The 71,797-nt window shown below is 48.1% G+C and overlaps 1 protein-coding gene across 1 annotated transcript; it reads left to right on the top strand.

The window, feature by feature from the left end:
• The first annotated feature begins 11,816 nt into the window (after positions 1–11,816).
• On the top strand, positions 11,817–68,544 carry LOC140459768 (STE20-like serine/threonine-protein kinase). Its single transcript, XM_072554285.1, has 20 exons — positions 11,817–12,750; positions 26,995–27,159; positions 28,348–28,396; positions 29,725–29,874; positions 30,545–30,617; positions 35,754–35,948; positions 38,201–38,282; positions 38,463–38,582; positions 39,943–41,784; positions 44,629–44,850; positions 44,964–44,990; positions 46,559–46,689; positions 47,726–47,849; positions 55,646–55,822; positions 58,136–58,265; positions 59,455–59,579; positions 61,173–61,358; positions 63,512–63,637; positions 64,739–64,852; positions 66,820–68,544. Exons 1-20 carry the CDS (start codon positions 12,598–12,600, stop codon positions 66,952–66,954), a joined length of 4,326 nt encoding a protein of 1,441 aa, XP_072410386.1. The 5' UTR covers positions 11,817–12,597; the 3' UTR covers positions 66,955–68,544.
• Positions 68,545–71,797: the final 3,253 nt, after the last annotated feature.

Raw genomic sequence — 71,797 nt, 5'->3', positions numbered from 1 at the left:
GTTGAATGGCTGTTGTCATAAGCACCATCTAAACTTTTATGGGTTATGATCAATATGTACAGTTGTCTAAGACACAATATAAATGTTGCAAAGCCAACACCAAACTCAAGATCTTCACAATCCTGGACTATTTCTGTTGATGATTATTTAATTTTCTGGAAAAATGCCCAGGAGGTCTGTGTATCATCTTGTTAGCTCGCAAAGGGTGCCACATTGACACCCACATCATTCGTACCCTTCAATGGCTTTGTGTAATTAGGTGCAATTAACACTGGGTCAGCGGTTAAATGCCTTCTGACAGTCCTTTATCCATTGAAATTTTCCACAGTTTTTCAACATGTCAGTCAATGGAGCAACCGTGCTGCTAAAATTCAGTACGATCTTCTGATAAAACTTCACTCATTCCGAGGAATTTAGTACTTCCATCATCATTGATGGGATGGGAAACTCCCCAACAGCCTTGATTTTCACATCCCATGGGGCTGTCAGTCCATATACAGTGACATGGCCCCGGAACATGACTTGGCCTTTTGCAAACTCACTCTTAGCCCACTTCCCAAAGTCGATCGAACAATTCTGATAGTTGCTCCAAGTCCTTCTACGTGTGACTAAAAACCACCAGATCGGCGATGGACACCACACAACTGGGTAATCTCAAAATGACTTAATGTGTTAGTCTTTGAAATGTGGCTGGCCCATTCTTCATGTCAAAGGGCATGACTTTAAACTGGTTAAGTACACTCGCTTCACAAAAGCTGAAATTTCCTTCGCTCTTTTTAAAAATGCCTTAAAATCTCTAAAAACGTTCATTTCTTTACGTGTTCCTCCTGGCAGACATGTATAAACCGCATGCTCACAAGTAAATTCTTAAAAGAGGTCTGGCAGTTTCTTCTCAACCAATCCCTAACCTCGTCGTACAATCTTTAGCAGCTTTATAGTTTCCACTGTGCCTTCCTTCAGCACTTTAACAAAACTCACCAGCTTAACCTGTTTCCTCACACCTGTCTTCCCAGTGCTTTTTCTAACCCACCAATACTGCGACTTCATGTGGGCCTGCTTTATTAGAGTGAAAACACGAGCTTTTTAACTTCTCTATCCCCCTCTTGGGTTTCAATGAGGTCTACTTTTCCCTTACCACCTGAGAATTTCTCTTTCTTCCCCCAGTTTCTATTCCTCTCAAATTGAAATTGATGTCAGACGCCAAACTTTAATTTATGATCCAACTCCTAATCATCTGCCATTTCTGCTGCTAATCTTGCAGTCTTAAGCCTCTGCTGTTCCACATAAGATCTTAGTACTTCAGCAAGTTAACTTTTGAACTCCAAAATCGTTGTCTAAGAGCATCATATGTTTGATCAATTTCCAGTGCCCTTATCCACCTATTAAAATTATTTTGTCTGATCCTTTCAGGCTCAATATGCGTTTGACCAGGTTTTCTCCTTGGATTCACAAGACGTCTGTCGGCTTCTAGTACCAGCTGATTTATCATCTCGTTATACTCCCTAGATAGCTCCTGTGATAGTGATGCAAATACCTCTCTCACTCTACCTACCAACTTTGTTTGGATCAGCAATACTGACATGGTCACCAAATGTTTCATTTGTTTAGCTTGTTTGTCAACTGAAATGAAGAAGGCTTCTATATCCTTCTTATTGAACTTAGGCAACTCTTGAGCACATTTATACAGGTCTTTGGCCATGATGGGATTGCTCTCCATCTCTATCTTCATAATTACTCTGACCTTTCACCTCTGCCTCTGCCATTTTAAGTTGACTTTGGGTTTTCAGTTCTGACCACTGAAGTTCAAAAACTCTCTCTCTCTCTCTCTCTCCCTTTCTTCTGCAAAGGCCATCCGTTCCTTTCCCTTTTCCTTTGCTAGAGCTAGTCTCTCTTTCTGCTTTCAATCATAATTCATTTCCTTTTTCTTTGGCCTCTAAGTCAAGAGGCTTCAATTTCAATTGTATTTTAGCCATTTCTAAAGATTCCAATGGCACTCCTGGCAATTGTAAATACTGCGGCGTTGCTACAATTATCTCCCTTGCTTCGCTGACAGCTCCCAACTCCAAATTGTTTGCCATTTTGGAAAGCTCTGCCTTCTGGAAAGCTCCCGAAGTGCATTCCTCCACCCCCAGAAAGCTCTCAGCGACTGAAAGAGGGGAGTCCAGAACTAGAGGGTATAGGTTTAGCGTAAGAGGGGAAGATATAAAAGAGACCGAAGGGGGCACTTTTTTCACGGAGAGGGTGATATGTGTATGGAATGAGCTGCCAGAGGAAGTGGTGGAGGCTAGTACGATTGCAGCCTTTAAAAGTCATCTGGATGGGTATATCAAAAGGAAGGGTTTGGAGGGATATGGGCCGGGTGCTGGCAGGTGGGACTAGATTGGGTTGGGATATCTGGGTCAGCATGGACGGGTTGGATCGAAGGGTCTGTTTCCATGCTGGACATCTCTGTGGCTCTTCACAAGGCAAACCGTGTTCAAACCAATTGAATGCAACACACAACATGAAAGACACCAGCACTCACCACTTACTGCCTTTTGGGTCCAACAATTCTAAACCCAACCTGGAATTAGAGCATTTGATACTGGACCTGCCCTCAATTGTTATGCCCTCAAAATATATTAGGAACATAGTCTGGACCATAACATTTTCTTATTTGAAAGGCAAGTGTCAGGCATTGTGTTCCTGATGCAATTCAATTGGTCAAACTACCAGAGTTGAAGCAAAACGTACTTTATTTCATACACTAGGTAAGATACAGCGAAGGAAAGAAGACATTAGAATAACTTAACTCTGTTGCAAAACTTAACAGAATAATAGATTATTTAACTACTAAAGAGTAACTGTTCCACGTCCCATAGACACACACTTGACAAAGGCAAATTCAGTAAAATAATTTTCCTCACAGGCGATTTGAGCTGCATGAAGAGAACCCCAGCTATTAGCTGTAACAGAGAGGAATAAGAGCTTCCACATCCAGCTTCAAGACCCCAGCAGCTGTTACTGAAAAACTAAAACTTCAAATCCTGGTTTTGTGGGAGCTTGACCCCACCCATTCAGGTGACTTCCTTTGTTCCAACTTAAAAAAACAAACTGATGCCTCACAAGCTGTTTGGTTAATTGGATTCGCCAACACAACTCGGCATCTCTGTCTTAAAACCTCTCTTTGAAAACAAAACCGAAACAAAAATACACCTCTTAAAGCCAGCAAATGTGTGTCACCGTCACGTTGGCATGCCGACACAGGAATAGGAATGGAGGTTCATTCCTCAAATCTGCCCTGCTTTTCAACAAGAATTATCCGTGAACCCTTTTTCATTCCAGCTCCCCATAGCCCTCAACTCCCTGATTATTTCAATAATCTGTCTTTAAGTATTGTGTGATCGAGCTACCATAACTCTCAGGTAGAGAATTCCAGACACTCACCCACCTTTTGGAGCAGGAATTCCTTCACATCTCAATTTTAAACGAGTGTCCCCTTATTCAGTAAAAACATCTCCATTTCACAATTCACCTCATGGTCTCAACCTGTATCCTTAGAATCTTACATGTTTTTGATGAGATCACCTCTCATTCTTCTAACCTGTTTAGCCATTCTTGATAATTCATGGTGTTATACACCACGGAAACAGACCCTTCAGTCCAACTCATCCACGCCGACCAGATATTCTAAATTAATCTAGTCCCATTTGCCACCATTTGGCTCATCTTGCTTAAACCCTTCCTATTCATATACCCATCCAAATGCCTTTTAAATGTTGTCATTGTACCAGACACGACCACTTCCTCTGGCAGCTTATTCCATATATGTACCACTGTGTGAAAAAGTTACCCCTTAACTCCCTTTTAAATTTTTCCCCTCTCACCTATGCCCTCTAGTTTTGGACTCCCCTATTCTGAAGAAAAGACCTTAGTTATTCACCCAATCCATGCCCCTCATGATTTTGTAAACCTCTATAAAGTCACTGTTCAGCCTCTGATGCTCAAAGGAAACAGCCCCAGACAATTCAGCCTCTCCCTACAGCTCAAACCCTCCAGCCCAGGCAACACCCTTCTAAATCTTTTCTGAATCTTTCGAGTTTCACAACGTCTTTTTTATAGGAGGGAGACCTCCAGGATTGCACACAGTATTCCAAAAGTAGCCTAACCAATGTACTGCACAGCCGCAACATGACCCCAGTTTCTGTACTCAATGCACTGACCACTCAAGTCAACCCCTTCACCTTAGGAATCAGTCGACTGAATCTCTTTTGAACTACCTCCAATGCCAATATGTATTCTCTTAAATAAGGGGACCAAAATTGTATCCATTTAGGTAAAGGGGCAGTACAGAGAGATCTGGGTGTTCTTGTACACCAGTCAATGAAGGCAAGCATGCAGGTAAAGCAGGTAGTGAAGAAGGCTAATAGCATGCTGGCCTTCATAACAAGAGGAATTGAGTATAGAAGCAAAGAGGTTCTTCTGCAGCTGTACAGGGCCCTGGTGAGACCACACCTGGAGTACAGTGTGCAGTTCTGGTCTCCAAATTTGAGGAAAGACATTCTGGCTATTGAGGGAATGCAGTGTAGGTTCACGAGGTCAATTCCTGGAATGGCGGGATTACCTTACACTGAAAGACTGAAGCGACTGGGCTTGTATACCCTTGAGTTTAGAAGACTGAGAGGGAATCTGATTGAGACATATAAGATTATGAAAGGATTGGACTCTGGCAGCAGGAAATATGTTTCCGCTGATGGGTGTGTGCCGAACCAGAGGACTCAGCTTAAAAATATGGGGTAGACCATTTAGGACAGAGATGAGGAGAAACTTCTTCACCCAGAGTGTGGTGGGTGTGTGGAATGCTCTGCCACAGAAGGCAGTGGAGGCCCAGTCTCTGGATTCATTTAAGAAAGAGTTGGATAGAGCTCTCAAAGATAGTGGAATCAAGGGTTATGGAGATAAAGCAGGAACAGGATACTGATTAAGGATGATCAGTCATGATCATATTGAATGGTGGTGCAGGATCGAAGGGCAGAATGGCCTACTCCTGCACCTATTGTCTAATACATTATTCCAGGTGTAACCTCACTGATACTGCACAGTTGTCACAAGATTCTTCTGTTTTTAAACTCCAACTGCATGCCAATCTTTTGTAAAGAACAGCCAGAGCAAGAACACCCTCTGCTACACTTTTTTGGAGTCATCCATTTAAATAATGGTCTGCCTTTTCATTCTTCCCACCAAAGTTATTCACTCACTCAACGTTTCTCTATCTTCCTACAGATTCTTTATGTCCTCATCACTCATACTCTCCAAATTATTTTTGTACCATCAGCAAGTTTGGATACATGACTTGCTTCCTTCTCCAAGTCATTGAAAATGGATAGTAAACAATAGAGGCCTTAGGACTGATCCTTCCAACCTGTAACTGACTATTTAATCCAAACTCTCTTCTCTGTGCTAACCTATCCTTAATCCATCCTAATGCATTGCCCCCACTGCTGAGAGTGAGCAATAATCTCCTCTGTGCACGCCACATTGAATGCTGTCGAGAAATGCAAATACATTAATCTAGCACTTCCCCTTTATCAACACGACCTGTATTAGACTCATAAGAACTCACGTGATTTGTCAAGTATGATCTCCTTTCACTAAACCACATTAGCTCTGTTTTACTGTGTTTGGCTTTTCTAAATGGGCTGCTGCCTCTCCCTTAATGAGTGTAAGCATTTTGCCAATGAGAGATGTGAGGCTAACCCAGCCTGGTTTCTGTCTCTCCCTCTTTTTGAACAAAAGTGTCACATTAGCCGTTTTCCAGTCTGCTGGAATCCTCCTGAATCCAGTGAGCTCTGGAACTTGTCAACCGCGACTGCCTCTCCCTCTGTGACAGCTTCCTTTAAAGTCATTAGATGCAGGCTATTGGTTCCTGGTGACTTCTTTGCATTTAGCCCCATCAGTTTGTCAAATAATGTGTCCCTCGGGATAGAGACTGAAACAAGACCCTGCCCCCATTCTCACCTTGCTAATCAGTTCTCTTTGGAATGTTTATACTGTCCTCCACCGTGAAGACTGACACTAAATATTAGCTTAAATTATCTGTCATTTCCCACCTTCCCTTATCAATTCACTGTTTGCATCCTCAAAGGGTCGCACCCTTAACTTTAGCTTCTCCCTCAGAATCCATAAAGTGTGGAAGCCTGCCATTTGGCCCATCGAGTCCGCACCGACCCTCCAAAGAGCATCCCACCCAGACCATTACCCTAACCTTGTAACCCTGCATTTCCCAAGGCTAACCCACCGAACCTGCTGGTAGTGGCTTCTAGCAGTTCCTTATTTTCTTCCACCCCACTTTGATTCTTATGTCACCCCTTATCTCAGCGCACTTGGACCAGCTCACAGATTTCTCACCTTGTTCCACAAGGGAGACTTGCGCTTGCCTTGCCCATTGTAGGATCAGTCAGTATTGGATTCTTGTCTGGAATTGATTGTACAATGAAAGGCTTGCATTTATGCAGCACCTCTCGCAGCCAGTAGACCTTTTGAGACACTGTCCAGATAATAAAGTACTTTCAAAGTACATACAAGCTTGGAAACACTGCTAAACTGCACGCAGCAAGCAACAGTGCTATTGGCTTACGTTGGTATACGGATCACTCAGCTCAACCAATTCATGAAGTGGAGGTGCCAGTGTCGGACTGGGGTGGACAAAGTTAAAAATCACACCCAGTATTAGAGTCAGAGAGTCATAGAGATGTCCAGCACGGAAACAGACCCTTCGGTCCAACCCGTCCATGCCGACCAGATATCCCAACCCAATCTAGTCCCACTTGCCAGCACCCGGCCCATATCCCTCCAAACCCTTCCTATTCACATACCCATCCAAATTCCTCTTAATTGTTGCAATTGTACCAGCCTCCACCACTTCCTCTGGCAGCTCATTCCATACACGTACCACCCTCTGTGTGAAAAAGTTGCCCCTTAGGTCCCTTTTATATCTTTCCCCTGTCACCCTAAACCTATGCCCTCTCGTTATATTGTGTGATTTTTAACTTTGTCAACCAATTCATGCCAGTGTTCACGTTGCATTTGAGCCTCCTCTCAAATTTCCACAGCTAAATCCACCATTATAATCCTCTGTACCTCTGTACCCATCTCCCTTATACCTGTGTCTAGTTCCCCCTTAAATGCAACAGTACAATTCAGCGCTCCCTTGTGAGCGACTTCCAAATTCTCCCCACTCTCTAGAGGAAGTGGTTCCTTCTGAGATTCCCAATGGGGATTTTTGGGTGCAGTCTGATATTGACAGCTTCTGGATCTGCTCTTCCTCCACAAGAGGAAACATTCCCTCGGTACCGACTCCATTGAGAACCTGTCAGGATTTTAAACATCTCTATTCAGTCACCCGTATGCCTTCAGTTTCCAAGATGGCCGAGCCCCAGCCTGTCAATCCTTTCCTGATATCCGTGCTCACACATTTCTGAAAATATCCTTGTACAATCTCCCATGTGCCTTGAAAGAAGGGAGCCATTTGCCCATATAGTCCACGCTGGAGAGAGAATTATGAGCCAATGCTCTCCTGCCTGTGTGGCATCTTTTACTCTCCACCTAAGAAGAGGAATGGGACTTTGGTTTCACATCTTATTCAAAAGATGACCTTCTGACAGTACACCAGTCCCTGACCATAACAGCATAAAACCTAGGAGCAGGAGTAGAATAGTTAGGACACTGTTTGACCAGCATGGTCATGATGGGCTGAAGGGCCTTGTTCTGTGCTGTAGATCTCTATGATTCTGTGGAGGCCACTTTACCCGTTGAGTCTGTTCCACCTTTCAATAAGATCATGGCTGATCTGGTTGTTACCTCTACTGCACCTTCCTGTCTATCCCCATAAGCTCTGATCCTGTTCTAGATCAAATCAGCCTTGAATATATTCAACGATCCAGTCTCTGCTACTCAGTTTGGAAGAGAATTCCATAGATTAGCAACCTTTTGGGAGGGTAATTCCTCCTCATCTCCACCTTAAATGGCAGACCTTTTGCTTTAGTTCCTGCGAGGAACATTTCCTGTCTGCCATCTCTCCTTCAGAATCTTACATGCTTTCACAAGATCATCTTGCATTCTTCTGAGCTCCAGCGGTACAACGGCTGAATCTTGTGACATAAACTCCTTTATCCACCAATCAGCCAAGTGAACCTTTTCAAAACTGCTTCTAATGCAAGGAGATTCCTCCTTAAACACAACGAACAGTAAATAATAGTCCAGCTATGGTCTCATCAACACCCTCTCGCAATACTTCCTTAATTCTAGCTCCCTTTGCAATGAAGGCCAACTTTCCATTTGCCTTCCTAACCATTTGCTGACACTACATGCTAATTTTTTGTGATTCCTGTGCAAGGATATCCCTTGGCACTGTGGAATTGTGCAGATTCCCTCCGTTTGAAGAACATTTTGCCTTTCCTATTCTTTCTGTCGTGTTTCCCAGCAATATTCTCCATCTGCAAGACATTTGCACATTCACTGAACATAGCAATATCCCTTTCACAGACTCTCTGCGTCCTCCCCTCAACTCACTTCCTGCCTCGTGTTGTAATACAGTCACCTAGTCCGGCTCAACAGCACATTGCTGTGGGGTCTGGAGTCACACGCAGGCCAGAGCGGGTCAGGACAGCAGATTTCCTTTCCTAAAAGTATGAGTGAACCAGGTGGGTTTACATGGCCCAGATTCCACAATGAATGAAGATTCCATGCGCGGCTCTGATAGGGTTTGAACTGACAGATTAGAGATATTTACCAATACCTAATGGTTTGGTCACCTGAAAATGACCCTCCTCCTGATTTTCTATTTCTTTTCAGTTAGCCAGACCTCCCCTATCCGTGTTAACCTGTCACCCTGTATATTATTTGGCTCCTTTTTGTCACATGTACCTAGGTACAGTGAAAAGTTTTGGTTTGCATGCAGTACAGCCGTCATACCATCCAAAAATCGTCGGGTGATTGAACAGAGCGAGGTCGGCTGCAGAGATGGTACACGAACAGCCAGATCAGTATGAAGTTTGAGTTGAGAGGTCCATTCAGAACTCTATTTGGGCGGCACGGTGGCACAGTGGATAGCACTGCTGCCTCACAGCGCCAGAGACCCGGGTTCAATTCCCGCCTCAGGCGACTGACTGTGTGGAGTTTGCACATTCTCCCCCGTGTCTGCGTGGGTTTTCTCCGGGTGTTCCGGTTTCCTTCCACAGTCCAAAGATGTGCAGGTCAGGTGGATTGGCCATGCTAAATTGCCTGTAGTGTTAGGTAAGGGGTAAATGTCGGGGTATGGGTGGGTTGCGCTTCGGCGGGTCGGTGTGGACTTGTTGGGCCGAAGGGCCTGTTTCCACACTAAGTAATCTAATCTAATCTAACAACAGCGGGAAAGAAGCTGTTCTCGAACCTGTCGCTACGTGTGTTTAAGCTTTTATACCTTCTGCCTGTTGGGAGAGGTTGGAAGAGATTGTAAAGGGGGTGGAAGGGGTCTTGGATGATGTTGGCTGCCTTCCCGAGGCAACAGGAAGTGTAGATGAGTCAGTGGCTGGAAGGTTGGCTTTTGTAATGGACTGGGCTGTGTTGACAGCTCTCTATAGTTTCTTGCAGTTCTGCCATGAGCTGTCAGTGCTTTGAGTGTCAGTTTTGATGACGTGAGCCCACAGATTTCCAATTCAGAAGCCAGAGTCCTACCCACTGCAGGAACTGAGACGGGAGGTTTTATTGAGTTGCCCAAGTGCTTGTCAAGTATTATTTACAGACGCAAGCACAGAATTGTTACAGGGTAAACAAGACAAATTTACTTTCTTCATAAATCATTCATGTATATTGTCAACAGCCACAGCCCCAGCACTGACCCCTGTAGAACTCCACTGGTCCCAGGACGCCACTTGCTGTTTCCTACATGTCAGCCAATTCTCTGTCCGACGAGGAAATAGTCTAAGAGAAGCAGCAATATGAAGCTCACGTCTCTCACATGAGTACATAAGGAACGTCTTCGAGCACACTGCCTTTTAAACTCCTGTCAAAACTAAGACAACAATTTTCTATATTGCTCACAGCTTTCTCCTACAAATTCTGTCTCTTAACAATTCTTAGGGGTCCCACAGTGGTGAGCACTGTTGCCTCACAATGTCAGAGGCCCCGGTTTGATTCCAGCCTCAGGCAACTGTCTGTGTGGACCTTGCACACTCTCCACCCGCCGTGTCTGCGTGGGGTTTCCTCCGGGTGCTCCGGTTTCCTCCCACAGTCCAAAGATGTGCAGGTTAGGGTGGATTGGCCGTGCTGAATTACCCCTAGTGTCCGGGGATGTGCAGGCTTGCTGGATTAGTCATGGGAATTACAGGGATAGGGCAGGAGGGTGCAATGCTGTTCAGAGGGTTGATATGGACTCAATAGGCTGATTGGTCCGCTTCCAACTCTCGGGATGCTGCGATCCCATTCTTGAAAATAATGACATGTGAGTTCATTCAGTAATCCACCAACTGGAAATACAGAAACTGAAATTCAGACCTGCATGTTAGGGAGGAGTGTTTCCATTTTCTGAAATACTACTGAATCAGCCCAGATCTCTCAGCGCTGTGGAATTGTGCAGGTTCCCTCCTTTTGACTAACATTCTGCCTTTCCTATTCCTCTGGTCACATTTTCCAGCATTTGCCAGATGTTTGCCCGTTCCCGTAGCGTATCGATATTCCTTCACAGACTCTCTGTGTCCGCCCCTCAACTCACTTCCCCGCGCCATCGTTAGGTGGTCGGTTAGTTTGGCTCACCACACCACTGTGGGGTCTGGAGTCGCATGGAGGCTGCGTTCAGCCCTGTTTAACCCCATCTTGCACTCCCCTCTCAGTGGCTGACACAATCGCAAGCGAAAAGGGCAGAGATTTCATCATCCGAATCATCAACATGTCATCCTGCAGTAGTCACTGCCATCTGGCAGAGAGATTTATGTTCAGGGGTTGGGGTGTCTGACTGCACTTACACAGGGTGCAGACTATACCTGCAGTATAGCATGCTGTTTTGGTCTTCCTGCTAGAGGGATTGAAGCAGAGGTTCACTAGTTCTGATACCGGGGACTGTCCCATGATCGGCCTGTATTCACTCGAGCTTAGAAGGACGGGAGGGGGATCTGATTGAAATGTACAACATTCTGAGACGGCTGGGACGGACTGGATGCTGGGAAGATATTTCCCCTGGTTTGGGGGGAGCAAGTCTCAGGATACAGCACTAAGATGAGGATATTCAGATAGGGCCAGCACGGTGGCTCAGTGGTTAGCACTGCTGCCTCACCGCGCCAGGCACCCAGGTTCAAATCCACTCTCGGGTTACTGTCTTTGTAGAGTTTGCACGTTCTCCCCATGTCTCTGTGGGTTTCCTCCTACAGTCACAAAGATGTGCACGTTAGGGTGGATTGACCGTGCTAAATTGTCCATAGAGTCCAGGGATGTGCAGGCTGAGTGGGTTAGCCATGAGATATGCAGGGTTACAGGGAGAGAAAAGGGGTTTGGGGCTGGGTGAGATGTCCTTCAGAGGGTTGGCGTGGACTCGATGGGCCAAATGGCTTGCTTCCACACTGTAAGGATTTTATGAAACATTTCTTCATCCAGAGAACACAGTCAACCTGTGGGGATTCTCTCCTGCAGAAGGCTGTGAAGGCCAAGTCACTGAAAGAGACAAATCAAATGTTTCAATTTTAGAAGCATCAGTGGGTACTTGGCAGGAATCTGACATTGAAACATTGGATCAGCCCTGATCAGATTGAACAGGCTCCTGTGCTCTGCTTGTCTGTTAATCCCTACTATTCTCTCCCAGACTGTGAAAGATTTGGAAAGTAAAGTCTGTTTGCATCTAATTCAAAGTTCATTCGACCCCAAAACGCCTACTCATAGTGGTGAGGGGTGGGTGGTGAGATATCTCTGCGCCTTCACCTTAAACGTCAGAAATCTTTCATTCACATCTAGTTCCTGGGACATAAATCTGTTCGCTGATACTGCAAACCACCGAAGGGACTGTCGCTCAATTACACCACAGGGCTTCGAACATTTGAAGCGTCTCCCAATCGACTTTGGAAGAAGGGCCCTTTTGGGAGAAGCCGGGAGTTGTTCGGAGTTCAAGCGAGCTCGACTCAACCCAGGAGTTCAGGGAGCTGGAGGCTGAGTTTGCAAAAAAGGCGGACAAAAACAAAATGCGGGTAGATTTTGGCACGGTGCCTCATGGGAAGCTATAATTTTCAAGTGCTCTCGATGTCAAATGAGTTGAATTCTTCCGGCCGCAGACACACACAAATGGCAATGCAATTGCAGTGAGCTGGAAACGTGCAAACCTCTGTAGCGACTTCTGGCAGTGAGACACAGAGGGCCCCCCAGCCTGCTCAGCAGGTGAGACGCTGCTAAGATGTACCTCTGCGCTTTTGAGAAGCTTTTAAAGCACGTTTTTCTCCAACCATGGACTGTGACTTGTGAGATAGCCAGTGTTGAAGGGAGACGAGACCTCCCCATGAAGGTTTAACTGAGAGGTTGTTTCTCTTCAGTTTGTTTTTGAAATCTCTCTCGCGTTTCCTCGTTCCTTTCATCGAGGGGCGGGACGGGGAGAGGGGAGAAATGTCTTTCTTAAGCTTCATGAAACTTTTTAAACTGGGTCTGGACAAGAAGAAGGTGAAACAGTACCAACACGTGAGGAGAGATGTGGATCCTGAAAGTGTCTGGAAAGTCATTGGAGAGCTGGGAGACGGGGCGTTTGGCAAAGTTCTCAAGGTAAGACCAAGTGATAATGCTGCTCCTTATTTACCGGGATATTGCTCCCAGAGATTGGGTTCAAATCCCTTCATACAGTCGTAGAGTCGCACAGCAAGGAGACAGACCCTTTAATCCGAACTTGTCCATTTCCCAATTTGACCGAGTCCCATTGGCCAGCATTTGGCCCATATCCCTCTAAACCCTTCCTAATCATACACCCTTCCAGATGCCTTTTTTATGTTGTAATTGTACCAGCCTCCAGCATCTCCTCTGGTATCTCATTCCTTACACACTCTACCCTCTGCGTGAAAAGGTTACCCCTCAGGTATCGTTTTTAAAACCATGTCCTCTCGCATCAAACCTATGACTATTTGCTGTCCTTACTCAGTCAGCTTCTGATGTGGAGATGCCGATATTGGACTGGGGTGGATAAAGTCAGAAGTCACCCGACACCAGGGTATAGTCCAACAGGTTTATTTGAAATCACAAGCTTTCGGAGCGCTGCTCCCTCACCAGATGAAGTGAAGTCAGTTTGGAGCAGCGCCTGAGATTTCACAGAAACCTGTTGGACTATAACCCAGTAACATGTGACTTCTGACTTTGTCCTTACTCAGTCTAGTCCACCTGTGACTCGAAACCCAGAGCAATTTGGTTAACTCTGAACCTCAAATGACCCGACGGAATCACTCTGTCGTCCAGGGATGAACAGAATCTGAGTACATTTTTAAAAAGCAGTACTTTACGTGTGAATAGATTATGAACTGCTATCCTCTGAATCAACACAGGCATTCCTAATAAGTTATAAATTGATTCAACAAAGGAGCAGACATGAAAGCTTCAAGGTCCCATCAAATGTCTATAGTATTGAAGAGTTTTTTTATTTTGCTAATGTGACTGTGTTAATTGCTGTGTTCTGACTCATCAAACAAAGTTGATCTTTTTCACTGCTTTAGAATTGCTATACTGTCTATTCGTTTCCTTGTGTCTCTTGGATGTGTTGACTGATGGGGTAAAAGATGTGAGCTGTTGGGAGTGGGTTTCTGAGACATACAGTCATACAGCATGGAGACAGACCCTTCAGCCCAACTAGTCCATGCCGACCATAATCCCAAACTAAACTCGTCCCACCTGTCTGTACTTGGCCTATGTCTCTCCAAGCATTTCTTCATCATGTACTTATCCAAATGTCTTATAATGTTGTACCCACATCCACCACTTCCTCTGGAAGTTAATTCGACATGCGAACCACCCTCTGTGTAAAACAATTGCCCCTCATGTCTTTTTAAAATCTTTCTTCTCTCACTTTAAAAATGTGTCCCCTCATCTTGAAATCCCCCACCCTACAGAAAAGTCCCCTACCATTCACCTTATCTACATTCATCATTATTTTATGAACCTTTATAAGGTCATCCCTCAACCTCCTATGTTCCAGTGAGAAAAGTCCCAGCCTGTCCAGCCTTTTCTTGTCACTCAAACCCTCCATTCCTGACAACATCCTGGTAAATCTCATCCGAACCCTCTCAGTAATATCAGTACTCCAGAGGAGGCTTCACCAACATCCTGTACAATCTCAACACAACGCCCCAACTCCTCGACTCAAAGGTCTGAGCAATGAAGGTAAGTGTGCTGAACAACTTCTTAACCACACTGTCTGCCTGTGACGCAAACTTCATAGAATTATGTACCTGAACCCTGTGGTGTGCTCTGTTCTACAACACTACCTACGGCCCTACTTTAGTTGTATAAGTCTTGTCTTTGTTTGTTTTACCAAAATGCCATGGTGGAAATGGCAAGTGGGCTGTGTTAAGCCCACATTACCTTTCATTCAAAGTTTCTCATCCAGGGCTCATACAATGTCAATCCCCAGCCCCGTCCTCCTACCCCGGTCTCCCAACAGTGAGTGGTGGGTAATTCAAACCGAGAGGCATTGCTGGAAACCCCTGAGCAAGATTCTCTAAATCCATTGGCAAGAAAGGCGGTTGAACAGCCTTGTCCTCTTCCGAGGCAACTGGCCCAGATCAAAGCATTTATCATTCGAAACCAACCACATCTTTTATTTGTCCAGTATCAGACTCTGGAAGCAACTGCTCCACCCAGAGCTCAGAAGAAAACTAACAAGCTTTTTTTGTTTGTTTTGGTTTGAAATTAAACAAAATCTTATCTGTTCCTTGTCCCTGGCAATACCCCTATCAATTGGACTCCACTTGACAGCATTCAGCACCCTTTCCTCCTGCTGTGTAAATTGGTGTTCCCCCCACCCCGAGATTGGAGATTCTTGCTGTTGTGCCCTGATGACTTTGAGGTGAACAGCTTGGCCATCGTGCTCCCTTCTCCAACCCCACACCGACTCCCTTTAGCAGTCTCGCAAGCCTGTCTGGCCCAGATGGGCTTGAAAGGCTCTGAACGTGCCGACGAGGTCCACAGGCGGCTCTCCTAAACTACAGCAGGACCCGAGAAGATTTGCGGCGACTGCGCTCGAACCCAAATCCTAAGCTCCCACTCTCGGTGCATGCAACAGGCACATTTACACAACCTTTTGAAATATTTCTGTGCCGTACCAACCCTGGTGCTGATGGCTCCAGGCGCGTGGGTGACAGTGGCATGCCAGTAATACCCCCACTTGGCTAGTAATCCAGAGGACCAGGCTGATTGCCAGGAAGCATCCAGGTTCAATCCCTGCAACGGCTCATGAAGTTTTAAATCTGATAAATCTGGAATTGAAAGGTAGCCTCAGTAATGGTGACCAGGAGGTTATCCTCCATGGTCAAGAAAGTCCCACCTGATTTGCACACGTCCTGGAGGGAAGGAAATCTGTCGTCCTTAATCTGGTTTGGCCTAGACGTGACTCCAGACCCAGCGTGGCATAGTCGATTCTTCACTGTTCTCTGAAATGGCCAAGCAAACCAAGGGCAATTGGCTTCTGAAGAAGAGTCATAACCAGACTTGAAATGTCAAAGGTGTTTCCACCTCCACAGAGATTTCTCCGTGTTTTTTTTTACAGATTTCCATCATCCACCATGTTTTTTCCTTCATTCCAGGGCATTTAGGGAGGGGCAACAGAGAACAAAAGTAACATTCAGAAAAACGGAGTGTCAATATTTTGTCAATTTGATAGAGCTGGAGAGGGTGGGGTCGACTGAAATCAGATTCGATTCCCTACAGTGTGGAAACAGGCCCTTCGGCCCAACAAGTCCACACCGACCCTCCAAAGAGTAACCCACCCAGACCCATTTCCCTCTGACTAATGCACCTAACACTATGGGTAATTTAACACGACCAATCCACCCTAACCTGCACATCCCTGAGCACTATGGGTAATTTAGCATTGCCAATCTACCCTAACCTGCACATCCCTGAACACTATGGGTAATTTAACATGGCCAATCCACCCTAACCTGCACATCCCTGAACACTATGGGTAATTTAACACAGCAAATCCACCCTGACCTGCACATCTTTGGACTGTGGGAGGAAACTGGAGCACCCAGAAGAAACCCACACAGACACAGGGAGAACGTGCAAACTCTACACGGACTGATATGTAGTTTAATGATGGATGTCACAGCGAGGTTATAGATGAGAGCTACAGAGGATAGAAACATAGCTAATTGAGCCTGCTTTCTCATTCAGTGTGATCTTGGGCTGACGACCCAACTCAGTCCCCTGTTCCTACTTCCTCCCTTTGGCCTGAAGGACTATCTTGAATTTCTTCTTGAAAACCTTCAAGGTGGCACAAGACAGACCAATGCGACAGAACCCCATGACAGCAGGAGGAGCTGCAAGCCGCAGCAGTGGGTGGAGGGATCTTCATAACTTGCTGATCTCTCCATTTGGTCTGATACTGTGCACTCTGGGCCTTGTCTCGTGGGCTGATGAAGTTCTTTTCTAGTCACATTAGAAAGGGTTGCACTGCCCACACTTCCACCTCTCCCATTCCATTACATCAGTTAGAAATCCAATGCAATTTGGTTAATCTAACCCAAACCCACAGAATAGCAGCACAGAACCTCAGACAGGACCTTCCAAACCCAGGACCACTTCCATCTGGAAGGACAAGGTGCAGCAGGTACATGGGAACACCACCCCTTGCAAGTTCCCCTTCGAGCCATTCACCATCCTGACTTGGAAGCATACCACTGTTCCTTCATTGTCGCTGGGTCAAAATTCCGGAATTCCGGCTCTAAGGGCATTGTGGGTCAACCCACAGCAAGTGAACTGCAGCGGTTCAGGAAGACACCTCACCACCACCTTCTCAAGGGCAACAAGGGATGGGCAATCAATGCTGGTCAGTCAACACCGCTCAAAGCTCACAGAAATGAGTAAATTCAGAAAATAAGACGGGGTAAAGACGGCAGATTCCTCTCCTCAGAGTAGACATTAATGCACCGGGTAGGTGTACATTGGCAGTGGATGAGTGTCGTCATCAACTTTTGGTTCCAAGTTTTTAAAAATCACTGAATTAAATTTGTGTTCCACCAGCAACAATGGTGAGTGTTCAACCCCTGTCCCCACAGCATTAGGATTACTAGTCACACAACATGACTGGGAGAAGGTACAGAAGCCTGAACACACATACCAGCCAGTTTCAAAACAGTTTCTACCCTACGGTTGTTAGAATACTGAATGGATTCACAAACTCTTAACATTTGCCTGTACCTGAGTTTTTTTTTTGTTTTTGCCACTGTTTACCTATTATTTACTATCTATGCTCCTTAACTCTGTGATCTGCCTGTACTGCTCGCAAGACAAAGCTTTTCAGTGTGCCCCGGTACACGTAACAATAACTTCAATTCAATTCACCATCATCTTGTAGCTCGGCTGCATTTTTGGTCTTCCTGGCACGCAGGCAAGATTGTGGAGGGGCTGAGCAGGATGAGAGATTGTATCTCCCTGGCTGGGGAGTTGAGAACTTGTTGGGGAGGGGAACAGGGACAGCCTCAGGCTAAGGAGCAGATTGTTCAGGACTGAGATGAGGAGGAATTTCTTCACTCGAAGCGTTGTGAATCTCGGGAATTCTAAGCCCCGAAAGGTTGTGGAGGCTCCTTCCGTATCAGGCGGATAGACTTTACCGTCACTTGGGGAATCATGGGACGTGTGAGGAGAGGGCAGGAAGATGGGGTCAGTGTTTACAAATGGCGGACCAGGTTGGATGGGCTGAATGGCCAAACGGTCCTATTTCTTCAGTTTTTCATCATACAGCCCGGGGAGAGCTACATCTGCTATCGTCATCTGATGGGGGATTGTGACTTTGGAGAAGCTAGAGATTAGCTCTCTCTTTTTTCTGTCTCCCGTGACTTCAGGGGAGATTTGAACAAAAACAGGATTTGAACTGGTTGTTTTACAGTGTTGTACAAAATATGCAGCCCACTGACCCAAACAACCTGCTTCACTATTTAAATCTCGGTAGTTCTGTTCTAACCACATAGCAATTGGGTTTCATTTCTCATCACAAAACTGGTAAATGATTGGGTGCTTCGAGCTGCAGATTTCACAGCTGAAGGGACATGGTGACGGTTTTGTCATAAAAAGAAACCTCCACAACGCAGAAGGAGTCCATTCATCCCATCTAGTCCATGCTGGATGTCCATGGCAATCCAGCCAGTCTCCTGTCTCGCCCTTGCAAGTTTATTTCCCTCAGGTGTCCGTCACTTGAAATCATCTCTCGGAGGCATCGAGGGTTCCAGCTCATTCCCACTCACTCCGGGTTAAGATTTAACACGAATTCTTTCCCACCTGCCGCCTCATGGAACTTTTAAAATCTATATCGCCTGTAGTGTTGGGACACTAAGAGACTTGGCTTTGCCTGTGATTGACTTGATGAAGTATTTCTGCTCAGGGTGGCTTGGACAGTGGACTTGCCACAGTGGCTGGCCTGCTGGGTGGTGGTGGTGGGGGGGGGGGCAGGAATTGGAACACAAACTTGACCAATTTCATTCTGCAGCTCAACTCACCAGCTAATCCAAGCACAGCTTTAAACAGCAGCTGGAAGTTGACCCCTTTGCGCTCAGAATTGTGAGGGAGATGTTTAAACACCAGGAGCAGGCGGGTGGCACGAGTTCAGTTGGGATTATGGTCGTCTTGGATCGAAGGGTCTGTTTCCGTGCAGTATGACTCCATGTTTACAGACAATAGCCTGGACATGAACTAAACTCTTTCTGTCATGGGGATGGCTAGAGAACGAATGGAAACAGTTGAAAAAGAAGGTGGCCTCCACTTTAAGATGGAGAAGAGGTTTTTTTTTCTCTCTCTCTCTCTCTTCCTCCGAGATGGACATTAATCTGTGGAATGATCTGTCCCAGAGAGAAATCAAAGCTGGGCTTTTGAGTATATTCTTTGCCTAACTGACTAAGGTGACAAGGGTTATGGGGCTGGGTGGGGGAAGCAGGCAGGAAAAGAGAATTGAAACCACATTCGGGGATCTTGTTGAGAGATGGAGCAGATTCCAGGAACCGAGCGATTTACTCCTGCTCCTGTTTCTGATGCATTCACCTGACATCCACAGACAAAGCAACCCACAGCTGGAAACTCTGTGGCACACGGTGTACCGTCATTGTCGCAACAGCCCGCAAAGCTATTTAGTATGAAACAAGTGCCGAATAAGGTGCCTACGCATCCCATGGTCCATTGCCCCACGCCTTAAGCTGCAAATGACACAACAGCCTCTCAACCGTCCAGCTCCGATCAAGAAGAGAAGCGGTGGTGGTAAAAGATCGTGATACGATCTTTCGAAGAGAGATGCCTTCCTCTCGTTCAGCCAAGTGATTGCCAGAAAGAGCATAAACCACATCCACTTCCGAATGAAGGCAGATCTCTCAATGCTGGCCTGGAGCTAGTGTCTCTGCAGTCAATTTGTTGCACTCCTGACAGACGCAGCTCGAGAGGAGTAGGCATGCACCTCAAAGCACCCAAATCTGATCAATAAGTGATGGAGTGGTGACTTTATCGTCGATGGAATAGACTGGACACTTTCAGTTTCTTTTCTGTTCACTTGGTTCAGTCTTGCTTCGGTTTATTAATATCTGTTCTTTCGACAGTTGTGTTTTTTTTTAAATCAGTCATGGGATGTGTGTGTCACTGGCTATGAAATAATTCCACAAAGGCCAGGATCCTGTCACCAAGTCACTCTTTATTTACACATGGAGAGTCCTTGAAACTGACCCAGCTCCCTCCGGGCCAGCTCTCAGACTGAGCAGAACCTCTTGTTCTTATCTTGTCAGCCAGGGCTCCCTGACTGGTCCAGGTACACAGCCCCAATCAGGGAACTCAGATTCTCTGGGGTCCACCTGTCTAACCTCATTACTATCACGGCAGGCCGTTCCAGTGTTTATATCCCATCCCTAATTGCCCTTTAAGAGGGCGGTGGTGAGCTGCTTTCTTGAACCACTGCTGTCCATGTGTTGCAGTGGTATCAGGGAGGGAAGACCCAGTGACACTGAAGGGACCGTCAATTTATTTCCAAGTCGGGAGAGTGACTTTCTCGGAGGGGAACTTGCAGGGGGTGGTGTTCCCATGTATCTGCTGCCCTTGTCCTTCTGGATGGTGGTGGTCATGGGTTTAGGAGGTGCTGTCGAAGGAGCCTTGGTGAATGAATGAATGAATGATTTATTGTCACATATATTGAGGGAGATACTGTGAAAAGTGTCCGTGTCCACAATTCTGCACTATTTTGAGGTGCAAAAGAAAAGAAAGAAAATACTTAAATGATTTGGATATGGACACATAGTTAGTATGTTGACAGATGACACCCAAATTTGAAGTGTAGTGGACAGCAAAGAAGGTTATCTCAGAGTACAACAGGATCTTGATCAGATGGGCCAATGGGCTGAGGAATGGCAGATGGAGTTTAATTTAGATAAATGCGAGGTGCTGCAATTTGGAAAAGCAAATCAGAGCAGGACTTATAAATTAAAATGGCAAGGTCCTGGGAAGAGTTGTTGAACCAAGAGACCTTGGAGTGCAGGTTCATAGTTCCTAGAAAGTGGAGTCACAGGTAGTTAGGATAATGAAGAAGGTGTTTGGTATGCTTTCCTTTAATGGTCAGAGTATTGAGTATAGGAGTTGGGAAGGCATGTTGTGGCATGTACAGGACATTAAATTAATTTTTGAATATTGCATGCAATTCTGGTCTCCTTCCTATTGGAAAGATGTTGTGAAACTTGAAAGGGTTCAGAAAAGATTTACAAGGATGTTACCAGGATTGGAGGGTTTGAGCTACAGGGAGAGACTGAATAGGCTGGGGCTGTTTTCCCTGGAGTGTTGGAGGCTGAGGGGTGACCTTATAGAGGTTTACAAAATTATGAGGGGCATGGATAGGGTAAACAAAGTCTTTTCTCCAGGGTTGAGGACCCCAGAACTAGAGGGGCATAGATTCAGGGTGAGAGGGGAAAGATATAAAAGAGACCTAAGGGGCAACTTTTTCACACAGAGGGTGGTACGTGTATGGAATGAGCTGCCAGAGGATGTGGTGGAGGCTGGTACAATTTGCAGCATTTCATAGGCATCTGGATAAGAAAGGTTTAGAGGGATAGGGCCAAGTGCTGGCGAATGGGACTAGATTCGGTTCGGCTACCTGGTCGGCACGGACAGCTTGGACTGAAGGGTCTGTTTCCATGCTGTACATCACCATGACTCTATGACTGTCAATAGAGTTCATCTCATTCGGCTGGGGTGCCATACACAACTCCAGGACTTTGACAAGGTTTCCTCTCCTGCTGCTAGGTTCCAGGACTCCTCTCTGGCCACTGCAACACCGTTTCGGCCTCCGAGTGATGTCAGGAAGATGAGAAAAAGAGGAAAAACTAAAGAAAAAAGACAAAAAGGAGACAGAAAAAAAAAACAATTGTGGCCGGGCTGGAGTGGATGGGCCTACCGTGCTGGTGCTGCCATCTTGAATAGCTGGGCTCGCTCTCTTCTCCACGTCACAGTGCAGGATCATTCTGTCTTGTAGATGTTGTACCATCTTGTAGACGGTACAGACTGCTGCTACTGAGCTTCAGAGGTGGACAGAATGAGTGTTCGTGGACTGGGGTTTGCCCTGGATGGTGTCGAGCTTCTTGAGTGTTGTTGGAGCTGCCCCCATCCAGGGCAAGTGGGGAGTATTCCATCACACACCCCTGACTTGGGCCTTGGCGATGCTGGGAAAGGCTTTGGGGAGTCAGGAGGTGACTTACTCTTTCCAAGATTCCCAGTGCCTGACCTGCTGTTGTATTTATCAGGATTGGCCCAGTGCAGCTTCTGGGCAATGATCTGTCCCAGGAAGTTGATAGTGCAGGATTCAGTAAATGCTCATGCCAAAGGGTAACTCGACACCTGAGTCCACTCCAGCTGTGATCTAAACATGGGCAAGAGAGCTGAGGTCCAGAAGTGAGGTGAAAGTCCTGCAGTCATACGCCATGGAAACAGATCCTTCGGCCTAATCAGTTCGTGCTGACCATAATGGGAGAAAGTGAGGACTGCAGATCATGGAGATCAGAGTTTAAAAGTGTGGCGCTGGAAAAGCACAGCAGGTCAGGCCGCATCTGTGGAGCAGGCCAGTTGACATTTCGGGCATAAGCCCTTCATCAGGAATGCCAACCATAATCCCGAACTAGACCAGTCCTACCTGCCTGTGCTTGGCCCATATCCCTCCAAATATTTCTTATTCATGGACTCATCCAAATGTCTTTTAAACATTGGAACTGTACCCGTGCCCTTGACCTCAAAGCCACATTCGACTGAGTGTAGCATCGAGGAGCCGAGCAAAACTGAAATCAATAGTCAGTGGAGAGAAAGTGAGGACTGCAGGTGCTGGAGGTCAGAGGTGAATGGTCAATAGTCAAGTCTAACCCTGATCCACCAAGATTGTCCAATCCTTGTCAGCAGAGAGCAAACTCTCCTCTGTTTGTAGTCATCCCTGGCCCAAACGTGCTTCCCCCTTGTTGCACACCTTGAAATCACTGACCTGGCTGCTGTTAGTTTTATAACAGCTGAAGTTAAAAAAAACTTTAAAAGAAATGTTTGTTTTCAAAACGGGCCTCGGGCCCTGACACAGGACAAGCCAATAGTCAACCTGAACCCTGATTGTCCAGCCCTCGTGAGAATGAAAGCAGATACCGGGGGAAGGAAATGATTGGAAAAAATGATTAATATCTTGCTTTTGGTCTGTCTCGGCATCACATTTGATAGTTTCCTGTTTAGTTGCGTGTTCGGCACTGTCAGTTAGATGTAGGCGAATCTCCATGGCAACCCATGGAGCAGGTAGTTGCATGACAAACACCCCCTTCCCCACCTCACATTCTGTCCACTCCCCGACAGTACTGCTTTTCAAAGCTGTTGACACTAATGGGAATGTTTTTGAAAAAAATAGCCCCTCAGGGTTGAAGAACTGATGTGGAATTGTATGAATTAGGAGCAGGAGTCAGGCATTCGGCCCCTTTGAGCCTGATACACAGTTCAGTGAAATCAAGACGATTCTGATGTGGCATCACCTCTACTTTCTTGCCCGTCTCCCATAATCCTTAGCTTCCGATATGACACAGCTTTTCGGAAATTTTCTAATCTACCAAGGGAGAAAATTCCACAGATTTGGTCACTCTGTGACAGAGGGAAAAAAAAGTTCTTTACTCTGTATTATTTTTAAACCAAGTAGGTTCGTTCTACTCTCTTCCTTCAGCAGAAACATTTGTCCAGCATTCACTCTATCGAGTTCTTCCATGGAATTATATGTAACAATAAGATCGCCTCTCATGCTTCTGAACTCAAGTTGGTATCGGCCCAAGGGTTCAGTCTGTCCTTAAGAAGTAACCCAGGAATAAGAACCTCCTCTGAACTGCTTCTAGTACAATTTTCTGAAATAAAGAGTGCCGAACTGTCCCCAATTCTCGAGGTAAGCCCTCATCAGTGCCTTGTGCATTTGTAATGAATGGGTCCTCCCTATGTTCTTGTCCCTTGTGAAAAACAGCAACTACAACCAGAAACTCTTTGGTCACCAAGAGGGCTTGTACACTTAATAATAACGACTGGAGGGTGTTACAAAGAGATCTTGGAGTGAAGGTTCATAGTTTCTTGAAAGTGGAGTAACAGGTAGACAGAACGGTGAAGAAGGCATTTGGTACACTTGCCTTTATTAGTCAGTCATTTAATATTGGAGTTGGCAGGTCATGTTATGGCTGGACAAGACATTGGTTAGGCCACATATGGAATACTGCTTTCTCTCCTGTTGTGAAACTTGAAAAGGTTCAGAAAAGATTTACAAGGATGTTGCCAGGGTTGGAGGCTCTGAGCTATAGGAAGATGCTGAAGGCTGGGGCTGTTTTCCTTGGAGCATTGGAAGCTGAGGGGTGACCTTATAGAAGTTTACAAAATTATGAGGGGCATGGATAGACTGAACAGCCAAGCTCTTTTTCACAGGGTAAAGGAATCCAAAATTAGAGGGCATAGGTTTAAGGTGAGAGGGGAAAGATTTAAAAGGGACATAAGGGGCAAATTGTTTATGCAGAGGGTGGTGCATGTATGGAATGAGCTGCCAGAGGAAACAGTGGAGGCTGGTACAATTACAACATGTAAAAGGTGTCTGGATGGGAACATGAATAGGAAGAGTTTCGAGGGATGTGGGCCAAATGCTAACAAATGGGACTAGGTTAATATCTGGTCAGCATGGACGAGTTGGACTGAAGGGTCTGTGTCAGTGCTGTACATCTCGATGACTCTATGACTCGATTGCATCCAGTAGGTAGTCCCCACGCATTGGGGAAGGAAGTGAGGCTCCTCTAGAAGACATGAAGGAGATTGACCCCAGTGGTCTCAGGGATGAGGGATTTGGTCAGAAAAGCTGCAGTTGTTCCCCTGGGAGCAAAGGAGATCGAGGGGAAGATTTGACAAAAGAGGTTCAAGATTCAGACCGGATTTAACCAGGTATTCAAAGGAATGCGCATCCCTTGAGGTGATGGAAGAAGGACTGGGGGCTTGCGGGAGGCACAGATTTGTAATCTTTAGTACAGACAATTGTTAATGAGGTGGAACTTGCTGCCCACGAGGCTGAGTGCAAGCAGAAGACAATGAATGATTTAGAAGTCTACAGCATGGAAACAGGCCCTTCAGCCCAACTTGCCCATGCCATCCAGTTTTCACAATGAATCTAGTTCCATTTGCCTGCATTTGGTCCACATCCCTCTATACTTATTCCATCCATGGACCTGTCTAAATGTTTCTTAAATGACAAAATTGTACTCTCCTCCATCACTACCTCTGGCAGCCTGTTCAGACATGCACTACTTTCTGTGTGAAGAGACTGACCCTTTGGCATCTCTCCCCCTTTCACCTTAAACCTCTGCCCTCTAGTTTGAGACTTCCCTACCATGGGAAGATGTTGGCTATCTACCTTATCTATGCCTCTCATGATTTTATAGACCTCTTTAAGGTTATCCCTCAGTCTCCCACGCCGCCGGGGGAGAAAAACGTCCCATCTTATCCAACCTCTCCTTGTAACGTAAACCTTCAGTCCAAGTAGCATCCAAGTTGATCTTCTTTGCACTCTTTCTAGTTTAATAGTATCCTTTTTATATCAGGACAACCAGAACCGCACACATCACTCCAAATGCGGCCTCACCAATGTCTTGTACGGCTGCAACAAATCAGCCCGACTCCTAAACTCATCGCTCTGGCTGAAGAATGCAAGCATGCCGAAAGCTTTTCTCACCACCCTGTCCACACTTTCGAGGAGCTTGTTCTGTCACACTCCCCAGGGCCCTACAATTGACTCTGTAAGCCCCGCTGTGGTTTGACCCACCAAAATGCAACATCTGGCATTGACTGAAATTAAACTCCAGATTTCGGAAGGAACTCGGAGGAACGCTTGAGGGAAAATAACCAGAGCAGGGCTCCTCTGATGATTCATGTAACTTGCCTGGTAAAGGATTCAGAAATGAGCCCAGGCAATGAAATAAAAAAACACAGTTCAGCCACTCATCCCGACAGCGATTGAAATTGGAAACTTCATCACTGAAAATGTAGTCGGAGCTGGGGGTAAACTGAATGGATAGATATTTGTGTCAAGTGGGTACAGAGCAAAAGTAGTCAGAGACAGAACTCGTGGGAGCCAGCTGTGAGCAACGTTGAAAATTATTGTCTTATTTTTGACAGGAGTTTAACAGGTGAGAAACGGGGGCTTCATATTTTAGCTTGTTTTCGGCCATTTCTTAATTATGTATTGGTGTGGACAGAGAATTAACTAATGGGCAGTAAACAGTGATTGCGGATAAGGGGTTCTTTTTCAGGATGGCCATTGGGGTTCTCCAGGGATCAGTACTGGCGCCACAACTGTTTACAATACACGTTAATGTCTTGGAAGGGAAAAAGGGAATACACTGATGCAGGTGATGCAGAACTCAGTGGAAAGGCAGGTTGCGAGAGGGATACAGACAGTTTAGAGAGAGACATTGATAGGTTAAGTCAGTGGGCAAAAAGTTGGCAAGTGGAGTATTATGTGGGCAATTGTGAAGTTATCCATTTTGGAAAGTAGAACAAAAGAATAGTATTATTTAAATCAGGCAAGCTACAACACAAAGCGACTTGGGGGGAACTTGTGCATGAAACACAGAAAGCTAGCACACAGGGACAGCAGGTAATCGGGAATGGAATGTTGGCCCTTATTTCAAGGAGCTTGGAGTGTGGAGTCTTAATGCAACTGAACAAGGTGCTGGAGAGACCACTTATGGAACACTGTGAGCAGTTTCGGTTTCCTTTAAGGAAAGATATCATTTCATTGGGGGCAGTCCAGAGAAGGTTCACTGGGATGATCCCCAGGATGGAGGGGCTGTCTTATCAGCAAAGGCAAAACAGGTTGGGACTGTACTCACTGGAGTTTGGAAGAATGAGAGGCGATCTCATTGGAATATATGAAGGGGCTTGACAGGGTCAATGCTGAGAGGATGTCTCTCCCTCATGGGAGAGTCTGGGACCAGACGGCACACTCTCAGAGTAAAGGGACGCCAACTGAAGACTCAGATGAGGTGGAAAATCTTCCCTCAGAGCGTTGGGAGTCTTTGGAACGCTTTGCTACAGAGAGCTATGGGGACAGAGCCCTTGTGTATATTTAAGGCTGAGATCGATAGGTTCTTGATCATTTGGGGAATTATGGGAAAAAAAAGAGGGCAGGCAAGTAGACGTGAAGAATGTTGAGTCAGCCATGATTTTAGTGAAAGACGGAGCAGGCTCAAGGGGGCTGAACGGCTTGCTCCTGTTCCTATTTCCAATGGTCTTAATGATTTACTTTCCACACTAAAGGCGCAGAACAGGGAGACTGGGGCCATTGCAGCTGCCAAGGTAATTGGCTCACTGGATGAGGAGGAGCTCGAAGATTACATGGTGGAAATTGAGATTCTGGCCTCGTGTGATCACCCCCACATTGTTAAACTCCTCGATGCCTTCTACTACGGGAACAGCCTTTGGGTGAGTCATGAAAGGAAGGCAGAATTAAAAGGGGGCGCTACTCTTTTCCTAACCTTCCGAAATAATATCCCGAGAGGGGATTATTGTGACTGAAATGTTCCAGCCATAGCCTCGTCGTAATTTGCATCCTGACTGTGGGTCCGTAGAATCCCTATGGTGCGGAAGCAGGCCATTCAGCCCATCGGGTCCACACCAGCCCTCAAAATAATATCCCACCCAGAGCACCCTACCTACCCCTGGGACTCTGCATTTCCTATGGTTCATCCATCTAGTGTGCACCTCCTAGTCACTATAGTGCTAAACACTGAGCCTCTGTGCCACCCTTTTAGTTCCAACTTGTAGATATGTGGAAACTAAATTTTGTTTCCATCTTAGCACCACACAGCAAGGAACAAGTCTGTTCAGCCATTTGGGCCTCACTCCTTCAAACAGTCTTACAATTCATGACGTGCACCCCTACTTTTTTTGCCCATAGCACCATCTATTTTTGGTCTTTCAATCAAAAGATGGAGTCTTGTCCACACTTCATTAATTCTGCTGGATGAAGAGGCAGTGGCTTAATGATGTTACCACTAGACTGTTAATCCAGAGACCCAGATAATGTTCTGAGGACCCCGGTTCGAATCCTGCCGCAGCACATGGTAGCATTTGAATTCAATAATAATCTGGAATTAAGAATCTAATGAGGATCATGGTTCGGAAAAACGACATCTGCTTCACTAATGTCCTTCAGGGAAGGAAACTACCATCCTTACCTGGTTTGGCCTACATGTGACTCCTGAGTCACAACAATGTGGTTGACACTTAACTGCCCTCTTGGCAATTAGGGATGGGCAATAAATGCTGCCCGGTCTGCGACGTCATCATCCAGTGAATAAATAAAGGAAAATGGTAGAAATTGAGGCACAAGATATTAATGTAGAATTATACAGAATCAATAACACAAAAAAGACGTTGCTCCACCCAACTGTTCAGTGACAGCATTTGTGACCCTGATCCAGCTTCCTCCCTTCTCCCTGTGTTCGCCTTGGCCTCGTGTCTCCATTGGAACTGGATTGAACTACGGTCAACGTGACCCTCTTCTCATTCATCTTGAGATGGGACACTCCATATTTTCACCGCTCAGCTTTGGAAATGCAATGGCCATTTTAACACAAGACCATAATCCCTCTCTCCTGTCCTTTATAGATTCTCATCGAGTTTTGTCCTGGCGGGGCTGTGGATGCCATAATGTTGGGTGAGTGAAAGTGCAGTCTGCTGAGTTTTCGCCTCGATTCGCCCATCTCCAACCTCCCTCCTCAGTTCCTGAAGGTGCTGGCTCGCTGAGGCACAGGTCCACCAGCTCTGAGTGTTTGGTAAAGGAAACACAAATATAGACACACACAGTGATGTGCTTGGTGATTCAATGCCATTGCCTTTAAAGCAGCTGGAATAACAATGTGTGAGTAGTCATCCCCTGTATCCAAAGCCAGTCATTAACTGATGTGTGTGTGTGAGAGACTTGGTGCCTTGTCCAATTCTCATTGTTCAAATGTGAATGGAATGTGAACAGGAGGAGGCCATTCAGCCCCTCAGTCCAGTTCTGCTATTTACTGTGATTACGGATTATCTGTGACTTAACTTCACAAACTTGCCTTTACTCCTTGGGTTAACAAAAAAACGTAGCATTAACAATTGACCTGGCATCATAAACTTACTAATTTCTACCCTCCTCTCCTGTGGAAATGTTTCCTAACCTCACTCCTGAAGGGTTTGACTCTAACCTTTGGACTGTGTCCTTTAGTCATAGACTGGCAGAAGTAGTTTCTGCCCAGCCTATCTAACTGTTCTGCGAATAACTTAAAAACTTTTGCTCAAATTACTCCTTAGCTTTGTGAATCCCAGGAAATAAAACTGTTTGTGCAGTTTCTCCTCCAAATGTAACCCTTGAAGGTTCAGGTATAATGTTGGTAAACCTACACTGCACTCTTTCTCACACACGCATGCACACACACACACGGGCTTGCACTCACACACATGCACACATTCACGCATACACACTTGCACATTGCACCCGTGCGCATATTACATCTGCATATGCACGTACCAACACATGTGCATACCCGTGCGTGTCCATGTGTGCACACGCAGACATTGATGCACATGCACACACGTGCTCATCTGCACGCAGGCATGTAGAATAATAGTGCATACATGCACTTGCACGTGTGCACATATTCACACATGCACACGTGCACATGTTCACACACGCACACATTCACACACATGCAGATGGATACACATTTACACGCGTGCCTACATTCGCCCACTTGCATGGGTTTGCTCCCTCACTGAGATCAGTTCTTTCCAGCAAGACAGTGATCCAACCCTGTTGTAAAATATGTGGCTCGTTTTCCCATTAAACCCCTGTGGGACAATGGTATATTTCACCAGAATACTAAGGCAGGAAGGGCTTGGTTCAGCTCACCTTGAGCTAATTTGGACTGGGGTGTACAAAGTTAAAAATCACACAATACCACGTTATAGTCCAACAGGTTTATTTACCTTGAGCTGGTTGTTTCACAGAGCTGGAGAGAGGGTTGACAGAGTCACAGATTCGTGTGGTTTGCAGACAGACCCTTGAAGCCCTTCACTACCTGCACAGTAACAAGGTGATACATCGGGACCTGAAGGCTGGAAATATCCTTCTGACGTTGGACGGAGACATCAAGCTAGGTAAGAGAAATGGGAGGGAAATGTAACACAGTGACAGTTTAAATATTAGGAAATCAGTGGGGAGATTTTCAATGCAAGGTTGTAGGTTGGCCCTACAGAGAGTCCTGGCAGTCGACAGCAGCTGGAACTAACTGCGGGGAATGCTGGGGGTAAGTGCATCGCTGTGTTAGGATTTACCAGGGAAACAGGATATATCACAGTGCTGCTCCACGGCTGGTCCCCTGCAGAAGGGAGAGAGATAGGCACAGACCTGGGTGCTGCTCTGTTAATGCATTGCCCCCCTCCTCAACAGGGGAGCTGGTAATTTGAGGAGGCAGTTGATAACTTCCTTCGTGGCCATCAGGATTGAGACATCTGGAGAGATCACGAAGAGGCTAGATCTGGTTGGCATCACCCAGTCATACGACTTCACTTGCCTCTGGGTCTGAACCTTGTCGAAAGGCACTGCAGAATTCCATTGTCGATGTTACAGAGGTGGAAACTGCAAAGGTTCTGCAGGCTCAATTCCTCAGCCCGTGCGGTCAAGACTGCACCAGAATGTGAGGGAGAAGAAATTAAGGCAAGACCATTTGGCATCCAGTTGCTAATGTGTTGCCAGCAAGCGGTATATTGTTAATGACAGCTAGCAGGAGTTTTTGATGCCAGTAATCCAGGCTTTGCTCACTTCTAGCTGACTTTGGAGTATCGGCAAAGAATGCACATACCATGCAACGGAGAGCGTCATTCATCGGGACACCTTACTGGTAGGTTAGCACTCTTCTTTCAGAAAGCCTCTCCTTCCATCCTTCTGTTGCACCTTCTTTCTGTATTGCTGGAAAGAGAGAGAGAGAGAGAGACACACGTACACACTGCTGAAGCCTCAGGTCTGTCATTCATGAGGAGAAATGCGAAAATGCCTTCGTGGTAGCAATTTATATCACAGGAGGCTAATTGATTATGCCAGGATTGGAGGGTTTGAACTATAGGGAGAGGCTGAACAGGCTGGGGCTGTTTTCCCTGGAGTGTCAGAGGCTGAGGGGTAACCTTATAGAGGTTTACAAAATTATGAGGGACATGGATAGAATAAGTAGGCAAAGTCTTTTCCCTGGGGTCAGGGAGTCCAGAACTAGAGGGACATAGGTTTAGGGTGAGAGGGGAAAGATATAAAAGAGACCTAAGGGGCAACTTTTTCACGCAGAGGGTGGTACGTGTATGGAATGAGCTGCCAGAGGAAGTGGTGGAGGCTGGTACAATTGCAGCATTTAAGACGCATTTGGATGGGTATGAATAGGAAGGGTTTGGAGGGATATGGGCCGGGTGCTGGCAGGTGGGACTAGATTGGGTTGGGATATCTGGGTCAGCATGGACGGGTTGGACCGAAGGGTCTGTTTCTGTGCTGTATATCTCTATGACTCTATGATTGGAACGCCGACTCCAAATTGTCTGAGGCATTGTCATGGAGATAGCAGTGGGCTCCTCAGGCTCCTGGGTAAATGGAAAATAGGGCAAGGTTTGAAAATATTCCTTTTGTTGGGAAAGAGTGTAAGAATGTGAGTCCACCAAGCCTAAATTAGCCTCATGGCGAGCTCAACTGATGATCTCCAATCGGTTGTGGGTGTAGCTGTAAGCGCCATCAGTACTGTTCAGTAAGTGTCGTCCCATCACAGAATCATACCTAACAGTGGGACCTCTGCTTTGGGACTTTCAGTTGTAGGTTGCTTGAGGGCGGTCTGCATATTATGTACAGCTGAAGGAACGTACTGTTTAATCGGAGCAGGTTAAACCAACTGTTTCATACCGCGGTGGCTACATGAGTGATGTTTTCTGCTGACAGGATACTGACATCAGCCTCAAAGATTAGATTAGATTAGATTAGATTTACAGTGTGGAAACAGGCCCTTTGGCCCAACAAGTCCACTCCGACCCGCCGAAGCGCAGCCCACCCATTCCCCTACATTTACCCCTTACCTAACACTACGGGCAATTTAGCATGGCCAATTCACCTGACCCTGCACATATTTGGACTGTGGGAGGAAACCGGAGCACCCGGAGGAAACCCACGCAGACACGGGGAGAACGTGCAAACTCCACACAGTCAGTCGCCCGAGGTGGGAATTGAACCCGGGTCTCTGGCGCTGTGAGGCAGCAGTGCTAACCACTGTGCCGCCTGCCACTCAGTTGAGCGAAGTAATGATGAATCCAGTGCCAGTTGTTATGCACCAGACCAGACCAGACCCCTCGAGCCATTTTAAGAAGGTTACCTAGACCGTAACTTGCTCTTATTTGAAAAGTAAATGTGAAGTGCTGCATTCCAGATGGAATAAGATGAGTCAAACGAGTCGACATTGAGCAAAAGACAATTTATTTAAACACTGTAGTTAAATTACAAGCAATAGAAAGAGGAATTTAGGATAACCTAACTGTTGGCAAGCTGAACTGAATAATAGATACAGTACCTATCACTAATTGACTCGACCAATAAAGTAACATCCCATAAACACTGTCCTTGGCAAAAAGGCACATTCAGACACAGATTCTCACATGCAGTTCTCCAATCCAGGAGGGAAAGTAACATCAAGGTTCAGAGAGAATAGCAGCCAGGAGACATTCACTGAAGCTGCCAACTCTATTGACACCCCTTCTGATGTTGCGGAAAAAAACCCCAAACTCCAGAAATCTGGATCACCGCAGTCTGGCCACATCCATTCAAGGTGTAAAAAAAAAATCAACGCCTCCCAAGCTGTTTATACAAGTCGTCTTCAGTCGGCAGTTCGGAACCTCTGCCTGACAACCTCCCTTCAAAAAAAAACCCAGGGCAACAAAACTTTTTAAAGTGACAGCATTGCGATACAGTGCAATGTCTGCCACATGATATTTGGGGGCATATGGCCAAATTGTCTCCTGGTTGATCTCTCTGAACGAAAGTTGGGCGTTCCCGGGATGCCTTGTATCTTTGGTCAACCCTACGAAAGGAAACCTCAGCTATAAAGGTCAGCAAGGTGAAAGTGGGGACTGCAGATACTGGAGATCAGAGTCGAGAGTGTCGTGCTGGAAAAGCACAGTAGGTCAGGCAGCATCTGAGGAGCAGGAGAGTCAACGTTTCGGGCAAAAAGCCCTTCATCAGGAAGCCTAAAGCGCATCACTTTGCAATGGGATGCCAGGATCAGTGACCCACAGTGATTCGCCTGCTCGCTTCCTTTGGTAGGCAGACAGGCAGGTCGCACACGAATGCAGTGTCTATCCCGGCTGTGAGAATCAAACACTGCACAGACTGGACATCAGATTCTTGCCCGCCCTTTGAGGTTCAACCATTCACAGCCTTTTTCAATGTGCCCGCACACTGGTGAGATACCACATTGGCAGTGTAGCTCAGTGGGTGAAAAACCATGGCCTCGGAGTCATACAGATGTACAGCACGGAAACAGACGTTTTGGTCTAACTCGTTCATGCTGACCAAATGTCCCAAATTAATCTAGTCCCACCTGCCAGCACTTGGCCCATATCCCTCTAAACCCTTTCTATTCATATACCCATCCAGATGCCCTTTAACTGTTGTCATTGTACCAGCTTCCACCACTTCCTCTGGCAGCTTGTTCTATACATGCACCGCCCTCTTTCTGAAAAAATTGCCCTTTAGGTCCCTTTTATAGCTTTCCACTCACCCTAAACCTATGCCCCTCCAGTTTTGGACTCCCCCACCCTAAGGAAAAGACCTTGTCTATCTACTCTATCCGTGCCCCTCATAATTTTATAAACCTCTTAATGGTGACCCCTCAGTCTCCGAATCTCCAGGGAAATCAACCCCAGTCTGTTCAGCCTCTCCCTGTAGCTCAAACCCTCCAACCCTCCATCCTTGTAAATCTTTCCTGAACCTTTTCAAGTTTCACAACATCCTTCCTATAGCAGGGAATTGCGCACAATATTCCAAAAGTGGCCGGACCAATGTCCTGTACAGCTGCAACATGACCTCCCAACTCCTATAATCAATGCACCGACCAATAAGGGAAAGCATACCAAACGCCCTCTTCACTATCCTATCTACCTGAGACTCCACTTTCTTGAACATAAATATCTGCAGTGAGAAACCAGCCTGAGGCAGCACTGCTCCTGTTGTGTGTGCTGCCTTTCACTTGAGACGTTGCCTCTCAGGTGGACATGAAAATGCCCATGGTAGTATTACAATGTAAGAGTGCCCTGTAAATGTGCCAATATGATCCCTCAGTAGCGAAATAATCTGGTTGTAATGGGTTGAGGGCTTTTTCGAAAACCAAAAACCCATGCCCCTCATACCAGGCTGGAGAGATTCTTTCAGTGTGGGACAGGATGAGATTGAGCAGGTGTGGCATGGGAAGCAATAGAGTTGTGTTGGCATGAGAGGGGTGGATGAGATGAGCATGACTGTGGCAGCATGGCAGAAGCATTGGCTTGACCCAGCCTGTCAGATGACAGCCACTCGTTTCACTGTGTATGAAAATTGACCAGCTCAGAGTGAAGAGCTGTCAGTGGACTTAAAGGAGTCATCATCAGTATTCTGGCGAAGAGGAAGTTGGCAGCATTCTGTATCCTCCAGAGTTTGCACGAAAGTGAACTCCCACAGGCACGCCATCACACTCAAGGAGAGCGCTGTTGTAATGTTGCTGTGGGACTTGAATTCCAAACAAGGTCTTGGTCATAGAACAAGATTGATAGATTGAAAATGTTATCTTCACTGTTGGTGCTGACCTGACAGCAGGCAGATGTCAAGGAAATAGAGAGCTATTTCCTCAATTTATACTGAGATGTGGTTCAAATCTGCCTTTTCATCTGAGCAGGAAACAGTTCCTAATTAGCCTGTCATATCCCCCAGCTATATACAAGGTTCAAGGCAAAAGCCTTGACAACACATGAATTTCTGTTTCCTGGCGCTTTTTTTGATACATGGACTGCTTAGTGTGGCATTTCCCAATGTGAGAACTCTTGTTCAAGTCTTTGGTGAGCAGGTTAATCCTGTACATGAGGGTACATTGTGTAACAATTGGGCGATAAATCCCTGTTAACATTTGCTATTCTACCATTGCAGAGCTTGGGTTAAACATTGTGCGACAATGCTGTGGGTTTAAGAGGTGTGTTTTGACCTGGTTTCTTCTAGAGAAAGAAATTGGGAGACAGATACTGAACAGTCTATGAGAAGATAAAAAAACTTGTGAAGCCTTGGGTTATTTTTAAAAACTGGACCAATAGAAGCAGCCTGAATGGGTGTGGTCAAACTCCCACCCACAGAACCAGGGATTTTTAGTTCATAGTTTATGCAGTGGTCACTGTTGGGATCTTGAAGTGGAAGCTACTCTTTCCCTCTCTTGATTACAGCCAAAAGCTGGGAGGTTCTTTTCCTGGGCTGCTGGATTGCATGTGAAACAAAATATGTTTTCTGAATCTGCCTTTTTGCCACAGGGTGTGTTTATGGGATGTTACTGTCTTGGGACAGTTAATTAGTAACAGTTACTATATCTATTGTTCTGTTAAATTTTCCAATAGACTTACGTTGTTCCAAGTTCTTCTTTCTTTTGTTGATTTTAACTGAAGTGTTTAAATAAATTGTGTTTTCCTTATCTTTGAGTAGTTTGACCGATCGAATTGCACCTGGAACACAGCACTTCACATCTATCTTTAAAATAAGAAAATGTTAGCGTCTTGGCTACCTTCTTAAAATATCCTGAGGCGGTCTGGTCCACACAACATCCAAAGCGTATTTTGGATGAATTTTCTGCTTTCCTTGAGGAATTTAGTTAGTCAGGTATCTATTCTGTTGTGGGAACTAAAGACTCGGAGGAGTTTGCACAAAATCAGGTTTTGTCCTTGCCTGAGGTGTGGTAACCCGTATGCAGCACTTTCTCCTCTCAGTTAGTCTTCTTCTCGTTTAGGATGGCCCCTGAGGTTGTCCAGTGTGAGACTTCAAAGGACGCACCTTACGACCATAAGGCCGATGTCTGGTCTCTGGGAATCACGCTGATTGAGTTGGCGGAGATGGAGCCACCACACCACGAGCTGAACCCCATGCGGGTCCTCCTGAAGATCACCAAGGCGCCCCCTCCGACTCTGTCCCAACCTTCTCGATGGTACTCAGCAGCCTGATACATTCCCCCTTCCTCTGGCTTTACATGTGCAGCAGCACTGTGGGATGTCTGGACTGAAGTCTAAAAGGGGGAGGCTGGGCCTGAAATGGGAGTCGACAGCACTGGAGAAACTCAGCAGGTCTGGCAGCATCGGTGGAGACTCAGATATAACTCCTGCTAAAAGCACACTAATCCCAATTTCCTGCACTTGTCCCATATCCTCAACCTCAATTATCCGAACGTCAGTGATCCGAACGGGATCTCAAGGTCCTGTAAAAGCGGCATTAGGTAATTCAGCATTCAGTTATCAGTTACACGGCATTATGGTGTGCATTGCCAGATAACTGAGGCATGTTCGATAACCGACACTCAAATTACTGCTTGTTTACAATCAAATCAGTTCTCAGTTAAATGGCATTATGGTGTGTGTTGCTGAATAACCAGCACCCGTAACGTACTGCTTGTTTACGATCGGATCAGTTACCCCAATGATCAGGAAATACTCCCCATCCATCTTATTCAGATATTCAAGGTTGTACTGTATAGGCGTCTCCCGCTCTCCACAGATGCTGCCAGACCTGCTGAATTGCTCCAGCATTGTGTGCTTGTGTTTGTGCATGATGGTGTAAACACGGGTTGCAAACGATTCATTTTGAAGTCGATTGCTGTGTGGATCGTCAGCGAGCAGAGCCGGCCTTTGTATGTAAGTGAAATGAAAGCATTCGCAAGGAACTTCACAGCAGTGTGGTTTGAGTTAGAAGAAAGTGAGGAGATAGTAGGTCAGGCAGCCAACACTTTGGTCAAAAAGGACAGTTTTGAGGATCCTGTTAAAGGTGGAGAGTCAGGGAGAGAGGTGGAGAGACGTCGGCAGAGAATTCTACAGCTCAGAGGTCCAGGTATCTGAAGGTGCAGCCTCCAGAGGTAGAGGATTGCAGAGATCTCAGAGGGTTCTGGGGTTTAGATTCATACAGCTTTAAAAAGGCCCCTTGGCCTATCGAGTCTACAACGACATAACTCCTGCTAAAAGCACACTAATCCCAATTTCCTGCACTTGTCCCATATCCTCAAGTGTTATGATATTTGAGGTGCTCATCCAATTACTTTTTTAAAAGTTTGTAAGGTTACCAGCCTCCACTACCTTCCCAGGCAGTGCATTCCAGATTCCCATCACCCACTGAGTGAGAACGGTTTTTCCCAAATTCCCCCATGAATCTCCTGCCCCAAATAATGCTCGTGATTGGTGGAGATTACAGAAGTCAGGAGGGGCTGAGGCCATTAAGAGCTTTGAGAATAATTTTAAAGCCCATATGTTGCAGGGCTGCGCAGTGGCTCAGTGGTGAGCACTGCTGCCTCACAGTGCCAGGGACTAGCCTTGGGCAACTGTTTGTGTGCAGTTTGCATATTATCCCCCACCCCCCCCCCCCCCCACCCCGTGTCTGCGTGGGTTTCCTCCGGGTGCTCCGCTTTCCTCCCTCAGTCCAAAAATGTGCAGGACAGGGTGGATTGGCCATGCTAAATTGTCCAAGGTTGTACAGGCTGGGTGGGTCATGAATGGAAATGTAGATTACAGGGACAGGGTGGGGATGCTCTTCAGAAGTCCCAAACCTCCAACTCGGCCCCGCACTGTGGACCTGTCCACCACTGCCCCTTCTGACCGATCACCTTCTCCCTCACCATCATCCATCTATCGCTTTCCCAGCTAACTCCCCACAACCCCGCCCCCATTTATCTTTCTTGGGCTTATGCCCAAAACTTCAATTCTCCTGCTCCTCGGATGCTGCCTGACCTGCTGTGCTTTTCCAGCACCGCACACTCGACTCTGATCTCCAGGATCTGCAATCCTCACGTTCTCCTGGAAGGTTGATGCAAACTACATGGACTGAATGGTCTCTGCCCACGCTAATGGGTTTCTATGACTAACTGGGTGGGGGCCGATAGAGGAACGGGCAATGGTTTTCAATGACCTCATGTTTAAGGAGGGTGAAATGTAGAGGTAAACAAGTTGTGAGTGACCATCTTGGCTGCGGGCAAACAGAGATGGATGAAATCAGGTGGTATTAAGGAGTTGGAAATCGGTGCTCCTCAGGATATGAGGTCAGAAGCTGGTGGAGAGGGGTTTCCAAATGTGAGAAGGGGGCAGGCTGCGTCTCAGAATTGTCCGGGAGAAGCAGCTAGGAGACAGAGTCTGAACCAAGGACCGGACAGAAATGACTTCAGTCTTCCCAGTGACAATCACGTGCTTTTTGAATTCCCAGGTCACCGGATTTTAAGGATTTCTTACGAAAAGCTTTGGAAAAAAATGTCGACATGCGATGGTGTGTAAAGCAGCTTCTCCAGGTGAGTATTTCTTTCCCAGTTCCCCCGAGTCATAGCTTTGGACGCGAAGCCCGCTCCCCGCGCAGCCTTGGTGACTGAGATTGACGGAAATGTTTACGTATGCAGCAACCAGACGATTCTGGGTGAGGAGCGACTTCGGCGCCTCGACCCTCGTTAACGCCCTGCCCCGTCTTCCCCCAGCACCCTTTTGTCGCCGCGGTGGCCAGCAACAAGCCAATCCGAGAGCTGACAGCCGAAGCCAAGGCCGAGGTGATGGAGGAGATCGAGGAAGGCAAGGATGACAATGACGATCATACGGAGGTACTTTTGACGAGTGGTCATTGTTAAGTGGAGTGTAATGTAAGAAACAGAGGCAGGAGAAGTGGTCCATTCGGCCTGTCGCGTCCGTCCCACCATTCAGTCCCATCGTCAGATCCAACTCCACCTTGCTGCCCGCACCCTGGGTCCTCTGATCCCCCAAGAGGCCAACATTTCTGTCTGCCCTGGCTTTAGAACACATTCAGGAATGGAGTCTCTGCAATCCTCCAGGGAAGGAGATTCACCACGTTCCAACTGAAGAAATTCCTTTTCATTGCAGTTCACAACAACAAAGGAACAGGAATAGACCATTTGGCCCCTCACTCATGCTCTGCCATGCAGTAAACATCATTCCACACGTCGACTGATCAAGAATCTATCGATCTCAGCCTTAAATAGGGATCGGCCCCACAGCTCTGTGTGGAAGGAAGTTCCAAAGACTCCCAACCCTCTGAGAGAAGAAATTCCACCTCATCTGAGTCTTCAGTTGGCGTCCCTTTACTCTGAGAGTGTGCCGTCTGGTCCCAGACTCTCCCATGAGGGAGAGACATCCTCTCAGCATTGACCCTGTCAAGCCCCTTCATATGTTTCATTGAGATCACCTCTCATTCTTCCAAACTCCCCTGAGTAGAGACCCAACCTGTTTAGCCTTTGCTGATAAGACAGCCCCTCCATCCCGGAGATCATCCGAGTGAACCTTCTCTGAACTGCCTTCAGTGAAATGATATCTTTCCTTAAAGGGAACCAAAACTGATCACTGTGCTCCAGATGTGGTCTCAACAGTTCCTTGTCCAGTTGCAGTAAGACTTCCCTACTCTTGTACTCCAACCCCCTTGAGGTAAGGGCCAACATTTTATTTGCCCTTCCTGATTACCTGCTGCACCATTGTGCCAACGTTCTGACTTCCATGTACAAGTACAGCCCCGTCAAGTCCCTTTGTGTTGGGGTGTTCTGCAGGTTTTTTTTCCAGAAATGATCAGCCTCTTATCCCGAGACTTACTCAGCTTTCTCTCCCTTTCGTTTTCCCCCTCTCTCTCACAGTGAGTGAGGCTGAGTCCTACCCTGAGACCAAAACTGTGAAGTTTAACTCAATTGACAAAGGCAAGGCATGATCTCCAAACATCCTTCTGTCAATAGCTATCCATTTGCATTAGTTCAGCACAGAGTTATTGTCAAATCCAACTCGTGTGTGAATTCAATTGTTCCTCTGTTTAAGTTGAACATTTGAAAGGATTGGATCCCACTATCAATGGAACAGAATATGGTTCTAATGCGTATTAAGGTCTTTCATTTTCTGACACACTTCCAGCCACTTTAATCCCATTGTTTTCAAGAGATGTACTTTGTAATCTTCTCCCCACAGGCTCCGGCATACCAGCTGGGTTCTGATAGTGCAATCAACACAGAGGACCAGGCTCCAATAGACCTCACCAAGACACCCCCGGAGGAAGAGACAAGAAGCAAAGAGCCTGTGGCTCAGGGCCGGACTGGGAGCCCCACCTTGGGCAGCACAGACGAGTCAGCACAACCTTCGGCCGCGAACACTGAGTTGGGGATGGTCACGGAAAGCGAGGAACTCACGGTGCTGGATGGCAGCCTCGGCGAGGCTGAGGAGGACATGGCTGGGGAGCTCCAGTCGGAGACCTCAGCCGTAAGATCCGATCTCATGGACAGTGCTCGAAGAGGCGCTGAGCTTCTGGCGAGCCCACCGGGAGAAACCGGGTCGGACGGAAAGGATTGCAGTGCTGACCTGAGTGAGGCGGAGCTGCAGGCCGCCAACCCCAGCAATGCTAGTGAGGGGTCTGAGCCTGTGGCAAACAAAGAACGGGGAGCAGACTTGGAAGAGCCTGGGCACACACCAGCTGAAGACTCCACCGATGAAGTGATCGAACCGGGACTGAACGGTGAAGAGCTGAGGACGAGCAATGAAAACGCAAGGACAGAACCTACCAGCCCAACACCTTCAGGAGGAGAGGCGACAGCAGAGGTGGAGATGCCAACAGCATTATTTGGGAAGACAGAAAGTGAGGAGGATGGTATGGACGGCCCATTGATAGAAGCCACAGAATCGGCGGAGGATCCTCCAGGAGAAGCTATCCACCCAGGGAGGAGCCCAACAGGTCTGGAGCCTGTTGGAGCACTTGAAGATATTAGTGAAGCGCCAACACCAGGAGAGACCCCCTTGTGCCCCTTTGAACCCGGGAAGGCTGAAACCATAGCAATGGATCAGGGCACTTCCGATGTGGAGGGTGAAACCTTCTCTGTTGCAGAAGGAGCAGAGACTTTCCAAGGTTGCCAAGTCAGTGGGCAGGATCTGAAGGAAGAAACATCAATCACTTGTACACAGTCCACGAATGAGAAGGGTCCACACCAACAGGATGCTGCACTGCTGTCTGACAAGGTTGCAAGGATTGATGGGGAAAATGCTGAGTTGTTGCCATGTGTGTGCGTGGAGCCTGCAGCTGGTGTGCTGGAAGACACGATAGCGGGAGAATTTGTTCTAGAGGAAGTAAGTGACAGCCTGCCCGATTCCATCCTGATGGTCGAAATGACCGGGGCGCCGTCCCCGGGGCTCATGCCGAGTAATGGCAGCGGAGAGTCGACTGAATCGCTTCAGTTCAAAGAGGCAGGGAGTCACTTGGTGGAGATTGCAGACGTGGTAGAGGCTTCAACGGAGAGGATGGAGGTGGCGGAGAGAAGTGAAGGGAGCATCACGGCTGAAGGACCCAAGCCAGTCGAGTTTGAAGAACGGATGGAGCCTCAAACTGAAGACCAGCCACGAGCTGACGGTGAGGATACCACAGAGGGGGGATGTGACGGTCTAACTGAAGCTGAGGAAGCTTCGTGCAGCTGGAGCGATGATGTCGCCATTGCAACCTGCGTTGTCAGTGAACTCATCAACCGGGTGGTGGCTGATGAACGGGGATATGGGGTACACAGCGCAGAAGAGAAGGGAGTCACGTCCTGCTTCCTGAAAGACACAAGCTCCTTCAGCAGCACAGACTTTGTTGAAGAGGCGGACAGTTCGGGCGAGGGGACCAAAGCTTCAGCTGAGGGAGGACCGGGAGGTCAGTGTGTGGACTGTGAGGAGGAGTCAGCTGATAACCAGGGAGAACAGCAGGAGAACCAGCCAAGAGACGAGGCTGAGATCGACAACGTCTCGCCTGGCGAAGATACTCCAGACCGCCAAGTCCCACCGACACAGGTAGAGTTTCCAAATCAGTGCAAAAGGGTGATGCTCGGCTTCATGGGTTTGAAAGAAAAAGGAACTTGCATTTATGGAGCGCCTATCAGCATTGCTTCACATCCCCGTGAATTAGCTTCCAGGTGTAAGTCACTGTTAGTCTGTCACGTTTGGGCCAATTTGTGCACAGGAAGGTTCCACAAACATCTCACTGGGGTAATTTTTGGTTTTAATTCACTTGTGGGTGTCACTGGCTGGCCATCATTTATTGCCCACCCTTGTTACCTTTGAATGAAGTAACGAGCCAAGTCATTTCAAAAGGCAGTTGCTGCGGGTCTGGAGTCACATGTCGGCCAGACCACATAAGGATGGCAGATTTCCCTCCCTGAAGGGCATGAGTGAACCAGGGTGGATTTTTCCTGACAATGGGCATCACTCCACTTGTAATTCTCGATTATTATTGAATTAAAATTCCTGCTGTGGCAGGATTTGAATCCAGATCCCCAAAGCATTACCTGCATTAATAGTCTAGCAATAATACCACGAGACCATCACCTCCTCTCTTCTGATATTGGTTCAGGGATACTGGGAGAGAACTCCTATTCGATACAATGACATTGGAGTCATTTAAACCCACAAGACAGCACCTCTGACAGTATAGCTCTCCCTCAGCGCTGCACTGGGAGAATCAGCCTTGATTTAGTGCTCAGGCCGTGGAGTTGTGAGTGCTTCCAACAGAGCCCTCTCTCACATGAGAGGCCCCACCTGCCCTGAGAATCATAGAATCCCGACAGTGCAGAAAGAGGCCATTCAGCCCATCGAGTGCACACTGACCCTCCGAAGAGCATCACCCCGTTCCCGCATTTCCCATAGGTGACCCACCTAGCCTGCAAATCCCTGGACATTACGGAGCAATTTAGCACGGCCAATCCACCCTAACCTGCACCTCTGTGGACTGCAGGAGGAAACTGGAGCACCCGGAGGAAACGCTGGCAGACACGGGGAGAATGTGCAAAATCCCCACAAAGCAGCCTGAAGTCGAACCCCCAGGTCCCGAGCGCAGTGAGGCATCAGTGCTAATTGCTGAGCCGTCCAAAAGATTTCTGGGTGCAGCAAAATGGGATTCGGATGGAAAAGTGTTGGCAAAAGATCCTTTCCACTTAGAGCTCCCCCCAGCCAATGTCTGTCCCTCATCAAACACCCAGTCGTGGTGTTATTTCTCTTTGTGGGAGCTTGATGTGTGTAATTTGGCTGTCAATGTCCTACCTTATAACAGGAACAGCGCATCATTAAAAAATAGTATCTCAGCGGAAGTTCACGTGTTTTGAGACATCTGCTGGTCGTGAATATGCAGCGTCATGCAAGCTCCTGCCTTTCTTCCATCCTCCTCCCACCATCTTCCTGTCTACTACAACCAGTAGTGACTGTCGCTGCATGGTGAAACCCCTCACTGACAGAGTCAGAGCGTCATACAGCACGGAAACAAATCCTTTGGTCCAACCAGTCCACGCCGAGTAACATCTCAAACTAAACTGGTCCCACCTGCATGTGTTCGGCCCATATCCCTCCAAACCTTTCCTATCCATGTACTTCCCGAAATGTCTTTGAAATGTTATAACTATACCCACATCCATGTCTTCCTCTGGAAGTTCATTCCACATAAAAACCATTCTCGGTGTAAAAGAATTGCATCTCATGTCCTTTTTAGAATCTTTCTCCTCTCATCTTAAAAATATGCCCCCGAGTCCTGAAATCCCTGACCCTCGGGGAAAGACACCTGCCATTCATTTGATCTCTACCCCTCATTATTTTATAAACCTCAATAAGGCCACACTTCGACCTCCAGTGAAAAATGTTCCAGCCTCTGCTCATAACTCAAACCCTCCATTTCCAGTAACATTCTGGTAAACATCTTCTGAGCCCTATCCAGCTGAATAATATCCTTCCGATAACAGGGTGACCAGAACTGGACACAGTACTCCAGTACAACTTCAACATAACGTCCCTGTTCCTACGCTCAAAGGTCTGAGGATGAAAGCATGCACGCTAGCCAGTGGTTAGCACCGCTGCCTCACAGTACCAGGGACCTGGGTTTGATTCCACCCTCAGGGGACTGTCTGTGTGGAGTTTGCACATTCTCTCTGTGCATGCGTGAGTTTACTCTGGTTTCCTCCCACAATCCCAAGATGTGCAGATTAGGTGAATTGGCCATGCTAAATTGCGTGTAAGTGTTCAGCGATGTGTAGGCTAGATGCATGGGTCAGGGGTAAATGTAGGGTAGGGAAATGGTTTTGGGTGGGATACTCTTCAGAGGGTTGGTGTGGAATTATTGGGCCGGAGGGCCTGTTTCCACACTGGAGGGATTCTAGGAAACATCCTATCGACATTTGATGCAAACTTCAAAGGATTATGTACCTGAACCCGAAGTTCTCTCTGTTCTACAGCACTACCCAAGACGTCACAATTAACTGTATGAGTCCTGCCCTTGTTTGTTTGACCAAAATGCAACAACTGGCACTTATCCAAATTAAACTCCAACTGCGACACCTCAGCCCATTGACCTGAATGATAAAGATCTCTTTGTAATCTCAGCTGACTTCTTTTGCTGTTCACTGGGCCACCAGTTGTGGTGTATTCAACAAACGTACTAACCCTACCTTCTACATTCCTATCGAAATCATTTATATAATTGACAGCCAAACATTAATCGCTGTTGGAGGGTAACTGGGAACACGAGTTGCAGAAGGCAGCATTCCCTCGATCCAGGGGCTGAGGAGTTGGCTTTCGGCCGAGGGAACTGAGGCACGAGTGACCAGAAACAAAAAAAAATGCTGAACTTTTCGTACATTTTTAAAAAAAAAATAGATTCTCGGCCCAGCCATTTCCAAGGAAACAGGAAGTTTAGAAGCAAATGGCCTGACCGTCCTGAAGCGAGAAGCACACTATCCACCTGCTGGTATCCATACTCTGGCTGACCAATCGCAAGAGGGGGAGTTCCGGGCGAGGAGACGTTCCTATCCATTTGCTGCTGAAGAATTCGAATCAAATGAAATCCCCCCTTGTCCTGGTGCAGTGTTTTCCAAACAGGTGACTCTGTCTGACAACGTTCTCCATTCGCGCTGTCAATTTTTATTGTTTCCTTAACCCCTGCAATTTTAGCAACTGTCTCAGTGGCTGACCGTTTCTCTCCCCTTTTCCAGATGCAGTGTGACCTGTTCGAGGACCAAGTGAGTACTTCTCTCCGCCCCCGCCCCCCTCCCCAGCTGTTCAGCGTTTCCTTCTCCACATTTGCATGGGACGTTTGGAGGGCACGGGGCCACCCTGCTCAGCTCATGGCTGCAAGCCCAGGACCCGAGAGACTAGAGATTTGATTGGTTCAAGATGCCGCAGAAAATTACATCTTTGAGTGCAGTGATGATCAAAAGCAAAGTGCAAATTCTCAATTTTTTCTTTCAGTCAGAAGTCACGTGGCACCAGGTTATAGTCCAGCAGCTTTATGTAAGATTGCAAGCTTTTGGAGCCCTGCTCCTTCATCAGGCGAAGTGGAGGGAGACGCACAGGCACAGAATATATAGGCGGAGAGATCATGGCAAGATAATTGCAGGTAGTTCAGAATACCAACAGATAGTGTGAGTGGAGTGTTGACAGGCTGAATAACAAGTCTTTGCAGATAACCAAGAGTTCAGGAGATTAATAGAAACGGTTATGAGTAAGCTGTTGCCAGCTGAATAGCCAGTGAAGGGATTAACTCATTAATTAAGGCAGAGGAATAATTACAAATAATCGAAAATAAGGTGGTGTGAGAGACAAACCGATTAGCTGCAGTAACATCACAGTCACATGACGAGGGTAATAAGCAATCTAAAACTATGCAAACTAATTCGGGCAGAGAGATAATCACGTAATCAAGGTAATGGTGTCAAAACAGGATAGATTTTACCAACACAGATCAGGGTGGTGTTATATATTTTTTAAATCTTCCATGGGATGTGGCTGTCGAAGGCAAGGCTGCCATTTATTGCCCAATCCTAACTGCCCTTGAACTGAGTGGCTTACCAAGCTGTTGGAGAGGGCAGTTAAGAGTCAAACATGGGCCTGGAGTCACATGCAGGCCAGGCCCGGTAAGATGTCGATCCTGGTGGGCACTAATGAGAATCAGTGATTGTTCTCCTAGTCATGGTTACCTTTCGATTCCAGATTGTGTTAATGACTTCCAGTGGTTAGCGCTGCTGCCTCACAGCGCCAGGGACCTGGGTTCGATTTGAGCCTCAGTCTGCGTGGAGTTTGCACATACGCCCCCGTGTCTGTGTGGGTTTCCTCCCACAGACCAAAGCTGTGCTGGTTAGGTGGGTTGGCCATGCTAACTTGCCTATCGTGTCCAGGGATGTGCAGGCTAGGTGGATTAGCCATGGGAAGTGGGGAGTTATGGGGTGGCCTGCTCTTTGAAGGGTCAGAGTGGGATGAATGACCTGCTTCCACTTGGTCGGATTCTATGAATAGAATTGATTAACTAATTGGACGTGGAGAGACCCATGGCTCTCCAACACATTACCCTGATTTACTAACCAGTGATATTACAACTGTGCCACCATTTCTCCCAGTGTTACAGAGCTTTGTATAAAATAGCTTAGCATCAACTACCAGGGGATGGTACTAGAACAAGGGAGGGGAACTGGCAGTGATAAGATTCTGGTGAGCTGTCTTTCTGCCAATCTTGTTGCTGGGCACAGTCACGGCAGGTCAAGTGTGAATTGCAGGGTGCCCACAAAAGCACTGCCCTCTCTCTGCCCTGCAGGATCGGCCCACCCTCCGGAAGACGTTGAAGAAAACCCGGAAATTCATGGTGGACGGCGTGGAGGTCAGCGTCACAACCTCGAAGGTGGTCAGCGAGGATGACAAGAAGGACCGAGACATGCGGTCAGCCAGGTAAGGAGCCCGCAACACCGTGATCGTTTCAGCCCCCAAAAACCATGTCTCCTTCCCCCTCTCCTCCTGTCCAGGGGCTCGGAGTGGTAAGACACGCTGCAGGGCAGCTGGAGGGATGGAGCTCGTTCACCGAGGGGCTGAGTGGCTTTCTCCTGTCCCCTTGTGTCACTTCTGTGTAACTCATTGATGTGGATCAGTTGACAATTTCTGAAGCATAGCCAGGAAGCTCTTTCTCTGCTCTCCACCCAACTTATAGGAACGCAGGTGCAGGAGGAGGCCATTCAGCCCCTCGTGACAATTCCGTCATTCAACGAGACCATGGCTGATCTGTGGTCTCAAACTCCAGACTCGAGATCACATATCTCTTTGCTCAATAAAATCTTCGATTTAAAATGAACAACTGGATCCACTGCTGGTTGTGGAAGAGAGTTCCAAATCGCTACCACCCTCTGTGTATGGAGAAGGGCTCCCCAACATCTCTCCTGAACAGTTCCGCCCTAATTCTCAGTCTCTGCTCCCTCATTTTGGAATCTTCGACCAGTGGAAATGGTTTATGTTTATTGGCCCTGTCTTTGCCTGGATGTGGAACTTGTTAGAAGGCAGGAACTCCCATGCCCTCTACCCCCATCTGGTACCCGTAGCCCTTCCTCTTGTCAGGCCAGGCATTCGGAGGTGTAACGGGCGGCACAGTGGCTCAGTGGTTAGCACAGCTGCCTCACGGCGCCAGGGACCCAGGTTCAATTCCAGCTTCAGGAGATTGTCTGCATGGAGTTTGCACGTTCTCCCCAGTGTCTGCATGGGTTTCCGCCAACAGTCCAAAGATGCGCAAGTTCGGGTTGGATTGGCCGTGCTGAATTGTCCTGTAGTGCCCAGGAATGTGCAGGCCAGATGGATTAGTCATGGGGGGACTTGCAGGAATAGGGTAGGGGGTGGGTCTGGGTGGGATGTCCTTCGGAGGGTCGGTGTGGACTCAATGGGCCGAAGGGCCTGCTTTCACGCTGGAGGGATTGTGTGATTCTAACCTGATTTGCAACAGGCGACAGGAGCTACGGGAACTCCGACTCTTGCAGAAAGAGGAGCAGCGTCTGCAAAGCCAACTCGACCAGAAGCTGCAGCAACAACGCGAGCACATGATCCGCCAAATTGAGCAGGAAATGATGGTGAGCCAGACAGCGGGATAGGGGAGCGGCTGGACCAGACGGGTGGGGGAGATGGGTGTACGCGGTGTGAGCATTGTTTGCTGAGGGAGAAGCTGGTGGGCTCCAGGTGTGCATTTCCTGCTGGAAGCCACTTTGTGTGAAGCTTGAGCCTCATCACTCTGACTGACCCTCTCAGCCTCACCACAGTCTTTCCTTCTAACCCTAACCTTCAAACGTAGGTGGATATTATCTAACTGTTCGCTCCCCCTTCACCTCAACACCATGCTTGTTAGAGAGTGGAAGGAGCTTTACTCTGTATCTAACTCAGTGCAGTCCCTGTCCTGGGAGTGTTTGATGGGGGACAGTGTAGAGTGAGCTTTACTCTGTATCTAACCCCGTGCTGTCCCTGTCCTGGGAGTGTTTGATGGGGGACAGTGTAGAGTGAGCTTTACTCTGTATCTAACCCCGTGCTGTCCCTGTCCTGGGAGTGTTTGATGGGGGACAGTGTAGAGAGAGCTTTACTCTGTATCTAATCCGTGCTGTCCCTGTCCTGGGAGCGTTTGATGGGAGACAGTGTAGAGAGAGCTTTACTCTGTATCTAACCCCGTGCTGTTCATGTCCTAGGAGTGTTTGATGAGGGGTAGGTGTAGAGAGAGCTTCACTCTATATCTAACCCCAGGCTATCCCTGTGCTGCGAGTGTTTGATGGGGGACAGTGTAGAGAGAGCTTTACTCTGTATCTAACCCCGTGCTGTCCCTGTCCTGGGAGTGTTTGATGGGGGACAGTGTAGAGAGAGCTTTACTCTGTATCGAACCCCGTGCTGTCCCTGTCCTGGGAGTGTTTGATGGGAGACACAGTGTAGAGGGAGCTTTACTCTGTATCTAACCCTGTGCTGTCCCTGTCCTGGGTGTGTTTGATGGGGACAGTGTAGAGAGAGCTTTACTCTGTATCTAACCCCGTGCTGTCCCTGTCCTGGGAGTGTTTGATGGGGGACAGTGTAGAGAGAGCTTTACTCTGTATCTAACCCCGTGCTGTCCCTGTCCTGGGAGTGCTTGATGGGGGACAGTGTAGAGAGAGCTTTACTCTGTATCTAACCCCATGCTGTCCCTGTCCTGGGAGTATTTGATGGGGGACAGTGCAAAGGGAGCTTTACTCTGTAGGTAACCTGGAGATTTATCCACCTTTATGCATTTTAAGACATCCAGCACTTCCTCCTCTGTGATATGGACATTTTTCAAGATGTCACCATCTATTTCCCGACATTCTATATCTTCCAAGTCCTTTTCCACAGTAAACACTTATGCAAAATACTCGTTTAGTATCTCCCCATCTCCTGTGGCTCCACACAAAGGCTGCCTTGCTGATCTTTGAAAGGCCCTATTCTCTCCCTAAGACCTGATCAGGTGTACCTTAGATCTCAGTGGGAAGCTAGAGAAGTGATTGCTGGGCCTCTTACTGAGATATTTGTATCATCGATAGTCACAGGTGAGGTGCCGGAAGACTGGAGGTTGGCAAACGTGGTGCCACTGTTTAAGAAGGGTGGTAAAGACAAGCCAGGGAACTATAGACCAGTGAGCCTGACCTCGGTGGTGGGCAAGTTGTTGGAGGGAATCCTGAGGGACAGGATGTACATGTATTTGGAAAGGCAAGGACTGATTAGGGATAGTCAACATGGCCTTGTGCGTGGGAAATCATGACTCACAAACTTGATTGAGTTTTTTGAAGAAGTAACAAAGAGGATTGATGAAGGCAGATCGGTAGATGTGATCTATATGGACTTCAGTAAGGCGTTCAACAAGGTTCCCCATGGGAGACTGGTTAGCAAGGTTAGATCTCACGGAATACAGGGAAAACTAACCATTTGGATACAGAACTGGCTCAAAGGTAGGAGACAGAGTGTGGTGGTGGAGGGTTGTTTTTCAGACTGGAGACCTGTGACCAGTGGAGTGCCACAAGGATCGGTGCTGGGTCCTCTACTTTTCATCATTTATATAAATGAGTTGGATATGAGAATAAGAGGTGTAGTTGGTAAGTTTGCTGATGACAACAAAATTGGAGGTGTAGTGGACAGCAAAGAAGGTTACTTCAGATTCCAACAGGATCTTGATCAGATGGGCCAATGGGCTGAGAAGTGGCAGATGGAATTTAATTCAGATAAATGCGAGGTGCTGCATTTTGGGAAAGCAAATCTTAGCAGGACTTATACACTTAATGGTAAGGTCCTAGGGAGGGTTGCTGAACAAAGAGACCTTGGAGTGCAGGTTCATAGCTTCTTGAAAGTGGAGTCGCAGGTCGATAGGATAGTGAAGAAGGCGTTTGGTATGCTTTCATTTATTGGTCAGAGTTTTGAGTACAGGAGTTGGGAGGTCATATTGCAACTGTACAGGACATGGGTTAGGCCACTGTTGGAATATTGCGTGCAATTCTGGTCTCCTTCCTATCGGAAAGATGTTGTGAAACTTGAAAGGGTTCAGAAAGGATTTACAAGAATGTTGCCAGGGTTGGAGGATTTGAGTACAGAGAGGATGAATAGGCTATGGGCAGTTTTCCCTGGAGCGTCGGAGGCTGAGGGGTGACTTTATAGAGGTGTGTAAATTCATGAGAGGCATTGATATGAAAAATAGACAAAGTCTTTTCTCTGGGTCGGGGAGTCCAGAACTAGAGGGGCATAGGTTTAGGGTGAGAGGGGAAAGATATAAAAGAGACCTAAGGGGCAACTTTTTCACACAGAGGGTGGTACGTGTATGGAATGAGCTGCCAGAGGATGTGGTGGAGGCTGGTACAATTGCAACATTTAAGAGGCATTTGGATGGGTATATGAATAGGAAGGGTTTGGAGGGATATGGGCCAGGTGCTGGCAGGTGGGACGAGGTTGGGTTGGGATATCTGGGTCAGCATGGACGGGTTGGGCCGAAGGGTCTGTTTCCGTGCTGTACATCTCTATAACTCTATGAACCCCATACTGACCCTGTCCTGAGGAGTGTGTAATGGGAAGGTGGGGGGGGGAGTAGAGCAAGCTTTCCTCCGTATCTAACCCTGGGAGTGTGTGATGGGGAGGAGGTAGAGAGAGCTTTCCTCTGTATCTAACCCTGGGAGTGTGTGATGGGGAGGAGGTAGAGAGAGCTTTCCTCTGTATCTAACCCTGGGAGTGTGTGATGGGAGGAGGTAGAGAGAGCTTTCCTCTGTATCTAACCGTGTGAGTGTGCAATGGAGAGGGGGTAGAGAGAGCTTTCCTCTGTATCTAACCCTGGGAGTGTGTGATGGGGAGGGGGGGGGGGAAGAGAGAGCTTTCCTCTGTATCTAACCGTGGGAGTGTGTGATGGGGAGGGGGTAGAGAGAGCTTTCCTCTGTATCTAACCGTGGGAGTGTGTGATGGGGAGGAGGTAGAGAGAGCTTTCCTCTGTATCTAACCCTGGGAGTGTGCGATGGGGAGGGGGTAGAGAGAGCTTTCCTCTGTATCTAACCGTGGGAGTGTGTGATGGGGAGGGGGTAGAGAGAGCTTTCCTCTGTATCTAATCCTGGGAGTGTGTGATGGGGAGGGGGTAGAGAGAGCTTTCCTCTGTATCTAAACGTGGGAGTGTGTGATGGGGAGGGGGTAGAGAGAGCTTTCCTCTGTATCTAACCGTGGGAGTGTGTGATGGGGAGGGGGTAGAGGGAGCTTTCCTCTGTATCTAACCGTGGGAGTGTGTGATGGGGAGGGGGTAGAGAGAGCTTTCCTCTGTATCTAACCGTGGGAGTGTGTGATGGGGAGGGGGTAGAGAGAGCTTTCCTCTGTATCTAACCGTGGGAGTGTGTGATGGGGAGGGAGTAGAGAGAGCTTTCCTCTGTATCTAACCGTGGGAGTGTGTGATGGGGAGGGGGTAGAGGGAGCTTTGCTCTGTATCTAACCGTGGGAGTGTGTGATGGGGAGGGGGTAGAGAGAGCTTTCCTCTGTATCTAACCGTGGGAGAGTGCGATGGGGTGAGGGTAGAGAGAGCTTTCCTCTGTATCTAACCATGGGAGTGTGTGATGGGGAGGGGGTAGAGAGAGCTTTCCTCTGTATCTAACCGTGGGAGTGTGTAATGGGGAGGGGGTAGAGAGAGCTTTCCTCTGTATCTAACCCTGGGAGTGTGTGATGGGGAGGGGGTAGAGAGAGCTTTCCTCTGTATCTAACCGTGGGGGTGTGTGATGGGGAGGGGGGAGAGAGAGAGCTTTCCTCTGTATCTAACCCTGGGAGTGTGTGATGGGGAGGGGGTAGAGAGAGCTTTCCTCTGTATCTAACCCTGGGAGTGTGTGATGGGGAGGGGGTAGAGAGAGCTTTCCTCTGAATCTAACCGTAGGAGTGTGTGATGGGGAGGGGGTAGAGAGAGCTTTCCTCTGTATCTAACCGTGGGAGTGTGTGATGGGGAGGGGGGAGAGAGAGCTTTCCTCTGTATCTAACCGTGGGAGTGTGTGATGGGGAGGTGGGGTAGAGAAAGCTTTCCTCTGTATCTAACCCTGGGAGTGTGTGATGGGGAGGGGGGGTAGAGAGAGCTTTCCTCTGTATCTAACCCTGGGAGTGTGTGATGTGGAGGGAGTAGAGAGAGCTCTCCTCTGTATCTAACCGTGGGAGTGTGTGAAGGGGAGGCAGTAGAGAGAGCTCTCCTCTGTATCTAACCGTGGGAGTGTGTGATGGGGAGGGGGTAGAGAGAGCTTTCCTCTGTATCTAACCCTGGGAGTGTGTGATGGGGAGGGAGTAGAGAGAGCTCTCCTCTGTATCTAACCGTGGGAGTGTGTGATGGGGAGGGGGTAGAGATAGCTTTCCTCTGTATCTAACCCTGGGAGTGTGTGATGGGGAGGGGGTAGAGAGAGCTTTCCTCTGTATCTAACCGTGGGAGTGTGTGATGGGGAGGGGGTAGAGAGAGCTTTCCTCTGTATCTAACCCTGGGAGTGTGTGATGGGGAGGGAGTAGAGAGAGCTCTCCTCTGTATCTAACCGTGGGAGTGTGTGATGGGGAGGGGGTAGAGAGAGCTTTCCTCTGTATCTAACCCTGGGAGTGTGTGATGGGGAGGGGGTAGAGAGAGCTTTCCTCTGTATCTAACCCTGGGAGTGTGTGATGTGGAGGGGGGGGGGTAGAGAGAGCTTTCCTCTGTATCTAACCGTGGGAGTGTGTGATGGGGAGGGGGTAGAGAGAGCTTTCCTCTGTATCTAACCGTGGGAGTGTGCGATGGGGAGGGGGTAGAGAGAGCTTTCCTCTGTATCTAACCCTGGGAGTGTGTGATGGGGAGGGGGTAGAGAGAGCTTTCCTCTGTATCTAACCGTGGGAGTGTGTGATGGGGAGGGGGTAGAGAGAGCTTTCCTCTGTATCTAACCCTGGGAGTGTGCGATGGGGAGGGGGTAGAGAGAGCTTTCCTCTGTATCTAACCCTGGGAGTGTGCGATGGGGAGGGGGTAGGGAGAGCTTTCCTCTGTATCTAACCCTGGGAGTGTGTGATGGGGAGGGGGTAGAGAGAGCTTTCCTCTGTATCTAACCCTGGGAGTGTGCGATGGGGAGGGGGTAGAGAGAGCTTTCCTCTGTATCTAACCCTGGGAGTGTGCGATGGGGAGGGGGTAGAGAGAGCTTTCCTCTGTATCTAACCGTGGGAGTGTGCGATGGGGAGGGGGTAGAGAGAGCTTTCCTCTGTATCTAACCCTGGGAGTGTGTGATGGGGAGGGGGTAGAGAGAGCTTTCCTCTGTATCTAACCCTGGGAGTGTGCGATGGGGAGGGGGTCGAGAGAGAGCTTTCCTCTGTATCTAACCCTGGGAGTGTGTGATGGGGAGGGGGTAGAGAGAGCTTTCCTCTGTATCTAACCGTGGGAGTGTGTGATGGGGAGGGGGTAGAGAGAGCTTTCCTCTGTATCTAACCGTGGGAGTGTGTGATGGGGAGGGGGTAGAGAGAGCTCTCCTCTGTATCTAACCGTGGGAGTGTGTGATGGGGAGGGGGTAGAGAGAGCTTTCCTCTGTATCTAACCCTGAGAGTGTGTGATGGGGAGGGGGTAGAGAGAGCTTTCCTCTGTATCCAACCGTGGGAGTGTGTGATGGGGAGGGGGTAGAGAGAGCTTTCCTCTGTATCTAACCCTGGGAGTTTGTGATGGGGAGGGGGGGGAGAGAGCTTTCCTCTGTATCTAACCGTGGGAGTGTGTGATGGGGAGGGGGTAGAGAGAGCTTTCCTCTGTATCTAACCCTGGGAGTGTGTGATGGGGAGGGGGTAGACAGAGCTTTCCTCTGTATCTAACCCTGGGAGTGTGTGATGGGGAGGGGGTAGAGAGAGCTTTCCTCTGTATCTAACCCTGGGAGTGTGTGATGGGGAGGAGTGGGAGAGAGAGCTTTCCTCTGTATCTAACCCTGGGAGTGTGTGATGGGGAGGGGGTAGAGAGAGCTTTCCTCTGTATCTAACCCTGGGAGTGTGTGATGGGGAGGGGGTAGAGAGAGCTTTCCTCTGTATCTAACCATGGGAGTGTGTGATGGGGAGGAGTGGGAGAGAGAGCTTTCCTCTGTATCTAACCCTGGGAGTGTGTGATGGGGAGGGGGTAGAGAGAGCTTTCCTCTGTATCTAACCCTGGGAGTGTGTGATGGGGAGGAGTGGGAGAGAGAGCTTTCCTCTGTATCTAACCCTGGGAGTGTATGATGTGGAGGGGGTAGAGAGAGCTTTCCTCTGTATCTAACCCTGGGAGTGTGTGATGGGGAGGGGGGGGTAGAGAGAGCTTTCCTCTGTATCTAAGCCTGGGAGTGTGTGATGGGGAGGGGGTAGACAGAGCTTTCCTCTGTATCTAACCCTGGGAGTGTGTGATGGGGAGGGGGTAGAGAGAGCTTTCCTCTGTATCTAACCGTGGGAGTGTGCGATGGGGTGAGGGTAGAGAGAGCTTTCCTCTGTATCTAACCATGGGAGTGTGTGATGGGGAGGAGTGGGAGAGAGAGCTTTCCTCTGTATCTAACCCTGGGAGTGTGTGATGGGGAGGGGGTAGAGAGAGCTTTCCTCTGTATCTAACCCTGGGAGTGTGTGATGGGGAGGAGTGGGAGAGAGAGCTTTCCTCTGTATCTAACCATGGGAGTGTGTGATGGGGAGGGGGTAGAGAGAGCTTTCCTCTGTATCTAACCCTGGGAGTGTGTGATGGGGAGGGGGTAGAGAGAGCTTTCCTCTGTATCTAACCCTGGGAGTGTGTGATGGGGAGGGGGTAGAGAGAGCTTTCCTCTGTATCTAACCCTGGGAGTGTGTGATGGGGAGGGGGTAGAGAGAGCTTTCCTCTGTATCTAACCCTGGGAGTGTGTGATGGAGAGGGGGTAGAGAGAGCTTTCCTCTGTATCTAACCATGGGAGTGTGTGATGGGGAGGAGTGGGAGAGAGAGCTTTCCTCTGTATCTAACCCTGGGAGTGTGTGATGGGGAGGGGGTAGAGAGAGCTTTCCTCTGTATCTAACCCTGGGAGTGTGTGATGGGGAGGGGGTAGAGAGAGCTTTCCTCTGTATCTAACCGTGGGAGTGTGTGATGGGGAGGGGGTAGAGAGAGCTTTCCTCTGTATCTAACCCTGGGAGTGTGTGATGGGGAGGGGGTAGAGAGAGCTTTCCTCTGTATCTAACCCTGGGAGTGTGTGATGTGGAGGAGGGGGGAGAGAGAGCTTTCCTCTGTATCTAACCCTGGGAGTGTGTGATGGGGAGGGGGTAGAGAGAGCTTTCCTCTGTATCTAACCCTGGGAGTGTGTGATGGGGAGGGGGTAGAGAGAGCTTTCCTCTGTATCTAACCCTGGGAGTGTGTGATGTGGAGGAGGGGGGAGAGAGAGCTTTCCTCTCCTGTATGTTCCCTGTGTTTTTTATACCTGGACAGAATAAGAAGCAATATTATGACAATGAGATTGAGAACCTGGATCGACATTACAGACAGATGATTGATCGATTGGAACAAGACTATGCCAACCGTCTGCGCGATGAAGCAAAACGCCTGAAAGCACAGCAAGCGAAAGAATTCGCAAAACAACGGCAATCACTGAAGGACAAAAAGCAAGTAAGAGTTTCTTTATCACCTTTACTTTGCTTTTATTTAAATGTTACTGCACAGGCCATTGACACACATTCCAGCTAAACCTTTCAGTTCTGAGTAAAGGTCTCTCTACACTGCCCCCATCAAACACTCCCAGGACAGGGACAGCACAGGGTTAGATACAGAGTAAAGCTCTCTCTACACTGTCCCCCCATCAAACACTCCCAGGACAGGGACAGCACGGGGTTAGATACAGAGTAAAGCTCTCTCTACACTGTCCCCCATCAAACACTCCCAGGACAGGGACAGCACAGGGTTAGATACAGAGTAAAGCTTCCTCTACACTGTCCCCCATCAAACACTCCCAGGACAGGGACAGCACGGGGTTAGATACAGAATAAAGCTAACTCTACACTGTCCCCCATCAAACACTCCCAGGACAGGGACAGCATGGGGTTAGATACAGAGTAAAGCTCTCTCTACACTGTCTCCCCATCAAACACTCCCAGGACAGGGACAGCACGGGGTTGGATACAGAGTAAAACTCCCTCTACACTGTCCCCATCAAATACTCCCAGGACAGGGAGAGCGTGGGGTTAGATACAGAGTAAAGCTCTCTCGATACTGTCCCCCCATCAAACACTCCCAGGACAGGGAGAGCGTGGGGTTAGATACAGAGTAAAGCTCCCTCTACACTGTCCCCCATCAAACACTCCCAGGACAGGGAGAGCGTGGGGTTAGATACAGAGTAAAGCTCTCTCGACACAGTCCCCCATCAAACACTCCCAGGACAGGGACAGCACGGGGTTAGATACAGAGTAAAGCTCCGTCTATACTGTCCCCCCATCAAACACTCCCAGGACAGGGACAGCATGGAATTAGATACAGAGTAAAGCTCTCTCTACACTGTCCCCCATCAAACACTCCCCAGGACAGGGACAGCACGGGGTTAGATACAGAGTAAAGCTCACTCTACACTGTCCCCGATCAAACACTCCCAGGACAGGGACAGCACGGGGTTAGATACAGAGTAAAGCTCCCTCTACACTGTCCCCCCATCAAACACACCCAGGACAGGGACAGCACGGGGTTAGATACAGAATAAAGCTAACTCTACACTGTCCCCCATCAAACACTCCCAGGACAGGGACAGCATGGGGTTAGATACAGAGTAAAGCTCTCTCTACACTGTCTCCCCATCAAACACTCCCAGGACAGGGACAGCACGGGGTTGGATACAGAGTAAAGCTCCCTCTACACTGTCCCCATCAAACACTCCCAGGACAGGGAGAGCGTGGGGTTAGATACAGAGTAAAGCTCCCTCTACACTGTCCCCCATCAAACACTCCCAGGACAGGGAGAGCGTGGGGTTAGATACAGAGTAAAGCTCTCTCGACACAGTCCCCCATCAAACACTCCCAGGACAGGGACAGCACGGGGTTAGATACAGAGTAAAGCTCCGTCTATACTGTCCCCCCATCAAACACTCCCAGGACAGGGACAGCATGGAACTAGATACAGAGTAAAGCTCTCTCTACACTGTCCCCCATCAAACACTCCCCAGGACAGGGACAGCACGGGGTTAGATACAGAGTAAAGCTCACTCTACACTGTCCCCGATCAAACACTCCCAGGACAGGGACAGCACGGGGTTAGATACAGAGTAAAGCTCTCTCGACATTGTCCCCCCATCAAACACTCCCAGGACAGGGAGAGCGTGGGGTTAGATACAGAGTAAAGCTCTCTCGACACTGTCCCCCCATCAAACACTCCCAGGACAGGGAGAGCGTGGGGTTAGATACAGAGTAAAGCTCTCTCTACACTGTCCCCCATCAAACACTCCCCAGGACAGGGACAGCACGGGGTTAGATACAGAGTAAAGCTCCCTCTACACTGTCCTCCCATCAAACACTCCCCAGGACAGGGACAGCACAGGGTTAGATACAGAGTAAAGCTCTCTCTACACTGTCCCCCATCAAACACTCCCAGGACAGGGACAGCATGGGGTTAGATACAGAGTAAAGCTCCCTCTACACTGTCCCCCATCACACACTCCCAGGACAGGTTGCACTGTCCCTATCAACACTCCCAGTCTAGGTAAAACATGGTGGGAAGGCTCTCCCAAAGTATTTGTCCCCAGGCTGGCTCCTTCACGCTGTTGTATATTTCACCTGCATGGCTGGGGGTACCAATAGGTTCATCGTTAAACATTTCCCCACTCACACGTCACTAGTTCAAAACTCAAAAACCCTAACTTCAAAACAAATGACATTAAGATCTATTTGTACATATATCTCAAAGTCTGCAACACCAGGGTTACTTTTGCGTTATTCCCAGGAACAAGAATTCATCCAGAAGCAACAACAGGAGCTGAATGAGAGACTTCAAATGATTGTTCAGGAACGGAAGACCAAAATATCCTCCACAGACTTTGAGCGGCTGATGAGGGGACAGCAGCTCAAGAGAGGTGAGAACTCGCAGCTACAAAGGGTAATTAGATCCTTCGAAATCCAGGTCAACCAGCCGATGTTGCAGTCCCCCAACACAGACAGTGGGGGCACTGCCTTGATAAATGATTGTTGTTGTCACACAGCGCAGTGCACTCAAAGGTTTGGAAAAGTTCATGACTCTTGGTGAGATGTGAAAACAGATTCATAATCAGAAAGGGGATTTGAGAATTATGGGGCAAGTGGAGTTGAGGATTATCAGGTCAGGCATAATCTCGTGGAATGGTGGAGCAGACTCGATGGGCTGAATGGCCTATTCTGCTCCGATGTCTTGAAGTTGCAGAGATTGGATTTCAAATCAACAAATGCATAAAGGCGGTTTCCACGGTTGGGTGAGGAATTTCACATGGTGTTGCAATACTCGTGCCTTGAAAGCACACTGGTCAGCTGGAGGAGAGTTTGAAATGACACAACTTATGAAGTATAGAGATCAGTCAGTCAGTCAAGAGTGTTCCCAGAACACTGCACCCACCCACATAGACACACACAGAAACACATACAGATACGCACACACAGAGACACGCACATTCACACACACGCAAACACATATACGCGCAAACTCACACACACACACACACACACACACAAATGTTTTAAATGCTCACATGTGGCAATGGTGCTGGTTTGCCTGTCTGGATAGTTTACCATATCTCCTGTCTTCCCTGTTCTCTTCCCATCTCCTTCCTATATCTTTCTCCCCTATCACTCTGCCCAATCTCTCTCCCCTGTCTCTTTCTGTCCCCTGTCTCTGTCCCCGTCTCTCTCTATCTCTCTCCTTGCCTACCTCTTTGCCCTGTCTTTCCCCTTATCTCTCTGCCCTGTCTTTACCCCTTGTCTCTCTCCCTCCCATCACTCTCCCCTGTTTCTCCCGTCTCTGTCCCCGTCTCTTCTCTCCCCGTCTCTCTCCCTGTTTCTCCTCGTCTCTCTCTCTCTCTCTCCCCCATGTCTCTGTCTCTCCCCCTCCCCTATTTCTTGTTCTCCCCCGTTTTTCCACTGTCTTTCTCTCCCCTCACTCTTTCCTCCACCTGTCTCTCTCTGTCTCCCCTGTCCCCCTCATCTCTTTCCCCTGTCTCTCCCCCATCTGTCTCTCCCCTGTGTCTGTCCTCCCTCTCTCTCTCTCTCTCTTTCTCTCCATCCTGTGTGCTGTAGAGCGTGAGGCAGTGGTCTGGGATGTGGAGCAGCGCCACCTCCAGGAAAAATACTATCTGTTCAAGCAGCAGGTCAAGGAGCAGTGCTCGCTACAGAGGCAGCTGTTGTTAAAGAGACACGACAAGGTGAGCCAGTGATACCGGGAATCCCAGCGATGGGGATTCAGTTCCGTCCGTGCTGGGCCTCCTCAGGATTTGAGCTGAGGTGGGTCTGGCTGAACCTGGATCCAAATGGCTGTCAGTGTCGCTGGCTGTCTCTTCAAATAGACTCATAGAGGTGTACAGCACGGAAACAGACCCTTCGGTCCAACCCAGATATCCCAACCCAATCTAGTCCCACCTGCCAGCACCCGGCCCATATCCCTCCAAACCCTTCCTATTCATATACCCATCCAAATGCCTCTTAAACGTTGCAATTGTACCAGCCTCCACCACTTCCTCTGGCAGCTCATTCCATATACGTACCACCCCCTGTGCGAAAAGGTTGCCTCTTAGGTCTCTTTTATATCTTTCCCCTCTCACCCTAAACCTTTACCCTCTAGTTCTGGACTCCCCCACCCCAGAGAAAAGACTTTATCTATTTATCAAATCTGTGCCCTTCAGGACTTTATAAACCTCTTTCAGGTCACCCCTCAGCCTCCAACGCTCCAGGCAAAACAGCCCCAGCCCATTCAGCCTCTCCCTGTAGCTCAAACCCTCCAACCTTGGCAAGATTCTTGGGAATCTTTTCTGAACCCTTTCAAGTTTCCGATCGGAAGGAAACCAGAATTGCACGAAATCTCCTTAACCACAGTGTACAGAGGCACACACCGGGGTGCCCGTTTCACATTGGTGTGTGTAGCTGTCATCGCTGATGGGCCTCTGCTGTCTCTATCCAGCCCTCGACTGGCTGCGCTTGGGGCAGTGCCCTGTTTTTGCCACACCTCAGTGCCAAGCGATGCCCCTTGTCGCCACCCTGTGTTGGCATAATCTGGTGCATTCCTGATTCCTGCCCATCCGACGGGACTCCACCAGCTGGGTGTGGAAAGGGTGTCTCTTGTTCTGGGAAAATCTAGAACTCGGGGTCCCTGTTAAAAAGCCCCCATTTAAAACAGAGGTGAGGATACTCTTTCGGATGCCGTTGACTTGCCATCTCTAATTGCCCACCGTAACCTCCCCGTTGAGAAGGTGGGGGTGAGCCTCCTTCTTGAGCTGCTGCAGTCTGTGTGTTGTAGGGACCCCCACCGCACAGCGCTGTTACGGAGGGGGTTCCAGGATTTTGACCCAGTGACACTGAAGGAACGATTGAGTATGCACTGTCCTCTGAGACAGTCCTGGGAAGCCACTCAGTCCAAGGGACGGACAACAAACGTTGACCTTAAAAGGATAAAATAAAGTGGTCTTGTGCACCCATCCAGACCACTCCCCCAACATGTTGCCCCCACAGCTGTTCCTGCCTTTGTGCTCCCCTGCCAGAGAGGCAGGCCATTGGTCAGCCTAAAATATGCCAAACAATGTGGTGCTCCAAAAGCACAGCCAGTCAGGCAGCATCTGAGGAGCAGGAGAGTCGATGTTTTGAGCATAAGCTCTTCTTTCCTGATAAAGCCGGGGGGAGGCGAGTCGTTGTTCGGGAATCTCTGTGGGAAGAGTGGAAGGAGCCCGTTTTGCGACCCGCCATGATTCTCCTCATTTTCGGGTATGGGTCAGTGTAAAGAGCTGCTGCTTTCCCCTCTCTCGCAGGAGACGGAGAGAATGGCCCACGACCACAGCAACCTCCTCGAGGACCTGAGGAACCAGCAGGCACAGGAGAGGGCCCGACTGCCAAAGATGCAGCGCCAGGATGTCAAGGCCAGGCTGAACCTCTTCAAGCAGAGCCTGAAGATCAAGGCTGTTGGCGCGGTGGAGCAGAGGGAACTCGTCAAACAGGTCAGCCAATCCACCCCTACCTCTTACGCCTCTCCTTGTATCACAAGCCAAGAGTGACGAGCAGGGTGGAGTCTCAGACACATCTCCAAACTTGCCTGCAAAATAAAAAAAAGTTCGCATGCAGATGCAGCAAGTAATGATGGAGGCAAATGGAATGTCAGCCTCTATTGCAAGGGACTGTGGGAGTATACCGAAAGGTTGGGAAGTCTTGTGACATGGCGTTGGTGAGACTGCACCGAGAGTAACGCACGCAATTTCGGTCTCCTTGCTTAAGAAGGGATGTGCCTTGAATGCAGTTCAGATCGGCTGATTCTCGGGATTAAAAAGGGGTTTGTCTTCTGAGGCAAAAACAGGAATTGCTGGAAAAGCTCAGCAGGTCAGGCAGCACCTATGTCGAGAGAAATCAGAGTTAACGTTTGGGGCCCAGTGACCTTTCCTCAAAACACCTTTCTCTTCTGAGGAAGGACCTGGTCCGTACGTGTTGGAGCTTGAAAGAGTCATTGAAATGCCTGATCCTGAGGGATTAGGCAGGACTGGGCTGAGAGAATGTCTCTGGAACTAGGGGACGCGGTTCACAACATGGGTGAGGAGGTGGAGATATCTCAATTGAGACGGAGATGAGGAGGAGAATGGGCAGTGCAGTTCAGATCACCATCGGGTCAGTGGTGATCTTCTGGATGGGACAGTCTCCTCAAGGGGCTGAATGGCCAGGACTCCTGCTCCCTATGTTCTTACGAAGTAGCAATGCCTCATCGAGGAAATGTGGTGCAGGAAATCACTACCTGGAGCTCGGGGTTTTCTGTCCGAAACAGGCAGGTCACTGGAGGCTCAGGTCATCTGGTGGTGGACTCCCACTGAGCCCAGGAACATTACCATGGCCCCCCCCAACACCCTATGATGATGACAGCAAAGGCACATCAACATGGGAACTCACTGGATGGGGACATGGGAGCCAGACTGATTCCATATTCCCTCCCACTAGGGAAGCTGCCATCCTGGTCCAGACTGGCTGGGCCAAATAGCCTCATTTGGCATCTGCGCTACCCTAGTGTCCCTGTGGGAAACAGTTCAATACTTGTAACCTTGAGTGACCACCCCCCCCCCCCCCCCCCCCCAACACACACACACACACACACACACATACATACACACACGACACTCAGTACTACAGTTTGCCATATCCTTGTGACTTTTCCTGAGTAATTCTGGGAGTCTGCCTCTGTTCCTGATGGGCAGCTAACATCCACATTGGAACATCGCAGATGTCACAGTTTCAGGTCTTTCCAGACGGACTGGGGAATGGAAATAGGATTGGACGATGTTGATAATGTCCAGAGCGTGTACGTACGCATTTTTACAGACAGGATTATTGAAGGATCAGGGTGAGTATTAGTGGGAAGAGGTTAGGTTTATGGGATTAGTGCCAGTATGTGGTCTGGCACATTAACCAGGAAAGAGATAGATACGCAATGTCAAATCTTCATCTTCAAGATGTCAGTATTGGCCATTGACGTACTTAGTGCTGCCCAGTTATGGAATTGCCTGAAATAGTGGACATTTTAGCCAGTCAGAGTTGACTTGCCAAACAGTCGGTGCCCTTTTCCCTGTACCATAAATTGTTGTGACTGGTTGAAATTTGACATTCTTGTGTGTGTGTGTCCTGACGAGTGCAGGAGGAAAATCGTTGATCGCGTGTCTCTCTTTTCCGTAAAGTTTAAGCACTGCAGCCCTGAACGATTGAGAGTGGAAATTAGTGAGACTGTAAGGGAGCTGATTCCCCATATCCGCGTTACGTTCGGGGCGATTAGACAGTACAGTCAGGTGTTCGAGTCAGCGTGAGGAAGTGTGCTGCATTCAGCAGGCTGGGTTTCTCTTCCGTCTACGGGATGTGTGCCATTGGCAAGATGGGCATTTCTGGCCAATCCCTAACTGCCCTTGACTGGGTGGCTTGCTCGGCCATTTCAGAGGGCAGCTGAGACCATGTTGCTGTGAGTCAGACTGGGCAAGGACACCAGGTGCTTTTCCCTAAAGGACATGTTATGGAATGGTTTCTGATAACAATCCCGTCGCTCCTTGGCTGCCGTTACTGAGAGAAACCTAATAACCTGTCCCGAAATGCACCTTGAACTAATATCGGCGGGTTCTCTTGCTAGTTTCTACTTCAGGAAGAGGTTCGTCAGAAAGAGGAGAGGCAACAGCAGCAGCAAAAACACGAGGTTCACCTCCAGGAGCTGCAGAGGCAGTGTGACAGCAACATGGTGGAGTTACAGCACCTTCAGGTAATTCACTACCAAGGCCCACAGAGGTGCCAGGACAATTTGATGAACTCCTTTCTCAGTTTTACACCTTCAGATAGATTGTGGCAGAGGTGGGGAGAGAGGTTGGGGAGCAGAGGTTGGGGAATGGTAAAGGAAGCCACAGAGAAGGTCTTTGTGATACTTGAAAGGGTTCACAAAAAATTTATAAGGATGTCGCCAGGGTCGGAGGGTTTGAGCTACAGGGAGAGGCTGAACAGGGTGGGGCTGTTTTCCCTGGAGCATCGGAGGCTGAGGGGTGACCTTATAGAGGTTTATGAAATCATGAGGGATGCAGATAGAGTGATTAGTCAAGGTCTATTTTCCCAGATGGGGGGATCCAAAATCCAAGAGGGCACAGGTTTAAGGTGAGAGAGAAAAGATTTAAAAGGGACCTGAGGCGCAACTAATTCACGTAGAGGGTGGTACGTGTTTGGAATGAGCTGCCAGAGGAAGTGGTGGAGGCTGGTACAATGACAGCATTTAAGAGGCATCTGGATGGGTATATGAATAGGAAGGGTTTGGAGGGATATGGGCCAAATGCTGGCAAATGGGACAGGATTAATTTAAAATATCTCTTTGGCATGGGCAAGTTGGACTGAAGGTCTGTTTCCGTGCTGTACATCTCTATGATTAAGTTGGGAAAGAGTCCGTCACGCTGGCACATTGCTCCATACACTGTTGTTTCACAGCTTGTCCTTTGTAGTTCCTCAGTCAAAATCTGGGAACTCCCTCAAGGACTGCATAATTGAAACACTGTACAGCAAAGAGATTCACTGAAGGCGGCTCACCCCTCCCCCACCCGCCTTCTCAAAAGGTGGGAGAGCAGAGCCAACCTGGCCAGCACCTCTCATTGACCGTGTGGCCAACAGAAAGAACTGGCCATCACAGCTTACCATGGCATTAACCTCTGAGTGTCTTCAGAGTCTGGGGGAATCAGACCATTGAGAAGCTCTGTTGGGATAGAACCCAACCCAGAGGGAACCTCAAATGGACAGCTCCATCTGACACCTAACTTGTTCAAAGCTAAACATAGAAACGCATCCAGTCGGCTCAGGTGACTGAGTTCTTTGCTCCTTTCCTCAGAGTGAGAAACTGAGCCTCTTGGTCAGTCGGGAGCGAGAGAAGTTGAAGACTCTCGATGAGGAACACACAATGGAACTGAAGGAATGGAGGGAGAGGCTTGTGTCTCGCAAAGAGGTAAATATTACAAACACACACGCACACATCCTGACACACAGTCACACAATACTGACACACACACAAATAAACACACACGGTCACACGCATACTGGCACACATGCAGACATACTGGCAAGTACACACACACTGACACACGCACACAGATACTGAACACACGCTGACACACACAAACACACACATGTGCACACAGTCACACACATACTGACACACACACAGTCACACATACTAACACACATAAATAAACGCACACACTGACACACGCACACAGATACTGACACACACGCTGACACACACAAACACACACATGTGCACAGTCACACACATACTGACACAGTCACACATACTAACACACATAAATAAACGCACACACTAACACATACACAGTCACACACATACACAGAAATAAATACACACATTGACACATACACTGACACACACACAAATAAACACATACACTGACACACACGCACACACAGTCTCATGCACAGTCTCACACACAAGCACACAGTCTTACGCACATACACACACACACACTCGTTACTCATTCTCCTCTGAGTGCCGACCTCATCAGAATGCCCTTGATTTTAATCACTCAACCATTGCTGGCCATCCTTCAACCTTCCTTGGCCTTAAGCTCTGAAACTCCCCCCTCGCCAACTCTCTACCTCACTGTAAGAGTAACTAGGCTAGGACGAGTCTCCTGTCTTTTCCCCTTAGCCCTCCAATGGCATCCTTCCTCAGAGCTGATTGTCTAAGCTAACGGTCAGCCCATTCTCATGCCTCCTTACATGGCAGGGGGACTTGTTATCTGTTAACGCTTGCACCTCTCCATTCCCAAAGTACTCCCAAGTGTTTGCTGAAAAGGATATATAAATCCAAGTTGTTATTGTTTGGAGTATTGCGTCAGATCAATGTGGCAACCCATTCAGAGGGATGTCACATTCAGCCAACCGGAACCCTGTAAGCCCAGGAAAATCAAACATCACCCCAGCCCACCCCATCTCTCTGCGAAAGGAGCAAACTCCCCACAGAGTCTTGCAGCTTTGGAGGCTGGGCAAGGCACCAGGCCAATGCAAAGCTGCTTTGTTTTCCCAAGCGGTATAACGGATCGCTCCTCAAAAGGTAATCTCCGAAGAGCTGAGCTATCCCCACATGCATTGGAAAGGGCCTCACTAAAACTTTGTCCCTGATGACCTCTTTACCTCCAGGCCCACCTGAAATAATTCCAGAGAGGCCAATAGCATGTCGCCAAGTCACCCTTTATTTATGTGCAGAGAGTCCCTGATACAGAGCCAACTCTTAGAGTGAACAGAACCTCTGACCCTTCTGTTTGTGTCTGTCAGCCAGGGCTCCCTGATTGGACCTGGTGAACAGCCCCAGTTGGGGAACTCAGATTCTATGAGGTCTGCCTGTCTGACCGGGTCACAATCGCTACACACCCTTGGGTTTGGAGCCAGAGGAGGTGTTAGCTTGGTGGTGTTATGACTGGTCTGCTAATCCAGACACCCAGGGAATGTTCTGGGGACCTGGGTTCGAATCCCAGATGGTGGCATTTGAATTCAGTAAAAATCTGGAACTAAGAATCTCTTGAGGACCTCGGTCAATATTCGGAAAAATCCATCTGGTTCGCTAATGCCCTTTCGGGAAGGAAATCTGGTCTTGACCAGAGCAATGTGAGTCTTGACCCACAGCGATGTGGTTGACTCTTAATTGCCCTCTGGACATTGAAGAATGGGTAATAAATGCTGGCCTAGCCAGTGATGCCCTAATCCCGTGAGTAAATTAAAAAAGAAAGTATAGCCTTGACCGAACAGTGTCGAGGGGCTGAATGGCCTGCTCGTGTCCCAGCAGGGAGATATTGGGAAGTCGGGCCAGCATTCTGTCATGGCTGAGGGTCTGACTGTGATCTCCGATGCTGTGTCAGTATTCACTGGAGCTTTGCCTGGGTTATTACGTTTCTGCAGATCCTCGAGGAAGAGCTTACACGTAGACGCCAGCAGCAGGAGGTCACTTCCCGGCGGAGCAGCGAGCCAGACACCACCAAATCTTCGCTGCACAGGATCTCCCGGTTCTTCCCCCTCCCCAGCTTCCCGTCATAGGCAGCCTCCGGACACTAACTCGCACACTGCCGCTGGAGGATAAATGGAGGCCTTCGGTGTCTGGGTAACGAACCCCAACAATGGGTGGAAGGGTGGTGTCGTGGTAATGGGATGGTATCATCCAGACACCTGGGGAACAGGGGGGTTCGAATCCCAGCACAGCGTCTAGTGGCCCTTCCAATCAATAAATGTGAAATTGAAAGCGAGTCTGACCTTCCCTCCATCGTAAGGTTCGGAAGTGGGAATGTTCAGCACCATTCAGCATTCCTCAGACACTGAAGCAGTCCAAGTTTAAATACAAGATAAAATCCAGCCTTGGCCTGACAAGTGGCAAGTAACATTCGCACCACGTAAGTGCCAGGCAATGAACATCACCAGTACGAGAGAATCTAACCACCACCCCTTGACATTCAATGGTGTTAACATCACTGAATCACACCCCCATTATCAACATTCTGGGGGTTATCAGTGATCAGAAACTCAACTGGACCAGCCCCACATAAACACAGTGGCTACAAGAGCAGGTGAGATGCTCAGAATCCTGGAGCATGTAGCTCCCTAAAGCCTGTCCACCATTGACACGAGTCTGGAGCGTGTGATGGAATATGCCACACATGACCTGGATGGGGGCCGTTCCAACAACACTCAAGAAGCTCGACACCATCCAAGACAAAGCAGCCCCCGCTTGATTGGCATCACACCCATAAACATCCACTTCCTCCACCACAGACACCCAGTAGCAGCAGATGCAGATGGACTGCATCAATTTACCAAGGCTCCTCAAACAGCAAACCCATTTGGAGGACCATGGGAACACCACTCCCTGCAATTTCCCCTATGAGCCAGTCACCATCCTGACTTGGAAACCTGTCAGCCGTCCCTTCAGTGACGCTGGGTCAGAATCCTCGAACTCCCTCCCTAAGGGGGGAGTGTGGGGGGTCCCTACACCACACGGGACTGCAGCAGTTCAAGGAGGCAGCTCACCCCCACCTTCCCAACATGGCGTAAGGGGGCAGGGCAATAAATCCTGGGCCCAGCCAGTGATGTTTACATCCTATGAGTGAATTTTTAAAAAAGTGTTGACTGGTAACTGTCCTCCAAAGTGGCCTAGTGAGTTCAAAGGCAATTAGCGATGAGTAACAAATCCTGCCCTTGCCAGGAGCGCCCATGTTCCATCCAAGAATATATCTTTTTGAAATCACTTCCCTACGTTCTTCTCAAACAAATTTTAGGAATGCTAGAGATGGCTTAAATATTCTAAGTAAGCCATACAATTTTATTGTACGAAAGACAATGCCGGAGCAGTGTCAGGGGAGGGAAGAGGAGACTGCGTCAGCACATATAGGTTTAAGTGAATGATCACAGCCCCAGGTCACACCCCACCAAGCCAAGGTAGAAATTGTGACAGCTGTTGGCCCAGAGAGTTCCCTTGCATTGAGGAGATAACCTTGTCTCAGTCGTTCCAATCATTCATCAATTCCCACTTTCCACAAATAAAGTACTTTTCTGTGAAGCTTCTTTCCGAATTGTTAGTGTTATTGTGTACAGATGTAAATAAAATGCAATTGACCCTTGGTATGTCTGATTTGTGTGGGGCTAATGCAGGCTTATACACAGGGCCTGTACGTTTACTGGATTTCTGCTATTCTCTCTCTCTCGCTCGACAAGTAAGCAGCAACACTCACGCTCCAACAATAAAGGAAAATTGGGTTTCTCTTGTGAGCCAGTTGTGATTCTGTGGGTAGCACGCATGGGTAGCATCACAATGTGGGTTCAAGTCCTACTTGAAGAGCACAGAAATCAAGACTGATGCTCCATTGCAGTGCGGACAGAGTGCTGCTCTCTCAGAGGCAAAGAAACCCAGAAATCCCCCTGAATTTACAGGCGTTGAAGTCTCCAGTGAAGAAAAGCAGAGGAATAGGAAAGGGTCTGCCTAGATATCTGGAATCACCCTAACCCTGACAATTGAATGATGATCCACGAGATTGAGGTGCCACCTGGTGTCTCGAGTCAGAATAACACCACAATCACTCTGGAAAAGCTACGGTGAGAGAGGTGCCTGGAAGCCAAGATCTGTTCCGACCTTAGCATAAGGTACAAGATGGTTTAACAAAGTGCTGTGTAGCAGCAGGGAAAGTATGGAAACAGGCATTTACGGCACAGTAGAGTCTGGTGCATGGTGCCCACGCTGGTAATTTGAATGGTATGTGCCCTCCATAACGTTGTGGCCACAATCAAGTCTACGGGAGATTGCTTTTGTACAAGTGGCTCAGATCTTGCTGATGCACGATCTGACTGATGAACACAAAGACGCAAGGGTCAGGAGATGTACCAAGATCATGGCTGATTGTTATGGCCTCAACTCCACTTTCCTGTCTGTCCACCTGCTGTCAGCCTTCATCCTATAGTCTCAACCTAACCCAGCCTTTCTGAGTAAGAATTTTTGTCAACAATTTCCCTCTTGTGCACGTCAGCACACTTTGCAAGAATTCCCAATTCAACAGGCGAAATCGACCTTTGTGCTGCACGAGAGGAGGTTGCTGATTGGTCGACTCTGATTGGCTGAGGTATTTCTGACGTGGATAAAATGTTTGCAATATTTGAATCTGGTAGCTGCACGTAAATAGTTTCTTACATGTCTTAGATACATAAATATGACAGAGTGTATAGAAAGGTTTAGCAATCAAACTTCAAACACACTGGGCAAACTAATGACAATGAGAAGAGGGATGGTTAGGACTGAAGGTGTTATATCTGAATGCACACAGTATAAGGAATAAGGTAACTGAGCTTGTGGTGCAGATCAAATTTGGCAGGTATGACGTGGTGGGCATCACAGAGACATGACTACAAGGGGATTTAGGACTGCGAGCTGGATTTTCAAGGATCTCTATCCCATCAAAAAGATAGGTAGGTGGCCAAAGGGGATGGGGTTGCATTCTTGGTAAGAAATGAAATTAAATTGATAGTAAGAAACAAAGTAGGGTCAGATGGTGTAGACTCTGTGTGGGTGAATTGGGGAACTGCAAAAGTAAAAGAAAAACCATAGTTGGAGTTATGTACAGGCCTCCAAACAGTAGTCAGGAGCTGGGATGCAAGATACACCAGGAGATAGAAAAGATATTTAGGAAAGGCAAAGGTACAGTGATCATGGGGGATTTCAATATGCAGGTGGACTGGGAAAATCTGGTTGGTAGTGGATGGCAAGAAAAGGAATTTGCAGAATGTCTATGAAATAGCATTTTGGAGCAACTTGTGGTGGCCCCATTAGGGAACAGGCAGTACTGGATTTAGTGTGATGCAATGAGGCAGACTTGATAAGGGAGCTTAAGGTGAAGGAACCATTAGGAGGCAGTGATCATTAAATGATTCAATTTACTCTGCAATTTGAGAGGGAGAAGATAGAATCAGAGGTAACGGTATTACAGCTGAATAAAGGCAACTACAGAATCGTGAGGGAGGAGCTGGGTAGAATTGACTGGGAGAGGAGCCTAACAGGAAAGACAGTGGATCAGCAATGGCAGGGGATTCTGGGAGTAATTCAGGAAACATAGAAGAGATTCATCCCGAGGAAAAGGAAGCATGGTCCAGGGAGGATGAGGCAACTGTGGCTGACTAGGGAAGTCAGGGATAATGTAAAAGCAAAAGAGAAAGCATGTAATGTGGGGAAGGGCAGTGGGAAACCAAAGGATTGGGAAGCTTACAAAGACCAACAGAGGGCATTAAAAAAAGTAAGGAGGGAGAAGATTAAATATGAGAGTAAGCTCACCAGTAATGTAAAGGAAGAGTGTAAGAGTTTCTTTCGATATATAAAGGGCAAAAGAGAGGCAAAAGTGGATATTGGACCATTGGAAAATGACGCTCAGAGATAGTAGTGGGGAACAAGGAAATGGCTGAGAACTGAATAATAACTTTACATCAGTCTTCGTGGTGGAAAAGATGAGTAATATCCCAAATAAGAGAGTGAGAGTGCAGAGCGGAGTATGGTGGCCATCACCAAGGAGCAGGTGCTAGAAAAACTGAGTGGCCTGAAGGTGAATAAATCACCTGGCCCAGATGGACTACACCCCAGAATTCTAAGGGAGATAGATGAAGAGATAGCGATGGCGTTAGTGGTGATCTTTCAGGAATCGCTAGAGTTGGGGAGGGTCCCAGAGGACTGGAAAATTGCTGAGGTGGCACCCCTGCTTAAAAAGGGAGTAAGGCAAAACATGGAAAATTACAGACTGATTAACTTAACCTCGATTGTGGGTAAGATCCTGGAATCCATTGTGAAGGTTGAGATTTCTGAATAGTTGGAAGTGTATGGTAAAATAGGGCAAAGTCAGCATGGTTTCATGCCTGACAAATCTGCTAGAATTGTTTGAGGAATTAACGAGTTGGTTAAACTAAGGAGAGCCAATGAATGTAATCTACCTGGATTTCAAGGAGGCCTTTGACAAAGTACCACACAGGGGGCTACTGAGTAAGATAAGGGCCAATGGTGTCAGAGGTGAGGTGCTAGCAATGGATAGAAGCTTGGCTGTCTGGCAAAAAGCAGAGAGTGGGGATAAAAGGGTCCTTCTCAGAATGGCAGCTGGTAACAAGTGGTGTTCCACAAGGCTAGGTGTTGGGGCCTCAACTTTTCAATTTGTACATTAACCATCCAAATGAAGGAACTGAGGACAATCTGGAGAGGTTTGCAGACAATACAAAGACAGTAGAGGAACAGGTAGCATTGAGGAGGTGGGGAGACTGCAGTAGGATTTGGATAGGCTAGGAGAGCGGGCAAAGAAGTGGCAGATGGAGTACAACGTGGGAAAGTGTGAGGTCATGCACTTTGGTACAGAGAATAGTGGCTCAG

The sequence above is a fragment of the Chiloscyllium punctatum genome, chromosome 35 (genome assembly GCF_047496795.1).
Source record: "Chiloscyllium punctatum isolate Juve2018m chromosome 35, sChiPun1.3, whole genome shotgun sequence".
NCBI classification, from domain to species: domain Eukaryota; kingdom Metazoa; phylum Chordata; class Chondrichthyes; order Orectolobiformes; family Hemiscylliidae; genus Chiloscyllium; species Chiloscyllium punctatum.
This window is presented reverse-complemented; position numbering and strand designations above follow the sequence as displayed.

Coding starts and splice junctions, on each gene's coding strand:
- LOC140459768 (XM_072554285.1), top strand. CDS start 12,598: ATGTCTTTCTTAAGCTTCATGAAACTTTTTAAACTGGGTCTGGACAAG. Junction 28,397..29,724: donor TGTGGATGCCATAATGTTGG/GTGAGTGAAAGT, acceptor GTTGTTTCACAG/AGCTGGAGAGAGGGTTGACA. Junction 29,875..30,544: donor GGACGGAGACATCAAGCTAG/GTAAGAGAAATG, acceptor GCTCACTTCTAG/CTGACTTTGGAGTATCGGCA.